Raw genomic sequence first — 72,089 nt, forward strand, 5'->3', positions numbered from 1 at the left:
AAGGCTGACGACATTCGTGACATGACATCAAAAATATGGTAAGCCATCAAAACTGTCATCACACAGAAGCTGGATTCTGCCTAAGGCTGACGACATTTGTTACATGGCGTCAAAAATGTGTTAAGCCATCAAAAATGTCATCACACAGAAGCTGGATTCTGCCTAAGGCTGACGACATTTGTGACATGGCGTCAAAAATCTGGTAAGCTACCATGAATTTCGTCACTTAGGAGCTGGTTTCTGCCTAAGGCTGACGACCTTCATGATAGGGTGTCACAACTGTGGTAAGCTACCACGAATGTCGTCACACTATTTCCATCCTGACATGCTGGAGTAAAATAGGAATAACTCTTTATTCCGATATCAGATTTAGGCGATATTGGTATCGTTGGAAATATAATTCAATTATCTATCTGTTTGTAAGTCATAAGCTCAAAAATTCAAAGTATAATAAGAGATATGCTCATTTGAAGTTATCTATACCAATATCCTTCTAAAGAATTCAATCAGTAAGGTTCCCACCAGTCGTATCCAGGCCTTAATCTTAGATCAGACATTATCCAGTATACGATTTATCTAACCAAGTCGTAACCTCAGCATACGATCTGTACCCATGATTTGTATCCTGGTAGAATGAATTACCAATAGGATCAAACATTGCCAACCATACGAGTCACTGATATGACTCGTATCCAAGCCTTATGACGCATACCCTTAAGTTATGATCAAAATGATCCCACCAACTAACACTGGTCAACTTACGATAGGACCATACCACTCGTACCCTAGCATACGGCTTGTATCCATGAGTTGTATTAGGTCCGATGAACGATTTTCTAGAAAAAATTTCTGAGGCCGAAACCCAGGATGTAACATTTCTGTTCTGATTTTTTTCCTGAATCTTATGATATTCAGCCAAAGAAATTGGTACTGGTAATAATTGCATTTGATAGTCCATAATTAAATAGCTTTCAGGTTTAATAGTAATTGTAGGTATTTATATGTTATGTCTTTAAAGTTGAGGGTGAGACGTGGTTTGACTTGTAAAAGAGGGAGGCATATAAGAATAGAAAGACAGAAAAGAAGAACAAAATCAAGATAATTAAGCATAATGCAGAGGAGATATGCCAAGTGTTAAGCTTTGTTTATTCTTTTTGAGCTACATTTATTTCCTTTAATATTACAAAATGACGATAGCCACTTACATCGTGCACCACCACCGCTTTCACTAATTAATGGTGTTTGCAGCTCCAAATTAACTTTCCTCCAAACCACTCTTATTGTCGCCGCTAAACAATTGCAATGTTTTTGTTTTGGATGAACAGTAGTGTACAGTATAAATTTTACTTCACCCGTCATAGTTTGTTTGATTGCCTTTTATTATAACAGGTAAGCTTTATTCTTTTGGATTTTTCATCTCCTTATCCCTTTTATGATATCTTAGACAATATTTTTCAAATATGATATCTGAGAGAACTATAATGGAGTTTTGTTTTTGTCACTTTCTCCCCTTCTCCTTCATTTTCCATCCCCGCCAGCTCTAATTGTGAAAGTGGTAAGTCGTCAATTTGACGATTTACTCACACCTTTTAAGCTTAAATTATCATGCTTTTCCATTAATTTGATGATAGTCTTTTACTTAATGTTCATTTATATAGGTAATAGTAAAAAGGTAATATGGGCAAGTCATTCAAGTCATCAAAAGGCCAAATGTGAAGGAAAAGAGGCATCCATTTTGTATCTGCTTTGGAACTGCTAGCCATCTGCTCTCTATCCGCTTTGGATCCGCTCAAGCAAATCAATAACAAGATGATAGTTTTGTAATTTCCATTAAATGTAGAGTTGGGGTTTAAAAAGAGGCTTTTAGCTCATTTTTCAAGACCTCTTTTAGCTCATTTTTCAAGACCTAGTTTTTAGGTTCCCAAATAGCCTTCATCTTTTGAACATAGCCTCTCTTTTAGCATCTTAGCTTCTCTCTTCTCAACTTAGCATCTATCTTTTCATCTTTTGAGAATTTTATACTAAGCTTGAATGAAAAATATATGTTAGTGATTTTCCATTGAAGAATTATTGAAACCCCAAGTGTGGAACTACATTGTCTCTATTGCTCATGGATGAAGTTAATGATAACTTTGGTATATTCTTATCCTTTTTATGTATGAGTAGCTAATTCTAAATCTTAGGGTTATGCTTTCTTAGGTTGTGGTAGTGCATGGATTTTAGTTAATTATTCTCCTAATTAGTTATTTGTGATGGGTGTTGCATTTATTTCATGATTTAACTAAGAGTTTGGGGTTGCAACTTCAACCACCCTAGAACCCATGTCATTCTTGTAAGAACGGACATGGGTGAGAAATAAATACAACCAATAACTTGATTCATTTCATTTAATGACATCTCTTAAACATAAGGATGTCAATTGAGGTAATAGATGTGGAAAATTGTCACACTTGTAAGGTGTTCAAAAGAATCCATTTGTGAAATTTGATGTTGTAATTGAAAGATTGACACTAATACATTGACATCTAGCCTACTCGTGACTTTTAGTTAAAAATTGAATAAATTGCCAAGTACCCATGCATGAACCCACTCCTATAATTGCATAACCCCAAGGCTTATTCTCAATTGAATTCACTCTTAGCATTTTTCAACGTAAAGCTAGAGCACTAAAATTTAAGTAGTTGTCATTTATAAACACATTCAAACTAAATCCCCCATTTTACATTTATACTTGCTTTATTCACACTATGGGTTATCTTTTAGTAGACTATCAATACTCTTGAGTTTTGAATTCTATGCTTTCACACCTTGTGGGTTCGACCCCAACCTAAGTTGGGTTATTATACTGACAACGATCGCTTACACCCATTCAAGAGTGTAATTTGAGCGTTATCAGAAAGCTACTGTGAAAAGTGTCTTCGGCTCCTTATTAATTATTTTGCACATATATGTACTCATTCAATATCTGTGTCAAGTTCTTTGCTACCCTTTTAACTTGTGATCTTGTGTTGAAGTTGGTTGCTCTAATCATGGAGATTTAACTGAAAAAACTAATTGAGCTATCAGTAGTTGCATTGAGGTTGATGGAAGTTGAGGTGAGCAAGATGAAGAGAAGATCATTCAACGTCATCAATGAATGTCCTGAAATCCTATGTTTATTGGGAGAGAAAACGTGTAATAACTGATTTTTATTTAAAGAAATTTCTTTTGAGCATTTTATCTATGTAGTTGTGTGATAAATATGTAATGATGTATCCACAATAATGTTGTTAAAAAATAAATTTGTAGTTTCTATATACAAGCTGCTAATATAACCATGTGTGAAGATCTACCATAAAGTTCACATGAATATGTTAGTAATTAAACAAGTTTTATATTTTTTTACGTGCATCTAGGTGACAATTTTAAATTGTCTTGACCTTAAACTATTTAATATATGGAACAACACCTCTCATAGAGGTACATTTACATGAGTAGTAAAGTTGGTATGAACTCTATATTAGTTGTCCTTAACATGTGTAGTTGTTCGACCAATTGTAATATTTTTCAGCTTGTGAATATACCTCAGCTGCTTTGACCAACTAGAGTTTTAATACGTCGTTAATAATAGGACTGTTTTCAACAAAACGTGTGGTGAAAGAATAAAAGTTATTGAGTAAATGGTCAACTATAAACAATTCCTACAAGGATATTGTGGTAGTTCTAGAGTTGTCATTTTTGTTAGGTCACTTTTGATTAGTTGCCATTTTTGTTAGGTCACTTTTGATTATTCTTCCCTAATTCTATAGTAAGATCTAAAAGTTCTACAGTAAGATCAAATGTATCGCTGATAGTGTTAGAATTTTCATTACAACAATGGGTTATGTAAACAAGTATAACGATTGTTAACTTTAACTTAGGAGGTCTACGACGTGTATACTTTGCTTCTAACTACTTTTTTTGTTGTAGAAATTGCTATCATTATTTGTGTTTATTAACCATTATTACCTGCAAGGGACTATTGTTGGGCCCGTGCTCTTTTGTTTGTAGATATTGCTATCATTATTTGTGCTTATTACCATTATTACCTCCAAGGGCCTATTGTTAGGCACGGGCCGCGCCCATGTAGTGTGTGTGTGTGTGTGTGTGTGTGTGTGTGTGTGTATATATATATTAAGATACATTAATTTAATAAAATAATAATTAAAGAAAAATTATAAAAGGATAATTTTGTCCAAAAAAAGAGATTTTAATGAAGGTTAAAAATTCAAACAACATTTATAAAGTCCTTCATACTTTTACTACAGTATAGATATAGGCTTGTAGGGGTAAATTAATAATTCGAAAAAGGGTCAAAGTTATCCTTGAACTATCTAAAATAGATCAAAAATACCCCTCGTTAGTTTTTTGGCTCAAAAATAACTCTTCGTTAAATATTTGACTAAAAAATACCCCTTCCTCCAACAGAATTTCACCAAGCATGCCACCTAGGTAAAAAAATCACGTGGCCATGCCACATCACCATCCATAAGTAAAATTTCATCTTTAATTTCACAATTCAATTTATAATCCGAACTGATTCATAATGATAAAAATCCGATTCAAAATCAAATAACAAAGGGTAAAAGATTCCTTGAAAAAACAAAAAGCAAATAGTATTACATTAGACAAAAAAAATTAAATTTCTATAACAACTACAATTTTATTGTAAAAGTTACTCAACTATAATATTTATTTGACTGTTCATTTTCAATTGAAACAGAAAATCTAAAATGGCTCCTCAGTCCATCATTTTTGCAAATGCACAATAATATTTTTTCCTATCCTTTTCTCTTCTTTGGGCTCAGTAGGGGTGTATAGACTAAACCGTCAAGTCAAATCAAACCAAACAGAGAAAAAAAATGACCTATGATTTGGTTTGGTTGGTTTAGCGTTTGAAAAAAAATCGACCATTGTTGATTTGGTTTGGTGTTAACCAATAAAAAGATAAACCGACATAATATATATATATATATATATATATATATGGATGTGTGTATATATATATATTTATGTATGTATATATGTGTGTGTGTGTATGTGTATATATGTATGTATGTATATATATAATAGTTTAGTGTACGTGCATTGCACGTGTATTTTTCGTCAGTACAAAAGATTAAATACAAGAAGAACAAAGTATATTATTATATTGCAATTGAAGTTGCAATATATGAAACACTATATTCATGATTCAAATGGCAAAATGTGTGTTCTTCTAATTTTAGTATATGTGTGTTGCACTTTTACGTCATGCCAACTAATTGGCATCCTCCTTATAAACATAAACATACATCTCTCGAAACTTCATAAACAAAAAGAAATTATAAATTAGATAGTTAAATAAATAATTTAAAAATATATTGAAAGGGTGAATCTAAAATTCAGGATGAGAGAGAAGTGAGACAAACCAATCGCATACAAATTAAACTTGTATTTATGTCACCCTAATTCAAAATACAAATAATCGAAAATATGGCAAAAGTATATGATGACACTAAATTAATGTATTATCCAACTTTAAGCTTTTTGAAAAATTAGAGAAATAATATCTTTGAAAAATTTTATTTGAGACAAATTTATTTTTGACATATAATTTACATGAATATAACGAAGTCTCCTCTACATGCAGGATGGAAAAAGTCATGATTTCCACCCCAAACTATACACGAAAAATCTAGATCACACTCAAACTATCATAGTGACATATTACACACCTATACTATATAAAAGTGAAACTATTTCCACCTTAGAAGGTGATGTGGCAGATAGGTGTATTCACCTTCCTAAGGTGCGTGAGAGGAAGAAAAAAAAGTTAAAATAATATAATTGCGCACGTGTCACTATTTCATTTGTCATTATATCATTAAGTACTCCTAATATTCTTCTTAATATATACAATTAGCTAGATTAATTATTTTTTCAATTGAAAAAATGTTAATAAAATTAAATTTCTTATTTATTCATTTTATTATGTGGGTCCCGCCTTCTTCAACTGCTTCTTCTTCACCAAAATCACCATTAAAACACCACCATTGACACCATCATCATCAAACTCAAATCTTTACCACAATAATTTTAAGAATCCACCATAGATTTCATTATCGTAATCACAATACAACCATTAGTATCACAAAAATCATAAACAACCACCATAAAATTCAACATCCACTACTAAAATTGTCATCAGAATCGTAATATCACCATTGTTAACATCCAAAGTTACAAAAATCACCACAAATTTGCACCTGCACCACTACTTAATTCTAATGGCGCCTTACAATTGTCAATGAAACTTTCCCTTTCTATTTTTGTTTCTCCTCCCGCACCTGCCACCGGCAATAATAGCGTTATCACCGCCTATCGAAATTTCACCGCAATTTCTATACTCAACATATGTTTTACCATTGTTTGTTCCTCTCTCTGAATTTCTCTCTTTCCTTGAATTTATCAATGATGAAAAGGGAAGAAGAGGAGATTTAAATTAGTTGGATAGGAAGAAGAAGATATTTAAATTCATATTCTACTCGAATGGATCGGGTTGGGTGGGGTTAGAATTGGGTTAAATTAGTTGGGTCGGGTTAGGTTTATTTAAGGGTCCATTAATTAAATAGAAAAATTAAACTAAACACGTGACATCACCACAGGGAAAGTAGAGTACACTCCACTCATTATACTTGGACATGGGTGTCGCGGATAGGTAATAGTTTCACTTTTATATAGGTCACTATGATAGTTTAGGTGTGACCTAGACTTTTCGTGTATGGTTTGAGGTAAAAATCGTGACTTTTCCCAATGTAGGATTAAGTTGCGTAGCTATTATCTAAAGTGATTTGTAAAATAATATCTCTAACTTGTAGTTATATAGAAACACACTCACAACAACACCATGCTAAGTGACAATTGAATGTAATTCAAAATAATTAAGTCTAAAGAGAATTAACAGATAAAAACAGCACAATCTAACAACCTTATATATATATAACACAATAAGAAGGCTAAATTAACCGTGGTACAATTCAATGTTGTTTTCGGGTACACAAAATCTGTATTTCGGCACAACAACTTCAACACAAGTTCAAGTATTTAACAAGAACACTTATGAAGTTACGTAACACCCTCAATACAAGATCAAAAAGACCTTTCAAAGAAGTGTGTTTTTCAGAAAATTAGATGAAAAAGAAAAAGGCCAAGTCCTTCGACTTCACGAAGTGTCCTTAAGGAAATAATTCCCTTCAAGTATCCAAGGTTGCGGAATTTTCCCTCCCAGTATAAAATGGCCTAACAACAATCCGACTGTAGTGGTACCTTCAGATTCTCTTCGAACTCACTCAACGATTAGATGATCACACGGAGTATTTCAAAAAATAGTTGTTTCTGCACTGCATGCATGCACGTTAATAGAGGTTCAAAAAACTACAAACAAAAACTGGTTTGGTTTTTTGGACTGTTCAAATAAATTTTGTCCAAAAAAATAGATTTCATCAATCAATCATTTTTCAAATTCAAATCCGAATCGAGCGACGATGATGATGCGAGACACCTCTTGGTTCTTGCCTCACTTACCATGTGGAGTAAATGTTCCTTAATATAAACACTTGAAAGTTCTCTTCTCCCATCAATGTAGAAGAATTAGTAGACTTTCCATTTTTTAGTACACTTTCCATTTTTGATTGTTATCACAATTTTTTCCTCCACTTGATTCCCTCCATTTTCCATTCACACTTTGATCTTAAACCCAACATTCAATAGCAGAATAATGAAGACTCTAAACTAACTAAGGGTCATTGACATACATATTTTTCATAAGCATTAGAGAATTTATTGGTATAATGGTCGTTCACTTGACTAAGTTTGTGCGCTTACAACACTCTACTACAATTACGTGATTAATCAAGTCTGCATTGTGATTTTCCTTCTTAAGTCATCGCGCATATATAGATAGGCTATATTACAGTGAGTTTGAATATATAAAATTTTCATAGTTCTTCTGATGCAGACGTCCAACGTGTGTATCTTGAAAGATTTATTTAGCAATGATTTTTTTTCATCATTTGATTCAATATAAATGGCACACTTATCATGTTCTATGTACACGTAAAAAAAATATGTCCAAACTTGTACCAAAATTAAATAAAGGGAGATATAAAATTCTCTAAATTCTAGAACATGAAACAAAAAAATATGATAACATAAAGCATCTTGAGAAGTTGCTACAGAAAGTTAAGATACAGAAGATACAAATTCAACGCATAATATTAAAAATATTTAATTATGTTTAAACATTACATATTATCAAAGCACTTTCTCCATTACAATTTATATGGTACCTTTTGAATCTCGAGATTCAAATAAAGTTTCTTTTGAACGTAATTTTTTGGGTTAGTGACAAAAAAATGAAATGAGACAAAGTTATTTATATGTCTTTTAAGATTAGTGTCAACGCAACTTTTATTATAGAAGTTAACTAAAAAAAAACTTTTTATTTATCATAAAAAGTTATAATACTCTCTCCGTCCCAAATTTTCCATTCTAAATTTCTTCATTTGAGTTCTCATTTTACTTGTCTTTTTCATTAATTAAGAAGAGACAAAAAAAATTTCATGTTTTACCCTTCGCATTAATTACCTTTTCTTCAAATTAAAATATAAACATCATTTAATAGAGGTATTATGGTAAACTAATCATGTTATTAATTATTTTTTTTAATCAATATGTCATCTCAATTTGGGACGGATAATTTGAGATGAAGGGAGTATGTTGTTAACTTCTCAAATAGTTAGGCACCACGCATAATGTAATAAATTGAAATATTATTCAAGTATCCCTGAAGTTTGTGTTGTGTTAACAACAATATCTTACCAATAATATTCTTTAGTTACTCCGCTCGACAAATTAATTACCACCAGCAATAAATTATTTATTTAAACCATAGATATAGCTGACTTGCTTTACTCGATCTAGAACATAGATAGAAACAAAAAAGGTAGATGTCCAAAGCAAATTTTTAGCCATTGTAAGGTCTACTATAAGCTGATCTAATATCTGCTGCAATAATAACATACACATACACATAACTTATTCTTACCGACTTACCTTATTATTACTCTTTTTATGGATAAGAGGTTATTTCCGAAAAATCCTCTACTAAATAATAATAATGATGATGATGATAACAATAATATAATAATAATAATTATTATTATTATTATTATCGAAAGTCATACTTGTATGAGATCGATGAGCAGATGCTACAAACATAAAATAAGAAATTAATTAGATTTGACCAACACAAGAATTAAAATTTGTAAATATTCTACTGTGAATAACAACCTTTTTATTTATAGATGAAAACTAATTTGATCTTAAAGTAATTAAACCTAATTTTTCTCCAAAGAAACAAAGTAGATTCTACCATATATCTTTAAGACAATAATAGAATCTATTGTAGAGTTTTTTAATGAATGATAGATAGTTCAAATAATATTGACATTTTAAATAGATTCAACGCTATAACACAACAACTCCATAAGATGTTGAGATTCAAATAATATGAAGCAATTTAATTATGTGCAACTAACCAGATGATATAAGGAACGCATGTATATTAATAGAAGTTAATTTTAAAAGTACAAAAGAACCAAAAAATTTACGAAGAAAGGCTCAAAACACATGACGCATGTAGAAACAATAACATACCCCATGTAATTTCACAAGTAAGCTAATTTCATCGTATCTCGTGGAGATAGAAAACTGCTTTCAAAAATGCCCGACTTAAATGCAACAAAGTAATTCATGACCGCGATACTCTCTATAAGGTTATATCCTTGATACGTAGCTTCCCTTTTTCTGATTCAATTCAATCATTTGAGTATTATGCTCTACAACTCAATTGATCTACAAAGACACCTTGGCCAGCATGATTATTGGTACAAACAGATTCCTTGCAGCAAAAGATAGATGGAAGCAAAAGTCATCCGCCAGAAAAACAAAATGACCAAAACTTACCCAGAAATTCCACATATACAAACAAATATTTCATAAGCAACTGGGTCAAAATCACATAATTGAATTAATCATTTGAGGTATAAAGGACTTAAAATTCAACTTTTTGAGAGGCATTGTAATAATCTAACTTTGCATTAAGGGACTTTTCACTTTTAATATAATAACATGATAAATAAAAGACGAAATGAAGCGAAAAAAAGGTAACCAACCATTTGAGCCATCAAGTGTACCGACAATGAGAGCATGGACAAAAGCTTCTAATCACCTACGGATCTGTCTTTAATTGACAGTAAAACTCACAATCCAATAAGCCCTTTCAATCGGGCATAAGAGATTATAAGTATGAAAAGCACACTGCAGACGATACCACTAATGGCTACCATCTGCACAACGTTAAACCAACTATCAGCCAAGTAAACATGCCCTAAAAGGTGTGTTATTCAGAAAACAATATTATAGCTGATCAAGACTAAGATAGAGGTGTCAAACTTACTCATGTAAACATGTAACCGTGTTCAGTATTTCAAGAATAGTGGAATGTTCCATCTCTAAAAATCCAACAATCAAGGAGTAGGATAGACAAGCACACAATCCTTGAATTGAAGAAGAGGATCACACCAAATCGATAGTTACAAAAATAGGACTTTTAATCATTACTTAAATGATGAATTTAATTATAATAAAATTTAAGTAACAATCAAAACAAACATTATATTTAACTAACAATATATTCTTAGCAGAAAAGCAACCCAAAATATCCACAAAGAAAACTAACCAATAGAGCAAGAAAAACTCAATCAAAAGTTCTCATATCGATATATATCAAACTTACAATAACAAAACTAACTTGAGCCGTGACCTCCAAAATTTTAGCAATTGGCATTATCACGACCCCCTGATTACAATGGATATTCAAAGTGATATAAATCCTCGTACCAAAAGCCTGAACAAAGTAGCTTCAACCAAAAAACAATAGTAATATTACTGTTTTGAGGCATAGACTTAAGGATGCTATTTTTCAAGTTAATAATATTCTCAAATCGCAAAAGACAAAAAAAATACAAATATATATATTCTCTTATAACACATGTAGGTTCATTGAGAAAAACTCAATTTAAGGTTCTTTGTTATTTCTTTTATATTATATGTGACTTTCTAACCTGATTAGAATTTCATACAAATTATATACAAAAAAGTTTGACTTAAAAAAAAATTAAACCTTCATGGTCACGAAGTAACTAAAAAAGGAAGGAATCAATGTGAGCTTATTCAAGTTGAAGACTCTTATTCACTTTCAAGAAGGAATAAATTTATTTAAGGTAGAATGACTTCTACTAAGGAAACATTTTACCATAGATATATTTAATTAATTTTTAATTCTTAAATATTATAAAAAAAAATAGTGAAATGACAATTTTGTCTAAAGCAAAGACTTTTAATGAAGGGTAAATAGTTCAAATCATTTTTCTAAGAGTCTTCACACTTTTAATATATTATAGAATAGATATAGATATAGATTATAGATATAGATTATAGATTATTGATATAGATTATAGATATGTATGTATGTATGTATATATGCATATATATAAATTAACTTTTTATACATAAAATATTAATTATAATCTACTTTTTCAATTAGTTTTATTAATTTTCAATAGTTAGAAAGCAAATGTGTGTGTGTGTATGTGTGTGTGTGTATATATATTCATATTTGGGCTTTTCAGTTATAATATTTGTCCATTAATTGCTAATAAAATAATCCAAAATCCAATATAAATTTAAAACCTAAATTTTTCACTCTTTATCTTACTTTTTAGTTTCAAGAGAGTTTTTCGCTCATCAATTTTTCATAATTGTGATTTTTCATTAGCACATGAGTGAAAACATACTTGATATAATCTTCAATCACAATATAATTGTAAAAAATTAAGATTATAAAAAAAAAACTGAGAAAACACAAAAAAAATGACTAAAATCTAAACTGAAAAAACCGATTTTATGTTGTTCGATTTTATTTATAGTTTTAAGAAACCGACATAATTGATTTGATTTTTTTTCAAAAAAAAAACAGACAAACCAACCCAACCTATATACACCCCTAAGGCTCAAATGAAATTATCATCGTCGTGATCACTCCTATCACTTTTTAATCGTTTCTTCACCTTTATGTCGTCGTTCTTTGATACTTCTTGTTGCTTTTTTGAGCTCTCGATTTCGCTTATGATTGATTGATAAGGAGGAGATTTAATTGGAGTCCCCATACGAATTTGCTTTTACTTTCTCTGCTTTTTTTCGAACGCCTTCTTTGATCTCTCGGTTGATAAACAGACCATGCTCAGGTGATAATTGGAGACCCTTTGTTATTTGATTTTGGATCGGGTTTTTATCATTATGTGTCAGGTCGGATTATAAATTGAATTGTAAAATTAAAAAAGAAATTTTACCTAGGTGGCATGCTTGGTGAAATTCTATTAGAGGAAGAGACATTTTTTAGCAAAATATTTAATGAAGAGGAATTTTTGAGCCAAAAAATTAATGAAGAATATTTTTATCCATTTCAGATATTTCAAGGATATTTTGACCCTTTTCCATTAATAATTTAGTATAACCTTATTGGATGATCGATTTACCAAATAACCCAACCAAAAAATTCAAAACCAAACCAATAACCCAATAAAAAAATTATAAAATCACTAAAAAACTATTAACCCAATAACATTTCTATTGATCGATTCGATTTTTACACACACCTAGCCAAATGAGAACAAATCTACCCGAAAATTTTTTTGTATCCATATCTGAAGAAAATCATATTCTACGGAGCACACCAAAATAAAAAATAAAAGAGGACGATGACACTTCGAACTGAGCTTGATTTTTGCACTAGTAATTCAGAAAGGTAGGTACTACACTCGAAGGTAACAAAATTTAGGTAGGAAAGCACATCTTATTGAATAATAAACTAATGATCATCACCCTTAAGATTACATTGGAATTCCAGAAAAGAGAGGGATCTCTTAGATATTTACAGTGAAAAAACACAACTGCACAACCGAAAGTGGGGGGTGTTACACAATGAATGCCTCTCAGTATTTCTATCTACTCTTTCTTCTCTTCGCTACCCAATTCCTTTCTACATCTGTGACAATTCACTATCTAAACGACTATATAAAGAGGCAAAAAGTGGGTGATGCAGAATAATCAAAATGAACCCAGAAAAAAGATAGGGTGTTAGCGGAATACATCCCTGCTCAGCTGAGTATTATGATTGCCAAAATAGTTCAAAGTCATTGCTATACAACGACCTGTCTTGAATCTCTAGATTAGCGACATGCCAATTTACGAGCTGCAATTGTATACATTTACACAGAACCAGTGCAAAAGGAAATATCCACCACTCACTTTCATCCCTGCAAGACCAAAAACGTTGTTTGACAGTGTCATGCAAATTTTCACAACAGTACAAAATTGAATAAATTTCAAAGGACAACATTGGACAAACTTCAGGATGCTCACATGTTCCATGGCTGAAAGTAAGGAAGCTTTCTGCTTGACTGGGTGCTATAGTGGACATATCCACAGAAAAATGCAACAATCTGGTACGAAATTGATGATATACAGTGTAAGTAGGCATAACTCGAAAACTGTTGATTAAGTAAAAGTTATTAACACCCTTGGTGAATGGTTTAGACAGTGAATGGTCCTAATCTGTCGATAAAAAAGATCAAAACTTCTCATGACAAAAGAACTAGAGATGCATCTCAGCCATCTACGACCTTTTTATGGTCGTAGATTATGCAACTAATATTCTGGTAACAATATATGTTAAGCAAGTGGAAACAATTTCTTAGATAAACAAAAGAGGATTGGATTCAAATTTGGGAGAGGAAGTAGTTCCAAGTGATCCCATTCTTGGAGTGTACCAAGATCATAACTCCAAACTAATTGACACTTCATCAGGGGAAAATAATCTAACAGATAAAAAGAACAGAAATCGGCTACCAGAGAAGATGTGAAGTCCTATACTAAAGAGACTTTTATATCGAACATCAGCGATATTGCAGCGTTCCCTCCATCAGTCAATCCCAGAGTATGACACATTAAGTAAAGAGGAAAGGAAAGGCAGAATATAAGGACCATCTAAAGAATGCTGACTATTTCTAGGCCCTATGAAAGGTATATATGGTAGGAAGGAACATATAGATTACTAAAACAAGTTTGCTACATGCATAATACTCTTTTTCTTTTTAAGGGAAAGGTTACTTACAACATTTATCAGGGATGTAATGTTCCACAATGCATAAACACGTGCAAGACCAGCAGAACGCCTTTGTCCATGACTGAAGAGAGCATTAATTCCAGCAGGAAATGGAAGTAACATCCCAAGAGGTAAAACAAACAAAACCAGAAAGACATCTGCCAAGGAAATTGAATAAAGCTGGAGTAAAGTAAGCAGCACTAAACTAAAATCGCCCAGCAGCAGTATCGAAATGACCAAACCAACAAGATCCTGCAATATTAACCAAATGTCCTCAGTATTGAAACTTAAAGGCCACCCTCTAAGAGATGCAGAGAGAGCGGGACACACCTGGTGACCAACTGGTTTAGTGTTATGGATTAGAAAAGAGAGAACATAAAACAGATCTCTTTTCTCCTTGAGCATCTTTAAGCTGTCAATGTCTAAAATCCGACCATAAAACTTTCGCTTTACAGTGCTGTTTTCATCCCCCCTTAAAATTGATTCATCTCTTAGATAGACTGCAGGATTCTGCCCATCTATGCTGCTATCACTGCAAACAATGAAACAGATAGATCAAGTAGGCATTTGCAAGTGTGGGGGAGCCAAATAAAGGGAATGATGTGAAATCAATATTGATATCCCTCCTCGTATCAAAGGGTGGAACTATTTGGTGCCTAGTCTAAATAGCAAAAATGGCAGAGACTGGTACAGATAATGTTCGAGGATGCAATAGCTATGAATTGCTATTTTTCGAGCAAGACTCCCATTCAAAGGGACATTATTATTAAAAAATATACTTTAACATGCAGACATGAACTAACTAATCAAGGATCTTCAGATGAGTAAAACCCAGCCCTCTTCTGCCACTCCCCTCCCGCCCCTTCTTCAGTGACCACAAGATATCCATATATAAATTTCACCATAAATGACAGCAACTGACAGCACTACAAACAATGCATATGGGGAGTGGGGACAAAAGGCAGGAGAAACTAAATGAAGTATCTGAAGGGAACTCTAAATGCCAGCATACCATGATAGTTGTTCACTTCTGGAACCTTCATCAGGATCTTCAAAGGGAAGTAGCCCAGTTTCTTCTTCGATAACACACACCAAAAGACCAAATTGAGTATAGATGTCGGTTGTTGCTTGGAAAGATGCAACATCTACGCGGATACCATAGATCCTTAAAGCAGGATTGGCAAAAGTATCAAGCCATCTAAGCACCGGGCGAAACATTGTACTAAGGCAACCCCGACGTACCAAACGCAACTGAGCATTCAAACCAGCCACAAGACGGTACCATGTAGTAGGAGGAATGGACTGAAAACAAGCATCTCATAAGTACAAAGTGATTAAAGCATCCAGAAAACCATAATTCTGTCTCTAAATTCCTTTATTGTTTTGTAGTGGATGACTAACCTGACTCATAAGACTGGTGATAACATTGTCATTATTCAAAGAGAGTGGAGCCATATAACTTCCATCACCACCAAACAGAAGAGACATCGGAAACCTCTGGTGAAGACTAGGAGGCAGATCGCTTCGCTTCTCATCACCGCCAAGAAAAAAGTCCACATATGCTAGCATGAGATCAGGTGTTGCTGCTACCTACAATCATGAAGACTTATAAGGTAAGGTTGAAAAGTCATTCTCGAACCATATGTTTCTTGCTTTTGGGACTACACGTAAGATCAAATAAAAACAGGGCGAAATGACACTTAAAAGTTTTGCAACTGTAAAAGAAAATCATAACAAATATATTAAGAAAAAGTTCAATTCAACATCTGACATATCCAGCCATAAATTTATAACACGTTAACCTTTAGAAGCGGTTGAGCATGGCTGAAAAACAAAATTTAGATGGAAGACTTCAAGTTTCAGGACGAAATAGACGGTGGAAAACAGAAGAGGCTATAGATGAAATCAAAATTTGAGTTATAGCATGCAAATTTAAGTAGTATGTTGTCTTTAGTTCCTTTTTGATGTACTTATGAGACCCCTGTCTGTATAGAGGATTGGATCTCTTTTGCTGAGAACAATATTTTGGTGTAGGTTCTCCTCTTTTGGTATAAGGCTTGTCCACAGATTTCCACAACTGTCAATTAAAAAAAATAGCACGCAGATGGAAGTATACAAGGTGAAAGGTACATATCAGTACGGCTGCTACTAACAATAAGCAGAGCTATGCGCAATGGAGATACTGTTTTTCCAGCTCAACATGATATGGTTGTACTCTCAAGACCCTGACAGAATGAAGATTCTGTAGTTTCAAAATTAAGAAAATAATTATGCCATTTTATCAATGAATAAATAAAGTTCTACTAGTAAAATACCCAAGAGACTCTCACCTGCATAACACAAGCATACACAAAGCCAGAGTACTAAAATTGGAGTTTGAACAGCTAAAAATAGAACAAAGTGAACTTTCGCACATTCTAGTTTCTAAATATGATCAAACACAAAATTATGACAAATGATACTTGATCAAAGTCCAGCATAATCTAACCTTCAGCCCCTCATATAGAGCACGTGATCTACAAGAACGTAAGCAAGCATGATCATATTCCGACCGAACAAATTCACGAAGACGTTGCAACTTCATTCTACGCCGCCATTGCTGCCAAGACCATGCAAGAGGATACACAAGGATACAAAGAATGCTATGCACTGCTCCTTCCCACCATTGGTAGGCAGCAATTGTATTGATCTCATCCACAAAGGTGTTGAAGGCACCCTCATATCTGGCAGATAAATACAGAACCACTGATTAGCTATTTCCCAGTTTGTAGCTTGTTTTTTGAAGATAGTTTAAAAAAAAAAATTAGGAAAAACAAATTAAAACGAAGAACCCAGGGAAAATAGAGACGGAAAGAGAAGTGCCTATCCTTTTTCTTCGTTTTCCTTCTAAGTAATGCAAGAGAGAACTTGAAAAGAGCCAACCCGAGAAAGACTTCGATGAAACATGTGTAACAGCCAAAGCAATGCATTCTAAACAAAAGAGTAAACTGAAGATACGAGGACAATAAAAAAAAAAAAATCATCTTACACGACTTCTTTTATTTGCTGGGGAGGAGTATGAGACAGATGCCAGGGTTCACTGAATGTATTTGGACCTAAAAAGTACAATCTATAGACATGGCTTTGTGACTCCTCAACCCTGTTTGTTTCCAAAACCTGAAAGAAAGACAATGTCAAACTCCAACAGACCTAGGAAAATGTATCAATCTAATACAGTGAACAGTTGTATGTCAACAAGAAAGACATCGGGCAAACCTCATTTAGTGACTCCAGGAACGGAAATGAGTGATCAATTTGGGACCCCTGTTGTGTGGGAGCAGGACCAGGTGACTCATCGACACCAACAAACTTCATCCGAGCTACACTAAGAACTAAGGCTAACAAAATGAGAAGGCCTAAAAGGAGAAAAACAAATAGCCAAGGCCCTCCAAATGTGTAGATTAGTTCTTCAAGAGCTGTATAACAATGAGGCATATGGTATCTCTCTGAAACACATTTGTAAGGACAAGGACGTTCTGTAACACCACCTATAACAAGGAAAGCCCCTTAAAAGTCAGTTTAAAATTCAACCACCATATATCAACAGAAAACCTGTGTAGGGAACAAAATGCCACGAATTTTGAACAGGGTAAGCAAAATATTCTGTCCATAAAGTAGGGAATACAGCGACTTGTACAAGTTAATCTCACTGACTTAGATGTTTTGTATGTTAGTTATTGATCGACTAGTAGACTGCACAAAGCGGAGTACTTATTTAGAAGTGACTTAAAACCACGTGTCCCAAGAGATTCTCTTTTAAAAAAGTAAATCGACCCCTAACACAAAAAAAAAAAAAAAAAACATCTACATTCAGTGAAAGTAACTCATATCTGGCCTCTTTATTTCCTCTATTATACGGACTACAAAAACCTTTCCAGCTGCTATAAACATCTCATCATTTTTCATACCTCGGACAGATATATAAACAGCTCGATGTGGGAGCTCATCATTTGGGCATGAATTACAAAGGGCCCTGTCAGATCCTGTGACATTTTTGAAAGTACCAAGTGGGCATTCCTGTAAAGACACAACAGAGGAATTCCAATAAAACAAAGAGAAAAAACACAAATTCAGTCATTTCTGAATTCAGGGAAGGTAAAAAAAAGATACAACAGTCTGAAAAGGCAACAGGATAATGATATGAAAAAAGAAATGTATCACTCCCTCCCTCCACGAAGTTTTTTCTTTGACCTTCTCTCACGCTGTTTCAAGTACAACCTTAAACAAAGAAAAGCTTATAGATATTGTTTGGCACTTACCGCACAGAAAATCCCATAAAGCCCTTTTGGACATGGCTTTCCAGAAAAAGTTCCACTTCCACCAGTACCACCTAGCTCTCCACCCACTCCACCCCTGAGGAAACAGCAGTCATGACAGAAATACAACAAAAGTTATTCCTGGAACCATTATTAAAGTGATATTAGTCAACATATGTACTGAATTAGTAATTGATTCAGAGATTCATTAAAAACCTCTCCTGAGACTCTTCAAGTATCACACTTCCAGCACAACTTATTTACAATAATTTAAGCAATTTTCTGGACAAAAGAGCACATTAACAATAATCAAAACATATTAATGAAAATATTCTGCTTTAACTACTTTCCAACTGCTCCTGACACTATAAAGATATAACCAAATAAAAAGACGCTCTCTTGAAGATATAAGCTTTATGAATGATTAGACTTCTGTGAACACTTTCTACTCAAATCAATACTCAATAGCACAAATCACCGTAACAATAGCGCAACTTGTTAAAATAAAATTATTAGCAATATGTTGTTTCATATCTGCACAAACCTTGTATAGATGCTTCCATTCACAGTCGCTATTGGCTGATACACATCTCCAGTAGGAATTTCTGACCAGTGAAAGTGTATCCGTCCACCACCTCCACCTCCACCACCACTGGAACTGCTACTACCTCCGATGCTTGACATGATACCAGAATCACCAAGGTGCAGTGATTTCAAAAATAATAGAATACTTCCACCAGATCCACCTCCAGGCCCTATGTACTGACCTCTATTTAGATAACCTTTATTCCTGAAGCTTTCTTCAAAGCTGTCCCCATCAGAGACAACTTTGCCTTTAACCGACAGATACATCAGGGGATGCTCCCATGAACCTATCACTGCATTAGGGTGGCAACAGAAAAATAAGAAAGACAGAAAACAAATTAATACAATACCCAAAGATGACTTACACCCTTGTGGTGGGGCCCTTCCCCGGACCCTGTGCATAGCGAGAGCTTTAGTGCACTGGGTTGCCCTTTTTTACCCAAAGATGACTCATGAGAAAGCATTAAAAACCATAACCATCATTCATCACAAATGCTGATGACTTGTGAGAAAGCATTTAAAACCATAACCGTCATTCATCACAAATGGTCACATAATAACATGCAACTGGACCTCATGAAATGTGTTGAGCACCAGGATAACATTCACACCAGAATGGATATAACTTGGACGAATTATCAGCACTCAAACAAAAAACCTGCACTTGATACTGGTTTTAAGTAAAAGCACACAAAGTTGAAAGATCAGAGAATTTGTTGCAAATGTGATATTTTACTCCTGACATATTTGACAAAAGAATATATCACATTTAGAAAGGTCGTTTTCTTGTTCAATTAACGCTTGATTTTGAAATAATCAGACAGAGCTTAAAGAAGCGAAGTGAGCTTAGAAGAAGAATCTATAACTTTTTTTCTAGGTCTTTTATCTGTTTAATCAAAGCTTTCCATCCAAAGCAAATTCTCTAGGTCCAAGATGGTTGGTTCAGAACAATCCAATGGATCACCTGATCCATGCTCTCTTCTCTCATCAAAGAGAGATAATCAATCATTTTATCAAACAAAAGTACTAAGACCTCAGTCGGAAGCAATTACAAGTTTGAGATTGAAGAGGATCAGCAATGAAAGGAAGGCAACATGGAAGATGAAACCTTATCTCAATTGAAGTATATGGAATGAGAGAATGATGTAGAAAGCACTAGAGGTTTTTTTTTTTTTTTTTGATGAAGTAATAGTTATATTGACTGGCATCAAGAAGATGCTGAAAACAGTACAAAGAAAATTAGGGAAAGCTCCTAGATACAAAAACCTACAGATATAACATTGAGCCATTTCCCTAAATGTGCAAAAAGTATGGCTGTTAAGCCAAAGACAAGGAACTAATGAAATTTACAAGAGGAATAACATCACTTGCATGGGTTAAATTGCTCTAGCTGAAAAGAAACGTCAAACACTTAAAATTCAGAGAAGAGTTAGGATTTGAAATCCCATCAAAACATCTACGATTTCTTTCCAACCAGAGACTCCAAAAAATGCATGCTGATATCATTTGCCAGATCTTTTTGATGGTTCTGTCAACTACCCAATGGTTCCAGCTTTCCATAGTTTCCTTCACATTCCGCGGCAATACCCAACTAATCCCAGAAATTGATAAGAACATGTTCCACAAATCAGATGCAACTGACCAATGCAATAGTAAATGGTTGACTGTTTCTGAGCTATGTTGGCACATAAAACACCTATTTGCTAGTTGAAACTTTCTTCTGCAAAGGTTGTCTTGAGTTAGGATTGCCTCCCTGATGGCTGTCCATGTAAAGCACATGATTTTATAGGGGAGTTTAGTTCTCCAAATCAGCTTCCAAGGCCAGTGTTCATTCACTTCATTTTGAGCACTCAATTTACTATAACCTGCCTTGACTGAGTAAGACCCCTTACTTGAACTACCCCATCTTAGCTTGTCACTGGCCCAGGGATTTATGGTGCGGTCTTCTAAAATTTTGTAAAGATCAAAGATCTCCTCTAGTTCCCAATCTTGCAAGTTTCTTCTAAGGAGGAGGTTCCATGAGGTGCCGGCTCTATTTTGTGCAACTGTAGAGTAGGGGTTCACAGCTAATCGATAGAGGTTGGGGTGAGAGATCTTCAAGGGTTGGTAGATAAGCCATTTTTCATTCCAGAAACTCACTAAATTTCCATTTCCAACTGAAAACAAGACATCAAGGAAGAAATCATATCTGAGCTTGCTTATGTGTTTCCAGGGTCCAACACCATGGGGAGCTGTGCCTGTGCTGGTACTGCAGTGATTTTGTTTCCCGTACTTGGCAGTCACCACCCGTTTACAAAGACTAGCAGTTTCTTGACCATACCTCTACCACCATTTCATAAGCAAGCTACTATTGTGCTTCGATAAGTCTTTGATTCCCAAACCACTCAAGTTTTTGGTTTGATAACCTGTGACCAATCCACCAAATGAAATGTATAACCTTCACTATTGCCTTTCCATAGGAACGTTCTCCTTACATTATAAGATGCTTAAGGACCTTAGAGGGTATAGGAAAGAGGGACATGATGTAGGTAGGTATAATATCCAGAAAACGGTTAATTAAAACCAACCTACCACCCATGGAGAGGTACTGCATCTGCCAGAAAGTTAATTTCTTCTCCACCATTTCTATCACTCCATTCCATACTTCAGCAGCCTTGTATTTTGCTCCCAGAGGTAAACCTAAATAGGTTGTAGGGAAGGAGACTATACCACAACCCCTAATTCCAGCCAATTCATCCATGTTTTCCACCTCATTAACCAAAAGATAACACTTTTTGACATGTTGATATGCAGACCTGAGATTGCTTCAAAGTGTGAGGTTAAGATATTGCATTTGTAGTTTCTCAGCCCCACAAAAAACAAGGGTATCATCAACGTAGAGTAGATGTGAGACTATGTGAGACTGAAACTGAGTTGTCATCACTAATGCCTACTCGAAACCCTTCTATACATTCTAACTGCCTTGCTTTTTCAAGCATCTTGCTTAGGCCTTCCATGGCTAGAATAAACAGAAAAGGGAACAAGGGATCACCTTGTCTAATCCCTTTTTATGGAAAAAGCCAACTGGGGGTCTGTTAACAAGAATAGAATATTTCTCAGTGGTGAGGCTGAATTTGGTGAGCCTGAATTTGATCCATCTATCCCCAAACCCCATTTCCTTTAGCATAGACAGTCGGTAGGCCCAACTAACTTTATCAAAAGCTTTCTTAACATTAAGCTTGCAAAGTATACCAGGAATATCACTTTTTAGCCTCTCATCAAGCAATTTATTGGCCACCAGTAATGCATCTGTTATTTGTCTATCTTTAAGAAAAGTATTTTGCTCCCCTAGACCAACTTCCCAATTACAGATTTAATCTTTTCCGTTAGGAGCTTGGCTACTATTTTGTAGACGCTGCCAATGAGACTAATAGACCTAAAATCTCTAAGTTCTACAAATCCTTTCTTCTAAGGGACTAGAGCAATAAAAGAGGCATTACTAGATTTGACCATGCAGCAGTGCTAGTAAAAGTGATTAAGAGCATTCATGATGTTTGCTTTAGTGAAAGCCCAAGTCATTTGATAAAAAGTCATTGTGTAACCGTCCGGCTTTTATCGGGGCACATGAGTTTATTAGAGCCAAAACTTCTTCCTCAAAAGCTCTTTCCAGCAACTCTTTCTCAGTTGTAGAGATGGTGGCTAGATTTTCAAATTTTGCACTAGGTCTCCATTGCTCCTCCTCTTTGTAAAGGCCTTGGTAGAACCTTAGAATTTCTAATTTGATCTTTTCACTGTCCTCAATAAGCTCCTCTCCAATCAACATCCTATCTATGGAATTATTTCTTCTATTTGAATTATAGCCATATAGCCATTCTCGAGAAGAATTTGGTGTTTCAATCGCCTTCTTTGAGCCATAAACATCTGGATTTTTGCCTCCAAGAGTCTCCCCAGCTTTGGCCATTTTTCCCAGTTCACCTCTCAAATGCAAACATTTCTCTTTCTCAGGCCGAGACAAATATCTGTTTTCAGTTGCTTGATCAAGTAAAGCTAGCTCATCAAGTAGCTTTTTTTTTGCGCTTCCAATATACCGAAAGTTTCCCTGTTCCAATCTGTGATGTAATCTCAACTGTCTCAAAATGTTTTGAGTATGAAAACTACAATAGAAGAAATGGAAAACCTTGCACTCTTCTTCATGTTTATTCCTAGTACAGGAAGTAGAAACAATATGTGTTGGCATACCGCTAATTCCTTATTTGAATTCTTTTTCTCCTCCTTAATACAAACCAACTCACTCTAATTTTTGTCTTTTTCTTAGCTTCTGCAAGAGAATAAAATCTGGACTACCCCTGATAGTGTAACTTTGCCACCAACCTTTTACCTTCTCAATGAAACCCTCCACTTCAAGCCACATGTTTTCAAATTTAAAGTAAGAGGGTTAGCTTCCCAATCCCCACATTCCAAAAGCAAAGGCCTGTGATCAGATACTATTCTTGGTGATACGAGCCAAATGGCCCTCGTAGTTTTTGATGACATCATTTGAGGCCAAGACATGAGGACTCAAGCTTTGGTCACATTGAGGGTACAAGGACATGCATGGAGGACTCGTTTTGAGCGTACAATAAAACAATTCCATGTTTGGAAGGTTGCTTGGGAGCCTTCCTTGATACCTACCCGAGAGCCCTAAGGGATTTCACATCTTGAAGCTTGAAGAACCACGGCTTTGGAGTGCATTGAAAAGGCGTCCCATTCATCAAGTCCAAACACTCGATGGCCGCCCCTTCTTGAAGGGCATTTTAGAGATTGCACATGGTGTTTTAACACACCATGGTCGCCCCTCTCTCATTAAGGGCTAGTGGTTGTGAATTCGAGCTTCCCAAAGAAGGAGGAGCACCTGATTACCTTCCGAAGCGCATCAGCCAAGACTCATGACTTTCTGTTGCTTCGGAAGGGGGATAGGGTTCTTTGTAAGGATTGTAAAGTCATCCCGAGTGAGCATTTTTCGACTCAGCACAGGCTTCTGGTTATGGACTTGTTTATCAAGAAGAGCAATAAGAGTAGGGCCGGAGAGGGTCGACCCAGAATTAAGTGGGGTGGCTTGACGCCAGTTAGTGCGCTGGAGATAAGGGAGAAGGTAGCGGGAGTGGGGGTTTGGGAGTGTAAGGGGGACGTGGATCTTATGTGGGACAAGGCGGACAGCTGCATCAGAGAGACGGCTAAAGAAGTGCTAGGGGTTTCCAGGAGTCAGGCCGATCGACATAAGGGTGATTGATGGTGGAATGATGAAGTTAAGAAGAAAGTAGAGATTAAGAAGGGGGCGTATGTTAAGTTGATTGAAAATAAGGATGAAGAGGAGAAACGGGTGAATATGGAGGTCTACAAAGTTGCTAGGAAAGAGACTAAGTTAGCAGTTACGGCTGCTAAGATAGCAACGTTTGAGAGCTTATATGCGGGGTTAGAGGAGAAAGGGGGGGAAAAAGGTTGTATAGGCTTGATAAGGCTAGGGAGAGGAAGGGTCGTGACCTCGATCAAGTGAAGTGCATTAAGGGGGAAGAAGGTAGAGTTTTGATGGAGGATGTTCACATTAAGAAGAGATGGCAGGAGTATTTTCATAGATTTTTAAACGAGGAAGGGGACAGGGGTTTTGTGTTAGGGGAGTTGGAGCGCTCGGAGGAGAGCCGAGTTTTCTGTTATTGTAAATTTTAAAGTGGAGGAGGTCAGAGAGGTTGTTCGTAAGATGCGGAGAGGTAGGGCGACGGCGACGGCGCCTGACGAGATTCCAGTGGATTTTTGGAAGTATGCTGGTGGGGCAGGCTTGAGATGGTTGACTGATTTGTTCAACGTCATTTTCAAGACTGCGAGGATGTTTGAGGCTTGGAGATGGAGTACGATGATTCTGTTATATAAAAACAAGGGTGACGTTCAGAGTTGCAACAATTATAGGGGTATTAAGCTTTTGAGTCACACTATGAAAATTAGGGAGAGGGTGGTTGAACAGAGATTGAGAAAGGTCGTGTCCATTACGGAGAATCAGTTTGGTTTTATGCCTGGTCGCTCGACGACAGAAGCAATCCACCTGGTAAGAAGATTGGTGGAGCAGTATAGGGAAAGCAAGAGGGATTTGCACATGGTGTTCATCGATTTGGAGAAGGCGTATGACAGTCCCCAGGGAGGTGTTTTGGAGTTGCTTAGAGGCAAGAGGAGTTCCGGTGGCATACATCAGAGTTATTAAGGACATGTACGAGGGAAATAAGACTCGGGTGAGGACAGTGGGAGGTAACTCAGGGCATTTTCCAGTCGAGACTGGTTTGCATCAGGGATCGACTCTTAGCCCATTCTTTTTTGCGTTGGTGTTGGACGTGCTGACGCGGAGGATTCAAGGTGAGGTATTGTGGTATATGTTATTTGCAGATGATGTAGTGCTGATTGACGAGACACGAAGGGGTGTGAATGAGAAATTGGAGGTTTGGAGGCAAACCCGAATCTAAGGGGTTCAGGTTGAGTAGGTCCAAGACAAGGTATTTGGAATGCAAGTTTAGTGACTCGTGTATGGAGGACAGTATGGTGGTAAGGTAGGATTCTCAGGATGAAGGATAGTTTTAAGTATCTAGGGTCTATGATTCAGGGGAATGGCGAGATTGATGAGGATGTCTCTAAACGTATTGGAGCAGGCTGGATGAAATGGAGGCTTGCCTCGAAAGTGTTGTGAGATAAGAAGGTACCCTTTAAGCTTAAAGGCAAATTCTACAGAGTGGCAGTCCGTCCGGCCATGTTGTATGGAGCGGAGTGTTGGCCAGTCCAGAAATCACATATTCAAAGATTGAAGGTGGCGGAAATGAGAATGTTGCGTTGGATGTGTGGCCTTACTAGAGGGGATAAAGTTAGGAATGAGACTATCCAGGAGAAGGTGGAAGTGGCTTCGATGGAGGATAAGATACGAGAAGGAAGGTTAAGATGGTTTGGGCATGTGATGAGGAGGGGCACAGATGCCCCAGTTCGAAGGTGCGAAAGGCTAGCTTTGGATGGCTTCAGTAGGAGTAGAGGTAGGCCAAAGAAATACTGGAGGGAGGTAATTAGGCAGGACATGGAGTTGTTTCATCTTACTAAGGACATGACCCTAGACAGGAAGGTGTGGAGGTCGCGGATTAGGGTAGAAGGCTAGTGTGAGTGGGTGGGTTGTGGCTAGGTGTTAGGAGAGTTTGGGTGTGATAGGTGTCTTAGGTCTGTGAATGTGTGTGACTACTACATGGGTATCCGTTTTCCTTATTTCTTATTACATATTGTTCGTTGTTCTCTTATTTCCTTTTCTCGAATATCTAGTGTTATTATTTCTTACCCTTTATTTTGTTATGCTACCCATCCAGTTTTATATTTCATTACGATCTTGGTATATTATTCTATATCTTGAGCCGGGGGTTTATCGGAAACAACCTCTCTACTTCCTCGAAGGTGGTATGGACTGCGTACATTTTACCCTCCCTAGACCTCACTTTGTGGGAATACACTGGGACTGTTGTTGTTGTTGATGATGATGTAATAGCCTATAAATAAGCACTTATTAGGTTTATTTCACTTAGTTTTTGAAAGATGAATGATTGAAAGAACTCATCTCTTGAGAGAGTGTGAAAACCGTAATCAGAGTAGCACTTAATGTGGAATCACTAGTGTTGCATTTTGGTTAGAAACGTTGGTGCTTGAGTAATGGATTCCCTCTTGTGTCTACGTAAGAGTGTGGTGTTACTATTGTAAGTCTTAGGGGTTCCAGGATTTGATACATCCTTTAGTTCCTACTTCTTATAATAGTGTATGTCTCACTATCTTACTTTATCGTATTTGTTGTGTTTGTTTCTTATGTTCTCGGTTTGGTGTTGCTGCCATAGCTTAGTTTCCATCATGTTATCGTGTGTTTCCATCTTGTTATCGTGTGTTGGTGGTTGTCCCGTATTATTTGGTATCAGAGCAAGGATTGATTCCGTTCCCACGAGATCAATCTTAGGCTTGCTATCTTGAAAAATCAAAAAAAAATGTAGAAAACTGAAAATCCAAAAGAAACACATTCTGTCCCGTTTTTTGGCACTTGGCCGAAATTTTGATCTTGAATTTTGTGTGTTTTGTGTGTTCTAGTGTTAGATCTTTGTTTCCTAACACTAGAAGAAGTGTCCAAAATCGAAAATCCCACAAAAAAAAAAAGTTGTTCTTGTGTTATTCCTTGGCCGAGAGTTAGTGTTCTTGTTTGCATCTTGGCCGAGACTTTAAAGACCTAGATCTAGGAGTATTTTGCTTGTCTTGATTGTTTCTAGTGTTAGGGTTTTTCTTCACTAACACTAAAGGAGTCTAGATCCCAAGGTTGAGCTCCTACGTGTGTTGTTGCGGATTCCCTCTTAAGCGTGTTATTGGTGTTGATTGTTATGGATTCACGTTTGAAAGTGTGTTGTTGTTATTGTTGTGGTGGTTTTGAGCTTGAAATAGTGTCGTGGTTAGTTAAAGGTCCAACGTGAACCTTAGTCTTCAAGGTTCTACTGAAGGTTCTTGGTGTTCATAACGATTCTTCATGTCTTGTTCAAGAAAAACCTTCAATAGCGGTGTTTTGATCTTAAGGCTAAGTGGAAAAGAGTGAAGTCTCTTGTTTGTCTTGAAACAAGTCCCAAAGATATACCAAAGAAGTAAGGGACAAAAGGACTTTCAAAAAGGTTTGTTGCCAAAAGAGAGAGAACTCTTTCCAAGGTTGACAAAAGAGGAAAGGGCCACCAACCCTTCAAAAAGATGTCCTGCCCAAAAGGTGCAAGTCAAGTCAACCCTTTTTGAATGTGAAAAAAGGCTCCAAACTTCTTGTCTTCCCCTCCAAAACCAAATATACTCCCCTTTAAGAATTCAAAGTTGAACAAAATTTCAAAGTTGAAAAAAAACTGAAATAAGAATTTTTCAAAACCCGCAACCAATCCGAGGTTGCCACGTCACCTATTTCCATACAACACACCAATTGTAGGCTCAAATTTGTGGATTCCTAGTTTCTTTTACTTGTTCCTATAGTTTCGTTTATTGATTCTAATACTAATTGATAAACTAGTAATCATCTACTAGGTTGTAAGTTAGTTTTTGAGTCCGTTCATTCGTGTTTGCGTTTGTTGTGTGCTTTTATCGTTTGTGAATCGTTGTAGTTTCTTGGCTCACATCCGACAAGATTTCTTCGAGTCTTTCAAACGAAAATCCATTCCGGACAAGAGTAGAACTCACCCCTCAATGTCTCAACGTCTCACGGATTACAGGCCGACTTACAACACTTGTGAAACCAAGTGTGAGGTGATCAAAAGTGTGAGAGCGTGGTGAGGATACTTTTTTGAGCTAACGTGTCTGTCTGTTTTTTTTATTTTCTTTCTTAGGTCTCATGGATAAGAATGTTGCCCATACTATCTTGGCCTACCTTGAAGCTCTCAACCGTAAGTGTGAAAGGTTACACACGGACTTGTCATCAATAAATGAAAGGTTAGGTCGCATGGAAGGTCAAAGGAACTCCAATCACTCTTTTCCAAAGGAGCAAGTGGGCTGCCAAGACACACACCAAGGTAAAGGCCGCACTCATATGATCTACAAGGTAAAAATGCTATCTTCGACACTCCTACAATTTTAGAATGTTGTGATGTGGCTAGTAGTAGCCAAGTGGATGTAGTTGGTGGTTTGCCTAAAGAAGGATTGCATGAGTCTTCCCTTTGTGACACTCTTAGAATTGCTAGGTTGCAAGAAGATCTAATTTTTATTGTAAAGTAAGCAAGCACTGGTTGATCCTATAGATGACAAAATTGATTCTTCTCGTAAGAATAATTTGTGTCCATCTAGTGCTAGCACTTTTAACTTGAATAAGGTTCTATTGCCATGTCATAAGAGTATTCACACACTAGTTGACCCTTGTGAAAATCAAGGTGAGTCTAGTGAGGATGTGTGTAATGATTAACATACTCACGAACATAGTCCACTACTTGAGCATGTGTATGATGTGTTTGAGAGGGCTCAAGTTAGTGATGATGTTGATAGAGTTGATCACGAGATTGGAGATGATTCTTTGAGCATATTGAGTAATGAAAGTCTTATTATTAGTTTTGCTCATCGAAATCATGTAAATGAAAATGTTTATAGGAGTGAACCCGTGAACTTGTCCTTTGATAGAGATTATAATGTTTGCTTGGCTCATAGGGATAATCATGTGCTTGGAAACCTCTTTGAAACTTGATAATGACCTTTTAGAGAGTGAACTTGCTTGTTCCAAATCTGCCCGCGGGATAGATCATGCTCTCTTTAGGTATAATGTCTTGTTTGAAAATGATATAAACACTCCTAATGAACCTAGTGGTGAGAGTGATGGTATAGCTTATTTTGAAGGCTATAGCCTATATGCTAACCCACTATGGTGTGACAACATTCCTCGTAAAGATGGAAATCTCTTTTTGAAAGATGAGAGTACTCTTAAGAGTAAGGAATGTGTAGTCCTTCTTAACAACCCAAGGGGGCAAAGGTGCCATTGACTCTTTGGGGTAATGTTACTAAGTGTGCATCCTTGCTTGACACACTTATGCTTAAATTGCATGAATCCCAACTTGTGGATACCAAGTTGTATATTTGTTTGAAGGAAAGAGCGTGTACATGCTTAAATGCTTTGTCTTCACCCATGCATGCCTTTACACTTAATTCTTTTCTATACTACCTCTTTGCCAATGATGACATCCATGTTAGTTTCGGGTTTGCATTAAGTAGAGGTAGGGGTTTAGTTGGTTAGTCCACTTGTTTAAATGACAATGCTATAAGGGATTGGTGGACTTTGAGACCAATAGTGACACCACGATTGATGAGGCCACTTAAAGAGGTAATGAAACAATTGTGCCTTCTGGTTCCTAAGACAAGGGTAGCCTTACCTTTCGGACTTAGTAATACCATTGAGACCTTTGTAGTTTCTTTATCTCATGTTACTTGTCATAGTCAATTCCTTTGTAACATTCTTACTAAACTTTTCTTAACCAAGACAAAGGATTCGTAGTTATATTTCAAGTATGTACCGTCGTGGCATGATGATGTTATTTATTGTGCTAACTCTAACACTCATGTCATAAGAATGTGCTTGTTTGTCTTCTCTTTGGTCTTGCAAGGTTTGGATTCGAGGTCGAATCCTTTTCAAAAAGGGGAGGATGATACAATACAAATGGCCCTAGTAGTTTTTGATGACATCATTCGAGGCCAAGGCATGAGGATTCAAGCTTTGGTCACATTGAGGGTACAAGGACATGCATGGAGGACCCGTTTCGAGCATACAATAAAGTAATTCCAAGTTTGGAAGGTCGCTTGGGAGCCTTCCTTGATACCTACCCGAGAGCCCTAAGGGATTTCACATCTTGAAGCTTGAAGAACCACGGCTTTGGAGTGCTTTGAAGAGGCGTCCCATTCATCTAGTCCAAACACTCAATGGCTGCCCCCTTCTTGAAGGGCATTTAAGAGATTGCACATGATGTTTTAACACACCATGGCCTCCCCTCTTTCATTAAGGGCATCTTGTTTTTTTCTTCCCTTTATGTAATAGCCCATAAATAAACACTTATTAGGTTTATTTCACTTAGTTTTTTGAAAGATGAATGATTGAAAGAACTCATCTCTTGAGAGAGTGAAAACCGTAACTAGGGTAGCACTTAGTATGGAATCACTAGTATTGCATTTTGGCGAGAAACGTCGGTGCTTGAGGGGTGGATTCCCTCTTGTGTCTACGTAAGAGTGTGGTGTTACTATTGTAAGTCTTACGGGTTCTAGGATTTGATACATCCTTTAGTTCCTACTTCTTGTAATAGTGTATGTCTCACTATCTGTCTTACTTTATCGCATTTGTTGTGTTTGTTTCTTATGTTCTCGGTTTGGTGTTGCTACCATAGCTTAGTTTCCATCTTGTTATCGTGTGTTTCCATCTTGTTATCGAGTGTTGGTGGCTGTCCCGTATCACTTGGCAGAGCTAACTGCTTGATAGCATTGAAGTTTGCATCCCTTTCTGAAGAGATTAGGAATCTGTCGATTCTAGAAGCTTGCATTGAGTCACCCCCCTCTGAACCATGTATAATGAGCCCTCTGTAATGGTAGATCAATGATGCCCAGGTCTTGAATGGTGTCTGTGAAAGATTTCATGGCCCTTGATCGCAGTTGTATCTTTCACTTTCATACATACAAACATTGAAATCACCTCCTATCACCAACTGTTCATCCCAAAGACCTCTGATAGCTGCCAATTCATGCCATAGTTCTTCCCTCTTAGGGTTTGAGTGGGTCCATGAACCCCTGTGAAGCACTTCACACCACCTGAAGAGGTCGTGAGAGCTTTCCAACATACAAGAAATGGTATATGCCCCAAGTTGCACATCAATTTAGACCAGAATCTTTTGTCCCATAGTACAATAATGCCGCCACTTCTTCCATTTGGCTTTAGCTCCGCCCATTCTACCCAGTGGTTCCCCTAGACTTGTCTAATATGAAAAGGAGTCCATTCTGCCACTTTTGTTTCTTATCAACATACTATATCTGTTTTCCATTTATGGATGAGAGATTTGATTGTAGTTCACTTATCGGCCTTATTCAGCCCCCGCACATTCCAACTTAATATTTTAATCTTCATTCAAAGAAGGCTTTGTAGGTCTTGTCCCGATCACTTGACTTTCTACCCTCTAAATTCATACCCCAACTCAACCTCTCAAGCTCTAAAGACTGTTTCTTTGTCCCCTTGTTTCTGGTGTTGGAGGATGCTTTTCGCTGCTCAATTTGTGATTGCCTCTTTCGCTCCATTCGTAGGACCATATCGAGAATTTCATGTTCAAACCCCACTGTATTAATCCCAAAGGCTTTGCATGCCTTGTACATCACAGTTTTAGTCCATCTTGAAGTATCAACTACAAGAGGGGAAGGGGAGCGAGTGACTTGAGTAGAAGAATGTCCAAGCTTCAAATTAAGGAAGGAGAAGATTATCACTGGAGGAATATTCAGCATCGAAACTGTTTACTGTTACAAAATCGCTTGGCTGCATAGGTCTTAGAATTATCATGGCCATCGGCTCTGTTTCGTAATCTGCTTCATTATCAAGTTGAAATGATAAGTCGCTTGCCACCCTTGAAGGTGTCATCTTAATTTTCCCATCTTTTGCGTTCTTTATTTCTTCAGTGAGTGGGTCAAAATAATTCTCAAGTCTTAACGGACTTCTTTTATGAGAACATGGGTCAAAAAAAGGTCTTTTTGCCCGAGAAATTACATGGTATAGCCCCAATAGTGGGTGACTTTGGATTTTTGACCTTAATAAAAAAAGTCTTTAAAGACTAGCCTTTTCTTTTTAAGTACAGTACAAGTACAATTTTTTACCCCTCTACACCTCAAATATTTTTAAATTTTCCATATTCATTTGTCTCTAAAATTCTATTTTTATTTTTATTATTTTCACTTTTTGATTCTTCCTTTAATTTTATTTCCATGTTTTAATTCATTTATCTCAACATTTATTTTTTTCTCTTTTTTCTTTTTTCTTAAACATTATTTATTTCTTCATTTTTTTTTCTTTTTTTAATTCATTTGTCTCAACATTTATTTTTCTTTTATTTTTTGTTTTTATCATCTCCTTTTTTCCTCATTTTTCTTAAACTTTATTTTTATTTTTTTCCTCTCATTTTTGTTTTTCTCAATTTTTTTAATTCTTCTCTTTTTTCTTAATCTTTTTTTTTTATTTTTCTATTTTTTTTAATCTCTTGTTTCTTTTTTCTCAATTTCTATTATATTTTGCTAATAAATAAAAAATTGGATAATCTGCAAAGGGATCTTTTTTTTGTCATCAATGCAAATTTAAGGACATGAATTGTTGTTAAGAAGTTCTTTGGGATAAGTGTTGCCTCCAAGGCAAAAATTATAGAACAACTCATAAATCAAGGCATAATGTGATAGTGTCAAGTCTTGTTTGTGGAGCATAACTTGTTTGAAAATCCTTAAGTCATGCTTCTAAGGCAAGAGTTATAAAACATCTCATAAATCAAAAAATAATGTGGTAGCGTCAACTCTTACCCATGGGGCATAACTTGCTGTTTAAAAGTCCTTGATTTATAAAACATCTCATAAATTATGACACAATGTGGTAGCGTCAAATCTTATCTGTGAAGCGTAACTTTTTGTTTAAAAGTCCGTGGACTAAGTCTTGCCTCTAAAGCAAGAGTTATAGAACATCTCATAAATCAAAGCATAATGTGGTGGTGTTAATTCTTACCCATGGAGTGTAACTTGTTATTTGAAAGTCTTTGGGTTAAGTCTTGTCTCTAAGCCAAGAGTTATAAAATATCTCATAAATCAAAACACAATGTGATAATATCAACTCTTGCCCATGGGGTACAACTTGTTACTTGAAAGTTCTTGGTCTAAGTCTTGTTTCTAAGGGAAAAGTTATAAAACATCTCATAAATTAATACAAAACGTGGCGGTGTTAACTCTTGCCCAAGGGGCATAACTTCTTGTTTGATGATCCTTAGGCTGAATCTTGCCTCTAACACAAGAGTTAAAAGAGAATTTCATGAGTAAAAAACACAATGTGTTAGTGTTGACTCTTGCCCAATATACGTAACTTGTTTGAAAATTCTTGGGATAAGTCGTGTCTCTAAGGCGAGAGTTGTGAACATCTCCTAAATAAATACATAACGTGATAGTGTAAACTCTTACCGGTGGAGCATAATTTGTAGTTTGAAAGTCCTTGAGCTAAGTCTTGCCTCTAAGGCAAGAGTTGTAGAACCTCATAAATGAAGAAATAGCATGGTAGTGTCATAGTTTAAAAGTTTTTGAGCTAAGTCTTGCCTCTAAGGCAAGAGTTGTAGAACATCTCATAAAGAAAGACACAACGTGGTAGTGTCAACTCTTGCCTGTGGGGCATAATTTGTAGTTTGAAAGTCCTTGAGCTAAGTCTTGCCTCTAAGGTAATAGTTGTAGAACATCACATAAATGAAAACATAACATAGTTGAGTCAACTCTTGTCTGTGGGGCATAATTTGTTGTTTATTAAAAATCCTTGAGCTAAGTCTTGCCTCTAAGATAAGAGTTATAGAACATCTTATAAATCAAAACACAATGTGGTAGTGTCAACTTTTGCCCAAGAAACATAACTTGTTATTTGAAAGTCATAAGTCTTGCCTCTACAATATGACAGTGTAAATTCTTGCCCATGAAACGTAGCTTGTTGTTTGAAAGTCATAAGTCTTGCCTTTATAATGAGATAGTGTCAACTCTTGCTCATGAAATATAACTTGATTGGAAGAAATCGAAGAAAAGAAAAAAAAATAATAAAAATTACTAAAAAAAAATAAAGAAAGATATTAAAAAATAAAAAATCAAAGAAAATGTAGAACTTGAGAGAGAATGGAAAATAAAATAAAGGTTGATAAAAAGAAGAAAAAAAAAAGATAAAATAAAAATAAAGGCCGAGAAAAACTTAAGAAGAAAAAAAAGAAAAGAAAAAATAAAAATCAAAGAAAAATAAAAAAAAGCCTTTTTTATAAAAGTAGACGTTGAGAGGAGTAAATAAAAAAAGTAAGGGTTGAAAAAAAACTAAAAAGGAACAAAAAAAAAAAAGGAAAGAAAAAATAAAAAATCAAAGTAAAATAAAAAAGAAAAAAAAAGGAGTTGAGTGGAAAAAAGGAAAAAGGTAAGGGTTGAGAAAATACAAAAATAAAAAGAGAAAAGAAAAAATAAAAATCAAAGTAAAATTAAAAAGAGAAAAAAATAAAAGTTGAAAGATGAATGTATGAAGTTGTTATCCATTATGAGGATCATCTATGGAATTTACTCCATTAGTCAGGGGCAATTTTGTCTGAAAATATATCACTTAATAGTTAAAGGCTATTTTTATGAAGCTTTTTTTATTTGAGGTCAAAATTTGAAAGTCACCTTATTTTGAGGCTATTTCTGTAGTTTCCCCCTTTTTGCCAACTATTTCTCAAATTTTCTCCTGGAAGATGTTTTGGGCCTTGGTCCTTTTGAATAATATATGAGTTGTCTAGTTTTTGGCCCAATTGTTTAGCCGCCACTTTGTTATATCTGGGATTAGGGTTTTGAGACAACTGCTTTGTTTTAAGATTGGGGTCCACCGGAAATTTATTTGAGTTAAAGTTCTCTGAACCCCTGTATTCTTTGCTATAGACCAGTAGGTATTGCTACAGATCCTTCGCTTGGCTCGAGGATGCCTTATCCAATCCCGTATCTCGCTCCGTCACGGTAGCAACTGTTGCTCCATCCCTGGCGACCTTTAGATCCACTAATTTGTCCTCCAAGATAGAGATTCCAAATCTCAAATCACCCAGCACTAGAACGGCTTCACTGGGGGTTTTGGGGGTTTCAGTGGCAGAGGCTTTCACGCATATTCGAGCCCAAAATAAATGCACTCTACTCTTTGTATCTTCATCTATGCCAATAAATCCACCACATAGGTCTTCGATATAGCGAAAAGTGTTCATTTTCCATCTGTGAAGAGGAATACCAAACACTTTAAGCCATCTATGGTCTGCTCCGTGCCCCACCGGAGAGGTCCCGAATTCCGGCGACCACCATTCTAATTGAAGATGTCGACCATTCCAAAACCAATCACCTGCTTTCACCCTAGCAGCCTCTTGTTTCGAAGGAAACTCGAACAGAAATTTATTGTGTGCCATGGAAGTTATCCTCAAACCAGCTGTCACCTGCCATCTGGAAGTAAACCACTTTTGAATAATTTCAGTATTGAGGCTCCGGTGGAAAGGGTCATTGAAGCATCCGACTAAGCATTCTGGGAGAAAGAGGAAGTTTTCACCAGTGGTTTCGTTGGTGACTTTCAGTTTTTCCTCCCTGAAGATTAGGCCAATCAGTAATTTCAGCAGCATTGAGAAAAGATTTATTTTGCAGATTTGTGAATTTCCTGTACTTGTAAGTGGGTGCTTCTCCCAGAGAATGTAGTATCTTCCCTGTTATGTCTCCCCAACCCTTGTTGTAACCTGCTTCTGGTATTATTATTATTGATTTCCCTTCCCCTTTCCTTGTTTCGATTCTTATGTATCTTTCATAGCTATTAAAATATTGGTACACACTGTAACGATAATTTTGAATCTTCCTTCCCCACCTCCTGTAAAGATTCCCGTACCCACACGACGCCTGTTGCATTTGCTCGCAAACCCATCTTAAGTTCTCATCAAACTTAATCTGGTTGCAAACCCTCCGTCCACACTCAACCCAAACAAACCAGCCATCGCTTTCTTCACACACTTCGAACGATTTGTCCCCAGAAATAAAGAAAGATTTCCTTCCCATTTAGGAGGAAAGAAAGCCAGTGAGGGAGCTCACAGGAAACAGAGGCGGAGCCAGAATTTCAAGTAAGGGGGTTCAATATTCAAAGAAAACTCAGTCGATGGGGGTTCAACACCTACTATAACTACATAAAAAATAATTTTAATCATGTATAAATAGTATATTTTAAAGAGGGTTGGCTCTGCCTTTGACGGGAAAGAGGATTTCCATTTCACTTGTACTTCTGGTGTAAGGAGAAGATACTTTTTTATCATACGTTGGGAAAACTTGGTGGAAGACAATTGTCTCCAGCAGAGTCACACGCACAATTTGTACTTACTTTTTGACACCGACTTGGTGCACTTATTAATGTAACTTTTTGATTTTTTTAAAGAAAAGGTATTTGGACCTTAATTGGGAGAAGTGAAGAAAAAGAGGAGCTCAACGAAAGTAGTAGCATTAGATTTGGATACAATTATAGCCAAATATGGAAAACACGAAGACCCGAGATCTTTGTTGAAATTCACGTTAGTTCAGTAATTTTTTAGCATATTAAGTTGCAAGGTTTAGGATGATTTGAATTTTAAGTTTTTAGTAGGTTGTTTTAGTTTTTTGAGATATTTTAGGTTTTTGAATTTTGTTTAGGTTTTTGAATTTTGATTTATGCAGATTTTTTATTGTAAGTTGGCTAATTAAAGTCCACCTATGCATGATTTAAAAAAAAAATTGAGAAACATTTTCCAACCCTTTTTTGCTACACCATCTTTAAAAAACCAATAATCGTTAATCAAGGAACACTCAACTATGCCCCAACCCCAAACTAGTTTGGCCAACCACAGAAATCATCTGTAACTATTACTCAATTAGAAAAAGGAGTAACTAGTAGTGTCACAACATACACATAGAACTGCTTGAGAGAAGTGGACCAATTGTTACAACAGTTTTGGTTGCTCATCAATTATGGTGGACACTACTGTGTCTTAAAACATCGAACATTACACACTACAGTAAAGGATGTTACATTAAGCTGGGTTTTCTGATAAAGGAGTAGACATGTAGGAGCATGTGACAAAACAACCTTTGTCTAATATGCAGATACTTAGAAGAAAAGGGGAAGCTTGGGAAGTGTGGAAAATGGTTTTGTACTGGTTAAGTTTTGGTGCACTAGTGAGGCATGTACTAGTACATATATAATTGCATAGTATTTGGAAAGAACCATAAATTTGGAAAGCTTTCCACCTATGTGTACCACTCATGGAGGGGAAAGTTGAATGAGACATTTTCCCTTCAAAATTTAACCATATATTTTGGCAGATACTCTACCTATTTATACCACTCATACAGGGGGAATTCGAATGAGATATCTTCCCTTCGAAATTTAAGTAATTGAGGTGATCAATTCGTCCAATAAAATCTGTTTTGGGGATCAAAAAAGAATGAATGCAGAGTTGGTCTGACCTCAATAGAATGGAACGCTCTCGCTATAGATATGTTATCATTTAAAAAAAAAAAGAAGGCTCTTTCTATAGATGCGACCAAAAGAAATGGCATTTAAAACTGTTGCAGCTTAGCATTAAATTTCTGCATTACAAAGCATACATTGCCATTTTGCACCTAGGTCCACGGCATGCCATGATAATGATACTACTACACATATGGAGGAGACTTCAAGTCATATGAAGAATTTCACACTTACAATACAAAATCAGTAAAGCAATAGATGTTTATGCAATTTGTTTCATTACCAAATACACCCACTGTCCCAATTTATGTGGCATCATTTCACTGGGCACGGAGTTTAAGAAATAGGAGAAGACTTTGTTAAGCTACTCTTTATTAGTTGACTAATCTTGTTAAATGGGACCCAATAAGGATAAAATGGGGAGGATGCCATTAAATAGTTGCCAAATAAAGGTGACATTTTTGGGGGGACGGACCAAAAAGGCAAGCGTGCCACACACAGAGGGAGTATAATTTATCATCCGCCTGCAGGTTTGTCACTTCTCATATACAGAATATCAGGTGTTTTAATTATGATAAAGCTACCACAGGGAAGAAAGTTGAAGTTGGGACAACCTCAAACTTACCCAGAACACCACCACCAGAAGTTGATCCAGCTAGGCTAGTAGTCCCACTTCCACTGCCGAGTTCACATGGCAAACTGGGATCTCCATATGTCATGCCACCCCCAATGCAGCTCCCATTATAATATCCATATCCGCCTTCACCGCCATGACCAGCACCGCTACCAAGACCATTGCTCAGAACCTTTCCTTGGCCTACTCCCCCAGTGCAACCTATGGAGACAACAAAATGGAATAGGTGAACAATGAGGTTATATATGATTCAATTAGAAATAGATTAAGTAAATTGTTGTAGTTTGATTTGTTTGATGGATTATTGAAATTTGCATCTAAATTTTGCGGTTCTTTATTTAAGGTAAAATCTTTTATTAACAAAGAAATTTGAACTCTAAAAGCATTGAATAGTATATATCACTAGTTTTTCTCAAGCTTATCAGACATTTTTAATATCCTAAAGATGAACGTGCGCAACATTCCATCCGAGCAATGACTAAACCCTGCCGAACAAAAGCCTATAGATACTAAAAACAAGGGGTTGACAAAAAAGAAAAAAACTAAGACAATCACATCAAATATAAACTGAAGGAAATTAAGATCAGACCCATTCCCGATGTGCTAATAATTCCATAAGGTTGCACATCTATAGTCCTTGCTCTGTGGAAATGAACAACAGATCCTTCTATGAGGCCTTCAACAAGAATATCCTCAACTCGACAGATCTGCAGATAAAAGAAGTATTAGAGTTGCACAAGTGTAGTGTACAATCTAGGCACATATTATATAAAGACTTCTATTTTGGTAGTGGGTCGATAACCGCACACCTGTAAAGTAAAGGACAGTGAAGAGTTCACATTGCAGTCTTCAGGAGGGTGGAGCAATTCAAAAGAACAACCTGGACTATCACAGTTCAACTTTGGTTTCCTACCAAGCACCAAATATCCCATTAGCAAATCAAAGAAGCATCTAGGGTAAGAGACAGTAGGGGGGGAGGAACAAGGAGTAATTAGGAACTCACACAGCATCCGCTGTGGCGTTTCGTGAAGGACCACGCAAAACGGATCCAGGCCCAATCTGCATGTGACAAGAGAAAATAGGGCAAGAAAATTAAAAAGTAGTATAATACATAGAAAAAAATGATCAACTCAACCGACACATGAGGTTCCAGAACTGGAATACCAAACTCCTCAGGTCTAAGGAGCTGAGTCAGAACATAGACCAGGTGAAAAACTGAGGAAAGAAGATGCTTAGTTACGACCTTGCGAGTGAGAAAAGTGGAACACTAACAGCAGATATGCAGATGTGTACGTGAAGACCATGGCATACATTATCATGCATCTGATATTCACAGAAAGGTGGCGAGGAATAGGAAAATACTAACCGCGATGTAAAAATCCATATACTGATACTAAAACACATAAAAGATCAAATGAGGAAGAAAAATCAAGTGTGTCGAGAGAAAGCAAGTGTAGAACCAGTTAGAAATCTATTGCACATCATCTACAAAGAACAGAAACAGTAGGATACAGAACAAGATTTCTGCTCACATTGACGCTGTAAAACAAAGACAGTACTAGTCTTTGAGCTTCAATCGCATCTCCTGGTCCAGATAAATTCAGCAACCCTTGGCCATGCACTCCAAGATTTGCATTCGAACGAATTTGAGATGACTCCTGCATTAGATGGCATTTAGAAGACATCTCAAATGAACAATTGTGAAGACAACCAAGAAAAACAGCAAACGAAAAAGAAAGAGCACCTTAAGAACAATTAGGTTACTAGCTTCGACCATTGTTGTCTCAACATTTTGATCTCCACCACCATCAATTACCATTTTTGAATTCCACATCAGAAACATTTTGACAGACATTCGTAGTGCTCCAAAAACCTGAAAAAAAAACAAGTCAAATAACATTCACTGCAAAAACTTCAGAACTACATAATACAAAACACAGCATTGGGGACAATGAGTACAAGAGCTGCAACTGGAACATGCTTCTGGTCTTCTAGAAGCACAGTGAAGAACTTATAATGCCAAAGAAACTAAAGTAAGCATAAAACCATACAAGCAAAACTTAGACTGGATGAAGTTGGTACAGAGCATATAACATGACGAGAAAAGAAGCAGTAAGTTAGACCATACATCGTCAGTAAATAAAATTCCAGTTTCTCTTCGTCTCAATAAATAATTATGACAACCCTTCCTCGAATTCTTAATCATGATAGAAACATTATACAACAATCAAATAAGGAACAATATACAAAAGATCCCAAGTCATTGGCGTCTTATGAACCCAAAATAATGGAGAATTAATGGAGAAAAATATTATTGAATTGTGTGTTTACATAATTACATGAGATCCTATTTATAGACACTATATTACAATCCTTTTCCAAGTAGGATTTCTATATACTATTCTTATTTCTACTCATATTCTAACACTCCCCCTCAAGCTGGTGCATACAAATCAGAAGTACCTAGCTTGTTACAAATGTAATTAATACGAGGACCGATGAGGAGCTTGGTGAAGATATCTGCAAGTTGATCACTTGACTTCACAAATTTTGTAACAATATCTCCTGAGAGTATCTTTTCTCCGACAAACTGACAATCAATCTCTATGTGTGAAACATTGGATTTGAAGCGATATGAAGGGCAGCTTGATTATCACATACAAGTTCCATCTTGCCGGTTTCTCCAAATACTAATTCTCTTAGCAACTGCTTAATCCAAACTAGCTCACAAGTTGCTACAGTCATTGCTCGATATTCTGCTTCCGCACTAGATCGAGCAACCACACTTTGTTTCTTACCCTTCCAAGACACCAAATTACCTCCTACTAAAACACAATATCCGAAGGTAGAACATCTATCAGAGGGTGATCCTGCCCAATCAGCATCTGTGTATCCAATGATATGCTCGTGACCTCGATCCTCAAAGTTTAGTCCTTTAACGGGAGCCGACTTTATATATCGCAGAAAACCAAGAACTGCATCCCAGTGACTATCATGGGGGAAGTCATAAACTGACTTACAACACTCACGGGAAAGGATATGTCAGGTCTTGTCACGGTGAAAGGATATGTCAGGTCCTGTCACGGTGAGATAAGTCAACTTTCCAACCAACCGCCTATACCTTTCAGGCTCACTGAGTGGCTCCTCTGTCCTGGTAAAAGTTTAGCATTTGGATCCATAGGAGTGTCAATGGGTCTACAGCCCATCATTCTTGTCTCCTCGAGAATGTCTAACGCATACTTGCGTTGAGAAATAACAATACCTGATCTGGATTGAGCAACCTCAATACCTAGAAAATACTTCAGCCTACCGAGGTCTTTGGTCTGAAAATGTTGAAAGAGATGTTGCTTCAATTTAGTGATACCATCTTCATCATTGCCGGTGATAACGATATCATCAACATAAACCACATTTGGTTGAGAATGTCGAAAAACACTAAGTGATCAGCTCCACTACGGATCATGCCAAACTGCTGAATTACTGCGTTGAATTTTCCAAACCAAGCTCGAGGAGACTGTTTCAGACCATAGAGTGACTTGCGCAATCGACATACAAGGCTACTAGACTCCCCCTAGCAACAAAACCAGGTGGTTGCTCCACATAGACTTCTTCCTCAAGATCACCATGCAGAAAAGCATTCTTAATATCCAACTGATAAAGATGCCAATGGCGAACGGCAGCAATGGATAGGAAAAGAGGAACAGATGCTATTTTAGCCACTGGAGAGAAAGTGTCATTGTAATCAAGCCCAAATATTTGTGTGTATCCTTTGGCAACAAGGCAAGCCTTAAGCCGATCAACCTGATCAACCTGACCGTCTAGACCAACTTTGACTGCATAACAATAGATTTACCTGAAGGAAGGGAAACAAGCTCCCATGTACCACTTGTATGTAAAGCAGACATCTCATCTAACATAGCCTGCTTCCATCCTGAATGAGAAAGTGCTTCACCTATAGTCTTGAGGATGGAAATAGAGGACAAAGAGGATACACAAAAGCATAATGGGGTGATGATAAACGATGATAACTCAAAAAAGTATAATGTGGGTTAGCATTACGGGTGGAACGCATACCTTTTTTAAGTGCAACTGATTGGCTAGGAGAAGGCAAGTTTGCAGTAGGAACAGCGTCCAACGCATGACATGAATCATCTGGGACTAATGGTGGATGCGGACGACGATGATAAGTCAGAAGTGGTGGCACTGCAGCTGGAGACGTAGAAGTAACCGTTGATTCCTCAAAGGTTGGTTCGGGTAAGTTTGGAGATACGAGTAGGACCAAGGATGGTGCAGGTAAGACTGGAACCAAGGATGGTGAGGGTAAGACTAGAGAAATGGGTAAAATCTCAAAGATATCAGGATGATCAGAAGATATATAGTAACGTCGAGATTCAAAAGAAGTGATATCAGCAGACATAAAGTAGCAACGACGATTCGGTGAATAACAACGATACCCTTTTTGAACTCGAGAGGAAAACACACTTAAGAGCACGAGGGTTAATTTATCTTTTCCAGGGGCTAAGTTATGAACAAAGCATGTGCTCCCAAAGACACGAGGGGGGGATAAAATAGAGATTGTGAAAACAATATAGAATAGGGAACCTTATTCTGAATGGAAGATGATAGCATTCTATTAATTAGATAACAAGATGTGAGGACTACATCGCCCCAAAAATGCAACGGAACATGAAATTCAATGAGAAAAGAGAGAGCAGTCTTAAGAAAATGCCTATTTTTTCTTTTTGCTATACCATTTTGCTGAGGGGTGTACGAACAAGATGTATGGTGAACAACTCCTTGATGAGTCATAAACTCCTGAAACTGAGAGGATAAGTATTCTAAGGCATTATCACAACGAAAAGTACGAATAGAAACACCAAATTGAGTTTGTATTTCAGTAGAAAAAGTTTTGATTAAAGAAAATATCTCAGAACGATCTTTCATTAAGAAAATCCAAGTATATCTTGCAAAATCATCAATGAAACTAACAAAATAACGAAAACCTATAGGTGAACTGACTCTACGAGTACCCAAACATCAGAATGAACTAATGAGAAAATAGACGCTGAAGAAAGTAGCACGGGTGTGTTTCCCAAGTTGACATGACTCACAATCTAATGTGGATAAACTAGACAAATCAAGAACCATCATTTGTAGCTTAGATAGACTCAGATGTCCCAAATGTTTATGAATTAAGTCTGGAGGGTCTGTGACGAAGCATGTTGTGAAAGGATTTGAAGAGGTAAGATGGTAAAGGCCTTGTGATTCATGTCCTGCACCAACCGACTGTCTGTCCCGTAATGCGGTCCTGCATTAGAAAAGAGTGATCAAAAAAAGTTATGCTACAATGAAGGGCACGTGTCAAACGACGACTAAGAGATGCAAGATTAAAAAGACAACCAGGGACATAAAGAACAGAGTCTAGAGTTACAGAAGATAGGGGTTTGGCTTGTCCAACTCCTTTTGGTTGTGTTCGGATCTCATTGGCTAAAGTAATAGTAGAAAGTGATTGTGAATAAACAATATCAGACAAAAGTGGTTTGTTACCAGAAATATGATCAGAAGCACCTGAGTCCACAACCCATGATCCAAGAGTACTAGACTGTGAAATACAAGCAAAAGGATTACCAGCAACAGAAGCATCAGGCTGGGCAACCGAGGCTACTCGTGGAGATGTCTGCTTACTTACTTGATACTTGAAGGAACTCATCATATTCTGTTTGGGCATTATGTGCACTATTGGATGGTTGATTAGGCTGTGGAGATATCTGCTTACTTGCTCGATTCTGAAGGAACTCATTATATTCCTTTAATCATAACTGGGTGGTGGATCATGCAAACTACGACATATATCCTGAGTGTGTCCAACTTTATGACAATAACTACATTTCGATCGAGATTTTTCGAAACGACCTCATCCTCGCCGATTTTCCACAGGCTGATATGTTTGTTTTTCTATGATTTGAGATGCAAGAATAGAAGTCAACAGCGGGTGATGAAATCACTTTGTGATTGGGAGGCGCGGCAAGACGAAGCAGACGAGAGAATAACTCATCAATTGTAGGAATCGTAGGACTAGCTAAAATCTGATCACGTACAACATCATGATCAGTAGAAAGTCCAGCAAGTGTAAGAACTAAAAACAACATTTGTCTATGCTCTTTTTGTTTTTCCACATCCACAGTGACGGGCATCAATGCATCAAATTCTTCGATGACTGCTTGTACTTGTCCCAAGTAAGTAGACATATCGGATTCTTGTTTCTTCACATTGGTGATTCGAGATATCACATCATAAAAACGAGATATGTCATTAGTGTATAAAGCACGAGCCTTTTCCCAAACTAAATAACACTTCTAGAATGGACGAAACAAGGGCATCAACTTGGAATCAATAGGTCGCCATAAGAGACTACATAATTGAGCGTCAACTTTCTCCCATTGTTCTTTAGCTTTCGCATATTCCGCGCTAGATTTTGCCTTTTCATCTACCACACTAGTCTTGTTCGTTAAGTGATTTAGGACACCTTGACCTTTGCACCACAACTCAACCGAGGAAGCCCAGGCTAAATAATTTGAACTTCCCATTAATGGTTCGGAAGTGATCATAGGACTTGAACTTTCGATTCTAGAAGTTTTGGGACCAAAAACATCATACCCAAAAGACATCTTGGAAATTTTAATATGAAAACACCAAGAAACAGGATCTGGATGTGCAGAAAAGAAAAAAAAAATTGAGGTCGCCGATATTAGGATTCCGGCGGTTGGAATCTTCAAATATTGCCGGAATCTGAAAAAATAGTAACTGGTCAGAGTGGAAATGGTTCAGCGACCCCAACAAAAAAAGAACTACTCAAAAATTCGATTGGAAATGGGTTCACGCATCGGCGCGTGACTAGATCTCGCTGGAATTTTAGAATTCCAGCAGGCACGTGTCGGCGTGTGGCTGGTATTATCCCGGCGATTTTCGTCGGGTTTTTTGTCTGTTGAGCTTCCCGATCCTCTTGGTGGTGGTGTAATTTTCACACAACCCACAAAATAAAAAAGGACACAAATCAGTCACCGGAATTGACGCACAGTGACTGGGTTTTCTTTTCTAAAATTTCTCACTAACACTCTAATATACCCTGTGAGAATTAATGGAGAAAAATATTATTGAATTGTGTGTTTACACAATTACATCGAGATCCTATTTATAAACACTATATTATAATCCTTTTCCAAGTAGGATTTCTATATACTATTCTTATTTTTACTCATATTCTAGTAGAAACATTATACACAACAGATCCCAAATCTTTTGGCTGCTTATGAACCCAAAATAATCAAGGAAAGAGAAATATAAACTCTACTTTTTCTCCAACACATGCAAATCATTTTTGCAATAAAGACGAGGTGTTGGAGCGCAGTTTTAAAACTGGTGCTGCACATTGCACAAAATTAAGATTCATCTTCACTATTATTGTAACCATTTTTTTCCAGTAACCAAAACAATTATAGCCAACATCTAATCTAAGCTAGAATCCTAAATCGTTTTGATGTATAGATATATTATAGCCAACATCTAAGCTAGAATACTAAATCGTTTTGATGTACAGATATATAACTCTAGATCATGTAATGCTAGATATAGAAGATTCTCAAGATAACTGACCAAGGATGATTTTTCAACTTACATTCAGTGAGTTGTTGTGATACTTGACAGCTTTTGGCAACTATAGTAAAAGGAGAGTCACTTTTAAGTACAAGAAGCAAAGATATAGCAGTGTGAAAAGCTGGTACTAAAGCTAAAGAAGCCTGCTTCAGTCTATTCAGCTGTGGTTACCCATGGAGCCTTTCTTCTTTAATTTATATTATTTTTATGCTTTTATATCACAGTACCAGAAAATGCAAGACTCTAAGGAGATCTTTATGGTTAATGGTTAGTTAAGCTGTTGTTAGGGTATATTACAACAGAACAGTGAGAAGTGGAAAACTGATTGTTAGCTAAGATGTTAGCTCAACATTCATGTATAGCTTTAGGAAAACATTGAAGGTTGCACAATCTTCAGAAAAACATGCATGCTGCAATATGTAGTTGTATTATGTGTTGATGTTTCCAGTGGTTAATACAAGTATATGCATCAAAAGTTTTGACACTCCAAAGAGCAGTATAAAATGATTCTTGAGCAATCATCAATGAAATTAACAAAGTAAATTTGCACCACCCGCAGTCTTGCTTTCATTGGACCATATAAATCTGAATTCACCATAGTGAGAGTTTATCAAGACACTTGTAGACGAAAAATAGATGTGAAAAGGAGTTTCCAATTGGAACACTCCGTGAACACTTCCATATAACTAAAGAAAATAGCTTGGGGGCATTACAATGATAACGAAACAACATCTGTACTTACAAGGAGATTCAACCACTTACCTTAATCACAGAATCACTCATCAAAAGCTCTTCTGCCAATAACTCAAACTCTGACATCGCGTAGCGTGCCAACCCAAAGCTCAGTGTTCCATGACACAAAAGGCTAATTTGACCTTGGACCTATATGAGAGATAAAATAATCATAACAGGGAAAAAAAACACAACGGCAGAGGTGCAAACAGAAGGAAGCTGGAGAACCACTATGATGCTATATCCAAAGTGTCCTAAGGCCTTCTTGAGGTCACCTCAAGGTGAAAACAAACCCCTTCACTTGTTTAGCTTTTCAAGGGGGAAAAGTAAACGGATTATATAGGCTTATGAATTAATTAGATTCTTCAATTAAAAGGGGTGTTGTAAAGATATTTTTAATGAAGAAGTCTGTATTACTGGCAAAACAAAAAGAACTGTCTTTGGTATCAATTTTTTCTCTGAAATCGCTTGGACTCCCATTCCTCTTGGGATCTTTTCTTTGCATCTTCTACATATTCCTTTCACATGTAAGGAAATCAAGTTCTTTTAAGATGAAAAGAAGTTAGATGTCAAGCAGAACATAGCCCTTTCAGCTTCAATGGATATCCTGTGAACACATAATCTAGAAATACCATGAGTTTCATAATTTGGAACATAACACAATTTTGACATCTGTCTGACCATGCATCTGGTTATATATACTACTTATAAGTATTGGTAAAGCATCAGTACAAATAAAATTAAGCATTAAGTGCAAATAGATGCAGCAATCATAGAGAAACATATGAAATATCCCGAGGGAAAGAGTTTAGTTTGCATAATATAGAATAAAAGAGTATGACGGAACAATATATCTAAAGTATAAACAGCAAACTTCTTTTTTGATAATGAAACAACAAAAAATTTTACCATGGCTTAGGGAAAATTTACTCTCTCTATGATGCTTCACTTCAATAGATTCAGTGTCAAATAAGTTCAATTAATTGAGGTACACATAGTTACTCTCATGAAAGAACTGAAAACGGAAAAGAAAGAACCCTCAACCTGAACGCGACTCCACAGCAAGGGGACAGCAGCCCTGGCGTAATTGCGAATGTAAACATTTGTCAGAAGTGGCTGGGGAAGATCCAACAGAAGTGTGTCTGTAGAAGTTGATCTATTATGATTGTTGACAGTTAGACTACGAGGAACATTATCATAGAAAGTTCCTGCTGCGCCAGCATTTTCTGCACAACCACGACTGCTTCCTCCTGCAGGCAGAAAACAGAGGTTGCATTGGCTTTAATTCCAGCTGAACAAAATGATATAGAAAAATCAAGCATTTTACCTATCCAAAGGCCACAATTAACTACATACTGAAGCCCACATGATGAGGTTTATTTACCACAAGTGTTTCTAAAGTAAATCTTTCATCCAGGCATGGACCTGCTAGGAGAATAGTTGCTATGTAGAAATAACTAACTGTTTAAAGACCATGTGAAGTATAAAATCTAAAAGCATGAGAAGGTCAATACTCTATAGCTTGGCTCTCTTGCTCAACTATTTGAAAGATATTCATATAAAAGATGGGTGAAGTAGAATATTCTTGAACATACAAGACAAACTTAGCCTTACCATATGCAAAGATTTCTGGCTCGTCGTGTCTGCTAAAAATATCCACAGAAACTCTTCCACCACCTCCACCAGATAAACCATCACCACCACAAGCGCTAATTCTACCGACTCCAGTCCTGCATTTGGTCAGAAAGAGGTTTAAATGGCAGTGAAAGCATAGGCATTTGACTCTTTTTTGCAACTTAAAACATACCAATAACTGGGCTAGGCAATTGTTATAAAATGTCAACAAAAGTCACTGTGTTCCAGCGCCGTCCAATATATGAGAATACCACATAGAAAGCACCAAATTAGGTATACTTTATGCATGAGAAATATATCTTGATTACAAATGTAAAACGTTCGGGCTAAAAATTTGGTTTGATCCAAAAAATAAGGAGATACCACTGATTTAGAAGAGTTTAGCATTTTTATACACATACTAGTACGTATCAGGTGGGAGAAAATACTTTAAGAAGAAAATCATTGATCCCCTCGAGTAGAGTTGTAGTCGCTTAGTGATGCTTAAGGTTAAAACTGGCCAATTTTATCTGTCATCCAGGTAGGCAAGCTTTTAGACTAGTAAAATTTTATCTCCTTGGTACTAATAAAAGGTCTAAAATTTTATCTCCTTAGTACTAATAAAAGGTCGAAATTCAAGTCTCTAATGAAAGAAGAATTTCTAAAGAGTGTGTGCTTATGTTTTCTAGCCATAAATTGTTTCCTTGCTTCTTTCATGTACCTTTTAGATTCTTCATTTTGAAGAACGCTATATCCATGGTGCACTACGTTAGGCACTTCACAATTTATTAAGAAGAAGAAAATGCATCACTGATACACTGTTTTGCAAGTGCAAGAACCATAGAGAAAATGAGGATCACCTCATTTGCATTGCAGTTTTGCTACAAAGTTATTTTTTCTATAAGAAGTTCCACTACAAAATTACTGACCCTGGCCATTCTCTACCTACCATGGGTGCTCCCTACAACAATTGGAGTGATATTGGCAAGCTATAGGGTGAACAAAATGAGGAGGAGGATATGAAAGACCGCCCCGTGTGTATCTATCGCCTTTACAAAGAAGAAGCAGAACAGCATAAAGCAAATCAGAGAATCAGGATGCTACTCGGTTCAACAAAAGACATTACAAGGAAAGAAATCCCACTTTTTAATGAAATATTACACCACAAAACATTCTGCTATTCACAGAGCCAGCTCTCAGCAGCACATATAAGCTTCAGTCACTTTTCACAGGCATGTGATTATCAGCATTCCATGTATCAATCCTTTAATTTGAATTTTCACATCCTTTAAACCCTTCAACATACCTCCCTTAGTGGAAACCACTACCTTTCTTTGATCCATGACATCAAGTACCTATGCTACATGTTTCTTCCATTCTTTGTTTCTTTGTCTAACGAGAACTTTTGTCTAATTTCTTTTTTAAAAGTGAACTTTGTACCATTCTTATAAAATTAAAAAACTTCACGAATATACTAAGACCTGTTTTTATCATGTCGCACATTTATTAAAAGTTGTGCGGGCACAAGTGTGGTGTATTGGCATGTGCACTACAAAATAAAATTCAACTTCTTTAGTGCGCATATAAGTAACCAAGAAACTATCAAGATGTATACATACACACCCACATCTCATTTTGCTCCACTTAAACGTTACACCAAAATCTAGACAATAGATACATTTGCACATGGTGTTCATCGATTGGAGAAGGCGTATGACAGAGTACCTAGGGAGGTGCTTTGGAGTTGCTTAGAGGCAAGAGGAGTTCCGGTGGCATATATCAGAGCTATTAAGGACATGTACGAGGGAGGTACGACTCGGGTGCGGACGGTGGGAGGAGACTCAGGGCATTTTCCAGTCGAGTCTGGCTTGCGTCAGGGGTCGACTCTTAGCCCGTTCCTTTTTGCGTTGATGTTGGATGTGCTGACGCGGAGGATTCAAGGTGAGGTGTTGTGTATGTTATTTGCAGATGATGTAGTGCTGATTGACGAGACGCGGAGGAGTGTGAATGAGAAATTGGAGGTGTGGAGGCAAACCCTTGAATCTAAGGGGTCCAGGTTGAGTAGGTCCAAGACAGAGTATTTGGAATGCAAGTTTAGTGACTCGAGTATGGAGGACGGTGTGGTGGTGAGGTTGGATTCCCAAGATGTTTATAAGAAGGATAGTTTCAAGTATCTTGGGTCTGTGATTAGGGGAATGGCGAGATTGGTGAGGATGTCTCTAAACGTATTGGAGTAGGCTGGATGAAATAGAGGCTCACCTCGGGAGTGTTGTGTGATAAGAAGGTGCCCCTTAAGCTTAAAGGCAAATTCTACAGAGTGGCAATCCGTCCGATCATGTTGTATGGAGCGGAGTGTTGGCCAGTCAGGAACTCACATATTCAAAGATTGAAGGTGGCGGAAATGAGAATGTTACGTTGGATGTGTGGCCTGACTAGAGGGGATAAAGTTCGGAATGAGACTATCCAGGAGAAGGTGGGAGTGGCTTCGGTGGAGGATAAGATGCGAGAAGAAAGGTTGAGATGGTTTGGACATGAGATGAGGAGGGGCACGGATGCCCCAGTTCGGAGGTACGAAAGGTTAGCTTTGGATGGCTTCAGGAAGAGTAGAGGTAGGCCAAAGAAATACTGGAGGGAGGTGATTAGGCACGACATGGAGCTGTTTCAGCTTACTGAGGACGTGACCCTAGACAGGAAGGTATGGAGGTCACGGATTAGGGTAGAAGGCTAGTGCGAGTGGGTCGGTTATGGTTAGGTGTTAGGAGAGTTGGGTGTGGTAGGTGTCTTAGGTCGGTGTGTGTTACTACTACATGGGTATTCATTTTCCTTATTTCTTATTTTGTTTGTTCGTTTTTCTCTTATTTCCTTTTCTCGGATATCTAGTGCTACTATTTCTTACCTTTGATTTTTGTTATGCTACCTTGGTGTATTGTTCTATATCTTGAGCTGGGGGTCTACCGGAAACAGCCTCTCTATTTCCTCGGAGGTAGCGGTATGGACTGTGTACATTTTACCCTCCCCAAACCCCAAACTGTGGGAATACATTGGGTCTGTTGTTGTTGTTTTTCCTTCATACCACCCACCACACTGATGCAGCAGAAGTATTCTAGAAGAATAATTTAACAAAATCCTTATTTCCTCATGCCAGTGGGAGGGTTATTGAGGGAGGGGGTGTTAGCAAAGTGTAGGTTAATACTGTATTTATTGTCTAAACCAAGACATGAACTTCATGATTCAATCCATATACCTGGCATAAAAAGCATGTCAACTTCACGATTCAATCCATATACCTGGCATAAAAAGCATGTCCTTTTGGTATGAAGGCAAGAAGTAGTTGTTTTCAACAAGAAGGTCATATGCCAATGCTACTGCTAGGTTATCATCAGCGGGGTTCATGGTACATAAGTTTTTTGCTACTACTAGGTTATCACTAGTGGTTCATGGTACATAAGTTTTTTTTATTGGTTAGATCTCTTAGTTTCTTGGGGTGCTCCCCACTTAAAAAGACATACTCACATTCACTCCCTACTTTTAAGTGTGAAAGGGCGTGTTAGAATGTTAATGAATTAGTGTTAGCATGTAGACTTAAAGTAATAGAAGAGTCATGTCCTAAGGATCATTAAGAATTAAGTCTTTAGTAGGAACTTGTCCCACATCGGGACGAACATGATATGCGTCTAATATTTAAGACCTGTAGTGGGGTAGAGCTTGTACTCCCAGGACAGGCTCCAAGCTTTTACCTGTTACCAAATAAAGATGTAGACCTTGCACCCAAAAAATATGTAGTAATCAATATTTCTCCTCTCTCATAAGATCAATATAAAATATCTGAATCTGTGGTTTATTTGGTGTAAATATTTGAATACAAAACTAGTCAAGAGATGTATCGACAAATTACTAGCATGCATAGACAGCAAGGGATCCTTCAATTACCTATGACTTCACAACTATTAATACAATCAAACTTTCATCTCCCTTGTTTCAACATGCACACGTCTGTTTTATCCAAACTTTATGAGTAGCCTATGTCTTGATGAAGAGTATGTACATGTTGTTCGCAGCATGGCGCGCCACAAATGTGTCGTATCCTTTCTTCTCATGCTTGCTTCTATCTATATAGGATATTAGATTAAAACTACTATCTCCATAGGCTACCATGGAAGTTCCCCAGAAGCACGCCTCCAACCCTAGTGCAGTAATGAAGGTTGATCTACTCCTGCTTTCATTTTCGCACCTCATGTATTCTATCATCTTCTACTTACTGGGTCTCCTTGTTCCTGATGCTATCTCAGCAAGTTCAGCCAACTCCATCCTCCTAAACCAACTTAGAGCCCGTTTGGGATTGCGGTTAGAAAACTGCTTATTTGAGAAGCACTTCTATAAAAATAGCTTTTCTGAAAAGTGCTTTTGAAAAAAGCACTTTGCGTTGGGTAAATTCATTTCTAAAGTGCTTTTGATAAACATATTGTGTTTGGATAATCTTTTGAAAAAAATGCTTTTGACAGACAAATGACCAAAAAGGACATATATCAATAGACTTTTACTACTAACATCATTTTATAGAGAAAATTTATTTTAAATATTTATTATAATATTTTTACTAAAATTTTATTTTTATATAATTAAAAAGTACGTGCTTTAAAATTTTCAATTAATATTTATATACATAGATACATTATAAGAACATTAAATAATGATATACATACTATAAAGTTTTCAATCAATACTTATATACACAGATATATTAAAAAATATTAAATAATGATATATTACTTAAATAATTTAAATATTACTTAAAAACATAACAAAATATACATATATTTCAAAAATTAAATCACTACATATGAGAAAAATCACCAAATGTAACAAATATGTCACTTTTCATGAGTTATTTATTTAGAATTAAATACTCGAGAAAAAAATTACAAGTGCTGCTAGAATACCAATTGATCTTGCAACGTGATTCATCTGTCATTTATTATCAATAATAATAAAAAAATTAAATAGTTATATATTTTTCGATCATCATCATCAATGATATTTTCCATTTTGTTTAAACAAAATGAGTAAAAAGTAAAATAATATTTAAAAATCATAGAATGAAATAAAGAATTATAATGTAAATGTGAAGTATAAAATTTTAAAACCAAATTGTTAAGATATGCAAATTAATTAATAAGGGATATATATGTGTGTAGTTGATAGGGATATTTTTGCCATGAAAACCAATTTTCAGCTTCTTCTGTTTTTTTTTGAAAAGCAGAATTTTTTGGTTTCTTCCTAGAATTAGAAAAACTGCTTCTGCTTATCTTTAAAAGCACTTTTGCAAGTTTACCAAACACCATTTTTTTTCCAAAGAAGTGCTTTTTTCTTTAAAAAAACACTTTTTTGAGGAAAAAACAATCCCAAACAAGCTATTATTTTGATCCATTCAAGCATGGTTCTTCAAGCTTAATTACATGTATCTAGCTAACATTTTAATGATGCCGAAACAACCATGCGAACAAGTCAGTCTCATACTTGCATGAGAAAATTTGGTATAAGCACATTTCCCAGTGATATGTTACCATGCATTCGCTGAAGATTTTCATTTAAACAAGACATAATCGTTCACAAAATATCCAGTGCAAACCAAAGGTTCATTGCATGTCATGCTAACTACATGCTGGAGCACCTTTACAAGTGACAAACTCCTTTTGTTTGTCCCGCAGGTGCAGAGTTCCATGTATTCCCCCTAATACAACTCTATTGTCTTCTATCCACTCACACACTAACGAATCATTATCCTATAGAACAGAAACACATTTCAAACACAAACATATGAACCTACTGAACACTAGTAATTATGTGATTACAAGGATAGCAATATGGAAGATTATCTGCATTTCTAGTAACACTAGACTAATAACATTACAAATTAATAATATGGAGGAAATCCAGGTCACTGAGAGATGGTGAAAATTGAAATTCTGAATATATAGTAACAATAGGAAAATAAAGCAAAAGAAATATTACATCTTATAAGCTCTGATGTAGATGCTACCACCAGAGCCACCGCCACCTTTGACGCCTCCATCACCTCCATCAGCCAACACACTGCCATTCACTTCTAGAAACTTCTCCACCAACAGCATTACTCTTCCACCTCCACCCCCACCATAATCCACAGTCTTACTAGTTGTCCCACCTTTACTCCCATAACTCCACGGTAATTGCAATGTGGACCATCCATAAGCATCTCCACCCCAAACATCCTCCTGCATCTTCTTTCCATCCGTCAAACAACAAGCCCCTCTTCCACCATAACCTCCACCTGCACCATCCACTCCTTGAGGCGTACCACTTGTCTGAGCAGGCGCTGAGCCAGCCAAACCAGTTGTATTCACAGCAGAACTATTACTAAAGGTAGCGTTATCCGCCACAAGCTGGAACGTTCCAGCTAGTATCACGGAATTCTCACCCAAAGTAAAGTTCCCCGTAACATTAATCCCAATTTCACAACCCCAGAAAGTACAATTTAACGTAACATTAGGAAGGACATAAAAATTACCCTTCCCTTCAATATAGACACTCTTAGTGATATTCAAATTGGATACAATCTTACAAGTTGTATCCAACGAGCCAACTCCGCCGAGATCATCTTCACATGATACCGACGGCGGGTGTGGCGGCGGAGGTGGTGGCGCCGGCGGTGTATAGTCTTGATGGAAAAGAATAAACTCAGAATCAATATCGTCGTCTGAATAACCAGAAATCGCTAAAGGGTTTACTAAAAACACGAAGAAAACCAGAGTCAAATGAAGTGAGGAGAAGAAGAAAGGTAGCGATAAAGCCATTGACTAATAAATATAGTCATCACATCAGACGGTGATAAAGATCATCGTATTGCATCGCAAAAAATGAGAAGAAGAAGAGAAAGAAATAAAAAATAAATAAAAAACACCTCAAAAACTCCGCCCAGAAATCAAAACCAGACAAAGATTATTAATTAAGCTTATAATAAGCAAAACACGGTTGGTTTTTTTGTAAAATAAGTAGAAAAACAGGTATAAATATTTTTAGCTGGGGTTTATGTATGCAGAAATATAAAGAAAACCCTAGAATTCTTTTGCTATTTTAGATGGAGAATCTCGTGGGAAAGGGGACAAGGAGGTTAGGAAGAAAAGGAGTTTAGAGAGAGAGAGTGGGAAATGAGGTGAGCAAATGGGGGAAAAAGGGGAAACGAGAGGGAAGATGAGATGAGGGAGCGTGGCGAGATGATGGGATTTTGTGTGGGGGCGGGTGGGTTGTAATTTGGGGATAGGTAAAAGGCTTGTGATTGATTAGGTGGGAGTATCAACCTTGCCTAAAAATCTTATATTATCGTACCCTTTCCTATTAAATTGGACTCAATACAACAACTTAAAAAGGTGTGTTTGATTATGAAAATCATAATTTTTTAAATTAAAGTTGGAGTTAGAGTTGAAATCAATATAAATTTAAGTTGATTTTGAAATTTCATTAGAGAATTAGGAGTAAAAAAGGTGAAAATAAGTTTTCTTGTTTTCACTTTTTTAAATATAATTTTAAATTGTATTTGAATTCTAATGGTCAAACACATATTATTTTCACTTTTTTCACTAAAGTAAAATAGTTTTTCAAAAAAAGGTAAATAATTCTCATGATCAAACGACTATTAAGTAGCCGTTTGGCCATAAAAACTAAAAATTTTTAGAGTTGGAGTTGAAATTAGAGTTGGAGTTGTGTTTGGACATATCTTTTTTAAAACTTTTTTTTGACTTTTGAAAAAACATTTTAAAATATGATTTTATGCCCCAACTTTTACAAACTATCAAAATCACCTAACTTTTACAAATTATGCAAAAGGCATGCAGCAAACAGCAGCATAACTATTCTAAACTCTTTCAGCGAAGTGAGAAAATTACAAAGAGTGTCAACTCATGCAATTTAAATTGATTTGCTTTTAAAGTATCTCAGCTATTAATAGCTACAGAAGAAGATTGAGTAAACTGATTAATTAAGATTTGAGGTAGCAAATCAACCTATAAAATATACACATAAATGGAAGAGATGAGTTTGTAGTCCATTAATTATTAATAATACTTTTGTCATCTGACCATTTTTACATAAAATTAATAAGAAGTAGTTTAGGTATAGTAAATCATTTTCTGGGTAAAACAGACATACATTGGCCAGAAATGTGAACGAGTGTAAGCAATGAATGTTTCTATAAAAAAAAAATGAGAGATTAGTATGTTTCTATAAAAAAAAAATAGGAGATTAGTATAAATGAGTAGTCATCTTTAAGTTTAAAAAAAAAAGTAATTTACAAATTATGAAGACAAACCACTTACCCATAATATACATAATCATTAGTATGTACACTTCAAATGAATAAGAATAGAATAAAGTGCAAATGAATGAGAAAGTATTTTTATTTGTTTGTTGGTAGGTAGTTATAATTATAAGGAGAGTTTTATATAAAAATCTAAAAGATTGGGGTTATATGTAATAATAATAAAAGTTGAAATTGGAGTTGGAAAATTGTGAAAACACCAAAAACCTGTTTTCTCTTTTCAAAAAAAAATTTCAAAATTATTTTCCGAATTTTCATGGCCAAACACCACAATTTCCAACTCCAAAAAAAATTTTCGAAAAAAAGGGAAAAATTTTCATTGTCAAACGGACCCTAAATATTTTTGAAATTTTTACTAAGATGTTCTAAAGGTAGTAAACGAGTAAATATCTCCTTTATTTTATTTTACTTGATTTTTAATTAAAAATAATTATTTAATTTATTTTTTTAATTTATAAAATGAAAAAAATAATTATTATTTTCTTTCAATATTACTTTAGCATTAAATGAGCACACAAAGTATTATTCCCTCCAATTTATTTTACTTGAATTATGTTGACTTAACATAACCCCTGAGAAAATACTCCTTCTGTCTCAAATTATCCGTCCCAAATTGAAATGACACATTATTAAGAAAAATAATTAATAACATGGCTAGTTTACAATATTGCCCCTATTAAATGATGTTTACATTTTAATTTGAAGAAAAAATAATTAATGCAAAGGGTAAAACATGAAAAAAAATTGTCTCTTCTTGATTAATGAAAAGGACAAGTAAATTTGAAAATCAAATTAGAAAATTTGGGACGAAGGGAGTATTTACTAAGAATTTATTTTACTAAATTGGTATTATTAATTATGTTTTAAAAATATAAATTTGACTACTGATACTTTATGTAGTCATTTCATGATAAGGATAATATTGAGAAAATATGATAAATTTTTCTTGATTTCATAAATTTTATAAGTAAATTGAAATAATCACTATTAGTAAGAGGGTCAAGTAAAATGAAACGAATAAAATAATAGTCAAAATTTAAATTTTAAAAACATAATCAATAAGTTTAAGTTATTGAGTCACTCTATGAAGATCTGGGAGAGAGTGGTCGAGGTGAGGCTGAGACGGATAGTGTCTATTTTGGAAAACCAGTTCGAATTTATGCCCGACCGCTCGACGACGGAGGCAATCCACCTGGTACGGAGGTTGGTGGAGCAGTATAGGGAGAGGAAGAAGGTCTGCACATGGTGTTTATCGACCTGGAGAAGGCTTACGACAAAGTCCCCAGGGAGGTGCTTTGGAGATGCTTGGAGGTGAGTGGAGTACCGCTGGCATAGATCAGAGTAATTAAGGATATGTATGATGGAGCGAAAACCCAGGTGAGGACGGCGGGAGGAGACTCAGAGCATTTCACTGTCCTGACAGGATTGCATCAGGGATCTACTCTTAGTCCCTTTTTATTTGCGTTGGTGATGGATGTGTTGACGCGGCGTATTCAAGGGGAGGTGCGGTGGTGTATGCTTTTTGCAGACGATGTAGTTCTGATAGATGAGACTCGAGGGGGTGTGAATGACAAATTAGAGGTGTGGAGGCAAACTCTTGAGTCTAAAGGATTCAGGGTGAGCAGAAGCAAGACAGTGTATGTGGAATGCAAGTTTAAGGACGTGAGGCGGGAGAATGAGGTAGTAGTGAAGCTGGAAGCACAGGAGGTATGTAAGAGGGATAAGTTCAAGTATCTTAGGTCCGTGATCCAGAGTAACGGTGAGATTGACGAGGATATCTCACACCGTATTGGGCGGGATGGATGAAGTGGAAACTCGCGTCGGGGGTGCTGTGTGATAAGAAGGTGCCGCCCAAGCTTAAAGGCAAATTCTACAGGGTGGTATTCCGTCCGGCCTTATTGTATGGAGCGGAGTGTTGGCCAGTTAAGAACTCCCACATCCAAAAAATGAAGGTGGCAGAAATGCGGATGTTGCGCTGGATGTGTGGACTGACTAGAGGGGATAGAGTTCGGAATGAGACTATTCGGGAGAAGGTTGGTGTGACTTCAGTGGAGTGCAAGATGCGGGAAGCACGATTGAGATGGTTCGGACACGTGAAGAGGAGGGGCATGGATGCCCCGGTCCGTAGGTGTGAGAGGCTAGCGTTGGATGGTTTTAGGCGGGGTAGGGGTAGGCCGAAGAAGTACTGGGGTGAGGTGATTAGGCGGGACATGGAATAGTTACAGCTCACCGAGGACATGACCCTAGATAGGAAGGTCTGGAGGACGCGAATTACGGCAGAAGATTAGAGCCAGTTTGGGTCGCTAGTGTAGGGAATTACTTGGTGGGGGTTTTATTCTTGTTATGATTCCGTGTTCCGTGTTCCATGTTTTATTACGAATCTGTGTGCTTTCCTTTGCTTTTCTCTATTTTATATTTCTTATGGGTGCCGTATTTATGTTATGTAATCTGCTTCGGTGCTTTACTATGTGTTTGTGTGGTATCTCGTGCCTTGAGCCGGGGGTCTATCGAAAACAGCCTTTCTACTTCATCAGAGTTAGAGGTATGAACTGCGTACATCTTACCCCCCCAGACCCTACTAGGTGGGAATACACTGAGTTTTTTGTTGTTGTTGTTGTAATCAATAAGTTTAATTTAATAAACTAATCCCCTTATTGTTAAATATTTTCTTAATTGAAGTGTTAAATTAATATGTGTCGAATAAAATGAAATGGAGAAAATAATTTGAAGTGAGATATTTCAAGGAAAGAATCATTATCGACAGAAAATGTTAATTTTTACATTAATTTTCATATACACACAAAGTGTTTGTATCTTATATTTATTTTAAAAAGGGAAAATTACATAAACTAGCATACTAAGACCTTAATTACAATTAATAGCAATAGGTTTTCAAAATTACAAGTAATAGCAAAAGTAGCAATATTTTACCCTTTTTATGAAAAAGCACGTGAGTTTAACCCATATTTTTACCTTACCCTTGTTTTCATGCCACTTTACCAATTTCAATTTCCTCCAATATAACTTTCTTCATTTTTTTTCAAATACCGATTTTTCTCTCAAATTCTTGATAAACATTGTCCCCATCTATTAAGGTAAGTTGATTTTACAGTTAATCCATGTTATCTTTTCCATATAACTTCTTTTATGTAATTTATTTTCAGCATTCTTTTTTCACATTCTTTCGCATTTTATTTTTTGGGGATTTATTTTTTTTAAATTATGTTGAATTTTTTGGAGTTTCGCTATAAAGGCAGAACATGCAAATTGTAATAGTTCAGTTAGAGGTATTCAACCGATGAATTTAGTTTCCAATGAACTACTATCGTTTAGTCTTGGTTTAACACAAGATGAAGACATTAACTTGGTTTCTACTAATATTTAGTCTAAGGGAGGTGTTAGCATTGAAGAGGTGAGATCGAAGTAGCGTAATAATCCGAAAAAAATTGTGAAAATCATGAAACGGAAAGCATTGAGAAAATCTTCATCCCAAAAACCAACAAAATTCAAAAATTGGTGAAAAAGAGAAAGTCGGATGAAAAAGAGACTCTAGTAAAATTACAAGTCCTGTTTCATCTTATTAGAGAGTGGAGAAGGTATTTTTCTATTTGTAAAATTTTATAGTGTCTGGACAACATGTTCTTATATGTATTTTATATATACAATTGATAAGGTGTGTACTTATTTTTGAGTTTCTGTTAAAATATGGAATTGTAATTGCTAATGTGACGATATGTATCTGTTATATTTAAGATATATATTTTGTATTTAGAAATTTGTTACTGATAAGATTTGTATTTGTTATGTATAAGATATTTAAGATATATATTTTGTATTTAAGATATGTATAAGATATTTGTATTTATTATTGATATGGTTTGTATTTGATGTTCAGTTGTATTCTTTTCTTGGTAACTTAAATTTGGACCATTCATGTATTCATAAAATGCATATGTATATGTTGTAATGTAACTTTAAGATGTATTTTGTAAATACATAAGTGACACTGTTTTGACATGTAAAAGTTATACATGGTACAGTTTAGATATGTATTTATTTTGTGTACTGCTAAGATTTGTATTTAATCTTTAGTTGTATTTGTTATTTATTAGATTTTGACTATGATCTGTATTCTTTTTTTGTTGATAAGTAGAATTTTGGACCAGATATGTATTAATAAAATACATATGTATTTTGTATGTTTGGAATCATATGTAATGTATTTGTTATCGGTTAGTTATGTATTTTGTTTTTGTTATTGCAAAGATTTATATTTTTTTTTTGCTCAGTTGTATTTGTTATTCATAAGATGATGACATTGTATGTATTTTGATGTTTGATGACTTAAATATGGACCAGTGATATATTCACAAAATATATATGCTAGATTTATGTATATATTTTGTAATGTAACTTTTAAGATGTATTTTGTAAATACATATGTGACACTGTTTAGACATATAATTATATTTTTGTAGTGTATAGGTGTTGCGTGATCAAATATACATAGCAAGAGTATTTCCTAAATTTGCACCATATATAGAATGTCATACGGTCAACGATATTTCGTATTAAGTCAATGTTAACGAAGAATCAGTACAGGATATTTTGTAATAATAGTATATTTGGTGTCTACATGAAGAAGAAGAATTGTGTGGTCCAAGCGCAATTAGGGAGATGTATTATGTCACGTGAGACTAAGAAAAGTTCTACAAATGTCATAGTCATTCGTGCGAAGGGCACAAATCTTTATTTTCATCCTAGAGAGTTTGTTGTGGTTACTGGTTTGAATTGTGTTTCAAACAAGGATGATTTTGTGTTTGATGAGGAGCTTTCAAACAAAATTATTGAGCAATATTTTGATGTGCCAGTTATATTCAAAAAAGATAATTATTTGCAGTTGTTTCAGGCAAAATATGGGGGAAGAAAAATGATGAAGATGCTATGAAGTTTGCTAATCTTTATTTTATTCACACATTTTTGTTGTCTTCTATTGATAGCGTAGTTATTCCACGTCTCTATTTCAATTTGGTTGAGAGTGGTTGCTACAGAAATTATCCTTGGGGATCTGTTATATTTGAGAAATTAGCCAAAAGCTTGAATAAAAAGTTGAAAGCGAAAGAAAAGTTTTATCTATTCCATGGAATGCCTCTTGCCATTCAAGTTTGGTTGTACGAGTGTTGTTCTAATCTTGCTTCGAAGGGTTCTAATGTTTCTCGTAATGTTAATTCAAGGGTGGACACTCAAATTTCACGTCTCTTGAATTGGAAGACAAATGTTCCTCGTCCACGATATGAATCTCTTATGGAAAGTATGTTTAATGATGCAAATGACAAGGTCAGTTTTCTTTATATCTTCGATTTTTTGTGATATTGATTATTTATAAATACATTTATTGTTTTCATGTATGTGCGTATATAAATACAATTTGTCACTGCTAATGCATTTTTGTAAAGGTTAACTTGTTTATAATGTCAGTTATATATGTTCATAATGTCATTGATTTTAGCATCTAAAATACTTTTCTGTAGTATGTAATATAAATTGTAGGTTGTTTTTAAGAATATTGAGCCTACACGAAAGGAGATTTCATCCTTTCAAATATCAACGAAGGTTGTACCTGGAGGTGGAAGTCATAAAAATGATGATGTTGATTCGAATGATGATTTTCTGGATTCGCCACATCTACAAAAAAATTCAATCACAAAAAAAATATCATGGTGATTCATCAACTTCACCTGCCAAAAAAAAGTTGAAGCAATAATCTAAAGGTGTAGAAAAGCATACACCAAAAAGACCCCTCCACCTCGGGCTGCAAAGATGTCTTCTGTGAAGACACCAATTTTTAAGCTGATTCAACCAAAAGCTACATTAGCTTCAAACATGAACGATCGGTCAGCAAGTAAAAATCTATTTCGGTTCAGTCCCCTGCTTCGTCTTCTTTCAGTTGTGAAGATGAAGATGTTGTTTCTAAGAAAGTATTTGAAAAATTTCGTGATGAGGTAATTCGTGTTTAAGACTTGGGTATATTTGTTTTTTTTTATTTCTGATTGTTTTTGTTTGAAATCAGGTTAGTGAAGAGTTGAATGCCATCCATGAACTAGTATCAACAAAGTGTGATCAGATAAGAATGCAATAAATGAGAACAGTGTACAATAATTCTAATCTAAAAAAATTATTTGAAAAAATACATTTGTTGTGTTAAATACATATGCAACATATCTACGTTGTATTTGAATAAATACATATTCAGTTTTATAGTGTTAATGTGTATTTTTCTAAATGATAATATGTATAATTATATATACATATGCAAATGATAATATGTACAACAATTCCTATTTAAAAGATTTTTAGAGAAAAATACATTTGTTGTGTTAAATACATATACAACATATCTATTTTGTATTTGAATAAATACATATGTAGCATGCAGTGGCTTTTTTACAGTGTTAATATGTATTTTTTTAAATGATAATATGTATAATCATATATACATATGCAGTGCCAATCTAACTAGTTAGTTTACTATTGATCTTGATATGTATTTATATTTTTTATCGCGAAGAAACAAGATAAATACAAAGAATTTGACAAGCCACAAATGAATGAAGCTGATAAGAATACATCACCCCATCAATCTACTCCAATGTTTGTGCATGATTTTGATAAGAATTCTGAAGGCACATTAGTAAGTAAATTGCGTACATTCATATGCATTTTATTTTCTACATATAATTGAAATTTATCTTTACATATAAGAATTATACACATGGTTATTGTTTATATCTAAAAATGGGTTACCGAATATATCAAAGAAAATCGAAGCATCAGTTTCATGGAGGTGTATAATGAGGATAATGATGTTATTTTGGTAAATAGTTGAATTTTATTTTTGTAATTTATATTTATATAGTTGAATATTAATATTTTCAATGTTAGATTGTTTCTTTTATGAAAGGACAAAACTGATATCGGTGTGCATGAAGAAAGAGATGTATATGATTCACCGGTATGCTAGATATATGTATATTGTATTTTAGTTCTTGACAAATGTTGATGTTATTTAATTTATTTCAACATGTTGTATAAAAGACAAAATCGATTGATGAAAGTATTGGCGAAGCACAAATATCAGATTCTCAATTCACATTTTTAGATGAAGTACTTAGAAACATTAATCTTGATTTCATACAACCCAATTTGGGAGTTCAAGATGAGTTCAAGATATGTTGTTTGCATTGCCTGCGTTTATTTCTTTTGCTAATGGTTCAACATTATAAGATTTTTCTATATTTTATAGAGAACACAGAAGGTGTTGCAAAAATGATTGTAAATACATCAGCAGAAGATGAGTCCAAAGTATGCTGAATACGTGCATTATCTGGGTTTATTTTTTTTTTAATGTTGCAACATTATAAGATCTTTCTACATTTTATACAGAACAAAGAAGGTGCTGTAGAAATAATTGTAAATACATTAGCAGATGATGTGGAGAAATCAAACTTGGATGAGCAAAATAAGACTTCAGTCCACAGCCATGAAGCAGTAGCTGATGAAAGCAAGGCTGAATAAGATTTACCAGATTCTCAATTCACAATTCCTGATGAGTTTCTTCCCAGTCTTAATACGTATGTAAATCCTGAAAGAAGAATAATTGTACATCCATCGGCAAATAAAATAGAACAAACGTCTATACATGTTTCAAGAATTAGGCGACCATTTAGATTCAAGGAGTCACCATACACAATGAAATTTGGTTCAGCAGATGGTTAGTACTCTAACATATTTTTTATATTTACCAACTTTGTTTACTTTATATTTTTTTTTACAGCTAATGAAGTATGATTTTGTATTTTATACGATATTTATTTATTTTGTGTCTTTAATTATCTTTACATAATTTGCATGTCGTAATAATAAAGGGAGCACAGAAGCGCAATGAAAAACATTCAATCAAAAGCATCCATTTGTATCTCATCCAATTAATGTTATAGAAGACACAAAAGTTACCAACAAGTTCTTGACGTGGCTTTCAGTGGACCTTCTTAAATATCATTCAAAAAGGTGTATAGGTTAAAAACTAATTATAATATTTATTTATTTTTTCTGTTCATGATATAGCATTATGTTTAATGAATAAACAGAAACAGCAAAGAGGAATATTACAAGAAGAACAAGTCCAGCAAATCAGTTATGAATTTTGGAGTTCTATCAGTTGAAGATAAAAATTGGTACTACATTATGGGTACTCCTGACTAGTCATGGTCAGATAAGGTAAGTGATGGACTATTATGTTGATAAGTTGTATATTGGAATAAAACTTATTGCAGTGTTACATATTTATATTTATAAATACTTATAATGATCTATTTGAATATGTATATTCGTATATACATATACAGTATGTTATATATGTGTATGAGTATATACATATGCAGTTTTAGAGTCTCTGAGTTTAATTTGGTTGGTTAATTTTAAAGAAAAATTATTTTTATAATGCAGCAAATTGATGTTTGCTTTTACTACTTGCAAAAGATGTCCAAGTATGATCCCAATAGCTCATAAGTACAGTAGATTGCAACTTCATGAACATTGTCAGTAGTGCGTTAGTTGTGTATACGTTGGATGATTTAACGTTTAATGCTGGTGCAAAGAAATACCATCCGAATGAGTACATAAATGGATTTCGCATGCATGTTACTGTGTCATGGCATACGGTTGATTATATTTTCATTCCTATCAACGTAAAGGCCAAACATCATTGGGTTCTTGCTGTTTTATCGTTCAATGATAGATGCATATACGTATATGATTTATTGTCATCTTCTAGTCATGATGCTGTGGTGCTTACTGAAATTGAAAAGTTAATTGAGGTTATAAATTTATGTCTCGTGGGATGTAAATTCTATGAGAAAAAGGATATTGATATTGACAATCATCCAAATTACAAATTCAATGATAAGTTGGATCTATTTGATATTTTTGGTGTGAAGGATTTGCCTCAACAACCAAGTGACAGCTTGTAAGTTATGAATATACATATTACTTATATATATATATTCATTTTATAATGGATACTTACTTATTGGTAAATGTATTCGCAGAAATTGTGGTTTATATATGGTGACATATGCTGAGTGTCTTACTTTTGGTGAAGATGTTGCATCTATTGACTTTGACTCAGATCTTATTCGCACAAGATATGCTTCACTTTTATGAGATTATGATTCTAGAAAAGAAGAAGAGAAGACATAAAGTGATGGTGAAGCACCTATGAGGCCTCCTCGAAAAATTGGGATAACAGAAGACACTGAACTGCAGAGCTTTGATGTGTATTTTTTTTTTGTTGTAATTTACAATATTTAACTTTAGGTAGACAAAGAATTTGTTGAATATTTCTTAAGTCTCATATGTTACTTTAATGTCGAAAGATGATATGTTAATGTTTCTTTGCTGTTATATTTAGATTTTTGATGTTTAATCTTCTAAAATGGAATATTTTCGTGGTTAGTTTATGTAAATATTAGCCATATGTCTTTATGAATATGTATTTTATCCACTTTTGCATATGTATTTATGAATAATGCATATGTATTTTCCAGTTATGCTTATATATCTATCAATGATACATTTGTATTTTTTACCAGATGTCCATATGTATATGTCCAACTAATACATATATATACATATGTATTTTTACAGATTTTCATATGTATTTTTGAACAATACATAATTATTGTATAGTTATGCACAAGTCCATATAGATTTATGATTCACATGTATTTATGATTAATACATATGTTCATTCCAGTTACATATGTATTTATGTCTAATGCAAATATATTTTTTTTAAATGTGTATGGTTTCCTGTTTTTATTTGCATACGTATTTTTATGCATAATTGTAACGCCCTGAAATCTTATCCCGGAACGTCACATGGTGCTTAAGGCTACAAGTAGCCCAAGCTAACCCTTTGAGTGTGCTACTATCTCTATCACTTACTTTAGGATGTCAAACCAAGCAAAATGCTATATTATATCAAATTAGAACTGAGATAACTGGAAAACATATTTTGAATATCAAGTACCGAAAAGTCTAAAACACAACTGATAGTCTAGTCTGACAAAGCCTTTACTAATCAAGAACTAGAGAGACATTGGGACAGATCCCCAACTGACTCATACTCAAATGAAAAGAAATAGAACAACTGCTAATAATACTGAATGTCTGAAAAATAGGTCCTCGAACCAAGAGGACTCACCATTGTGAAAATATGAAAAAAGGTACTTAGAATAACTGACGCTGCTGGGACTGAGCACCTGAACCTACATTATGAGACAATGTAGCACACAGACGTATATGTGGATCAGTACTTTAAGGATGTACTGAGTATATGAGGTGCATGAAATATGTAAAACAATATTATCATAGGCAATAAAATCATGCAATGTTAAATGTAAATGGCTCGCATAGCTTGAATAGTCTGAAATCTGAAGATACAAAGTAACGAATAGTAAAACATAAAATCTGAATTCCATGAGCCATTACACTTAGTTCTAAAGTCGGTATTTGGTTCTTGTTCTCAAATCATGTAGTCTAGATGAAGTCTGGAATATTATTCTGCATAGTAAATATTTTATCTCAAAGAACTATCTCAAGAGTGGGGAATTTCTATTTTGGAGGTTTTTCTAACCGACATGTACACCATGTGAGCACCATGATGTCCCACGACTAGGCCCCGTAAGGTTAGAGCTGTTCTACCCTCGCCATCGGAATAGAACAATCTATCTCAGTGATCACTATCATAGTTATCCACATATAGTGGAAATAAATATCTCAACCTACGGTGGCACGTAGTTCTGAGGTATGAAACTGTAGTAACATGCCCAACTCGGTGCTAAATACTACTCCCAATCTCATGCTCAAAGTCTTAAGAAAATTCACTTTAAAGTAATCTCATATTTCATAAGGAAACCAATTATAAAGTCTGTAATATCATTTCATAAAGTGGATTTCAACTATATCATGACCAAAAGGTCAAATCTTTCTAAATTGCTTTAAAATAATCAACTTATAGGGTGCATGTAACACAAAAAAAAAATCTCAAAATCATATTCTAAAATAGGGCTTAATGACCCATATGTCAATATCAATATATAACATCTCAAAGCTCATGCTTTATATCATAAACATGCATAAATCATTTGGAAATCTGGAAATTTCAGCTTATTGCACAATAATATCAACATTCTCATTTATTTCAACTTCTAAAGCATTGAAAATCTCATAATCTCATGAACAACATAGGGTATAAATTCATACTTCTAATTCATAAGAAAACATGTAAAGTCGTATATCCTTGTAAATTAGTGCAAGGTTTGGCCACATGAACGGATGGAGTGTTCTTGTTCAAACCCCACATATCTTTATGGTGATAAAAATGTTGAAAGATTGAACCTTCAATCTTGATTGTGCAACCCTAGTTGTTTTTCTCCTGTATTGCTCTTAGATGATGAACTTAAGATGATAATAGGGTTATAATGTGATTATGAGCTATTAATTTCATAAGTGTAAGTTTAGGGACATGTAAGGAGTGTCAAAAAGACTTAGTTTCCCTCAAAATAACTCAAAAATAGAGTGTATACGTCACTTAGACCATAAGGTATGCGGCGCACAATCCATCGCCCAAGCTAGGTTATGCGGCGCACAACCTATCGCCTAAGTTAGGTTCTGCGGTGCTCAACCCATCTCCTAAGCTAGGTTTTGTGGCGCTTAACCTATCACCTAAGCATTCCAGTAGCCATATGCGATGTTTAGGCGATGTACTCCCCTTTACAAAGCCGTAACTTTTTGCTCGGTTGTCTGATTTTGGAAAAATTGATATCGTTGGAAAGCTAATTCGATTCTCTATAATTTGGTGGGTCTAAATACACAAAATACCATATATATGTCAAGTTATGCTCATTCAAAGATGACCCTTGCGAAATCAAACACCAAAACTTAATGGATTCAAAAACTCTTAGCTTGCATTACCTTAAGTGACTCTTATGAACATGCTTAACACATCATAAGCTCTCTTCTCACTAGGATACTCATGGTAAGTCATGTACTCAATTATGAATTACAGGATTGGAGGTTTCATGCGAAGGAACAATGGTTCGTTTTCTAGCTTAGCAATGTACGGGGTATTACAATATCCCCTTTGGGAACATTCGTCATTGAATGTCGCATGTTAAGCTAAGAGTACAGAGAAAACTAAGGATACACAGCTGAAACAATTTGCTAACCTGAATCTACATCATTCCAAGCTCTTGAGCACTTTAGAGAACGCATGAACTTAATAAGAATAAATACATATCTGAATTTTTTATCAGAAAGGGACTGAATTAAGAAAGAATAATACCTTTGGCTTGATCTAAATTTGCGAAGAGGAGGTGTGGGTACTTGGCTCGCAAGTCTATTTCTGCTTGCCAAGTAGCGCCCTTAACTGACTGATTCCGCCATAAAACTTTGACCAAGGGAACCTCTTTGTTCCTCAGTCTACAGATCTGGTAATCTAGAATCTCAACCAAAATCTCTTCATACGAAAGACTGTGCTGAATATATGAGCTCTCTGAAGGATCTTCTACAATGGAATCACCAATATGCTTCTTAAGCATGGAAACGTGAAAGACAGGATGAACAACTGTAAGTCTACGGGTAACTCAATCTCATAGGCTACTCTCCCAACACGACTTTGGATTCTATGAGGACCAATATAACGGGGACTAAGCTTCCCCTTCCTGCCAAACCTTCTCAATCCTTTCAAGGGTGAAATCTACAAATACATAAAATCACCTACCTCAAACTCGAGGTCCCTTCTCCTGTTGTCCGCATATGACTTCTAACGGCTTTGAGCTGTTTTTAATTTCTCTCTAATTAAATTTACCTTCTCTATAGCCTTAAACATGGCATTTGGTCCAATCAAAGCAGCCTCACCCACTTCGAACCAACCTATGGGTGATCTACATCTCCTATCATAAAGAGCCTCAAATGGTGCCATCTGGATGCTAGAGTGATAACTATTGTTATACGCAAATTCAATCAATGGCAAATGCTTATCCCAACTACCTTTGAAATCAAGAGCACATGCCCTCAACATATCTTTAAAAGTTTGGATAGTCCTTTCAGCGTGACCATCTATCTGCGGATGAAAAGCGGAACTCAAATAAACTTGGGTACCAAGACCCTTCTGAAAAGCCCTTCAAAACTGAGAAGTAAACTAAGTACCCCTATCTGAGAAGATAGACAAGAGAACACTATGCAACCTAACAAACTCTCAGATATAGAACTTAGCATAGTCCTCAGCTGTATAGGATGTATGTACTGGCAGGAAATGCACGACTTAGTCAACCTATCTACAACAACCCAAATAGAATCATGCTGACAACGCGAAAGAGGTAAACTTATCCTAAAATCCATATTCACATCTTCCCACTTCCAAGTGGGAATACTAAACTCTTATATCACACCATCAGGTCTTTGGTGCTCTACCTTAATTTATCGGCAAGTTGCAAACATTGCCACAAACTCTGCTATATCCTTCTTCATGCCACTCCACCAATAGATTTCCCGCAAGTCACGGTTCATCTTGGTAGTGCCGGGATGAATAGAATATCGCACACCATATGCCTCATCCATAATTCTCTACCTCAGATTATCAGCACAAGGAACACACAGTCTACCCTGCAATCTCAATACACCATCTCCTCCTTGGGAGAAAACCTATACCCTTTGGTCTTTAACCGACTCATTTAGTTTGACCAAACTAGGGTCCATGTCTTGCTTCTCCTTCACTTCAGAAAATAAAGAGGATTCGAAACTACTCTGAATCCAAACATTACCTTCAGTCGAATCAAGCAGCCTAATACCCAGTCTAGCCAATCGATTCACTTCACGAACCAATTTCTTCTAATCCTTTTCTACATGAGCCACACTGCCTATAGACAACCTACTAAGGGAATCTAGCACAACATTGGCCTTGCTCGGATGATATAACATCTCATATTATGATCTTTTAGCAACTCTAACCATCTCCTCTGCCTAAGATTTAACTCTATCTTAGTAAACATGTACTGCAGGCTTTTGTGGTCCGTGAACACATCCACATGAACACCATAAAGGTAATGTCTCCAGATTTTCAAAGCAAAAACCACAACATCTAATTCAAGGTCATGGGTTGGGTAATTCTGTTCATGAGGCTTCAACTATCTAGAGGCATAGGCTATAACCTTACCTCTCTGCTTTAACACATATCCCAAACCAACTCTAAAGGCATCACAATACACCATAAAACCATCCATACCATCAGGCAAGTCAACACGGGGGCTGAAACGAGTCGAGTCTTTAACCCCTAAAAACTGTTCTCGCAGAAATCTACCAAAGGAACTTAACTTTTTTTTGGGTTAATCGGGTCATGGGAGACGCAATAAATGAGAAACCTTAAACAAAACGGCAGTAATAGCTAGCTAGACCTAAGAAACTCCTAAGGTCTGACAAAGAGATAGGTTTAGGCCAATTTCTTACAGCTTCTGTCTTTTGGGGATCAACTCTAATGCCTTCGACTAAAATAATATGACACAGAATAGCTATGGACCTTAGCCAAAACTCATACTAACTGAATTTGGCCAACAATTGATGGTCTTTAAGAGTCTGCAGGATAATTCTATGATGATCTGCATGGCCATCCTCACTACGGGAGTAAACAAGATTATCATCTATGAATACTTTGACAAACATAACAAGATACTGCTTGAATACTCGATTCATGAGGTCCATGAAAGCTGCTAGAGCATTGGTTAGCCCGAAAGACATGACTCGAAACTCAAAATGACCATAGCGGGTTTGAAAGGCTATCTTTGGAATGTCACATTTCCTTACTTTAAGTTGATGATAGCCGGATCTAAGGTATATCTTTGAGAAATAACTTGGGCCTTGGAATTGATCAAACAGGTCATCAATTCTAGGAAGAGGGTACTTATTATTGACTGTGATGTTATTAAGTTTACAATAGTCAATGCACATACGTGACAAACTATCTTTCTTTTGCATAAATAGGACAAAAGCGCCCCAAGGAGAAATATTGGGCCTTATGAAACCTTTATCTAGAAAATCTTTGAGTTGCTCTTTCAACTCCTTAAGTTTTGCGGGTGCCATGCGGTATG

General features: G+C 35.8%; 2 protein-coding genes across 3 annotated transcripts in view; one reads left to right on the plus strand and one right to left on the minus strand.

Annotated features, from left to right (window-relative positions):
- Window positions 1-1,945, plus strand: part of LOC107879617 — a 20,729-nt gene extending 18,784 nt beyond the window's left edge. For both annotated transcript variants that reach the window (XM_047395311.1, XM_016726628.2), the window contains one exon: window positions 1,659-1,945. In XM_047395311.1, coding sequence (XP_047251267.1) covers window positions 1,659-1,759 — 101 coding nt within the window. In that variant the 3' untranslated portion in view covers window positions 1,760-1,945. The remainder of the gene's footprint in view (window positions 1-1,658) is intronic.
- An 11,011-nt stretch (window positions 1,946-12,956) lies between these two features.
- LOC107838843 lies at window positions 12,957-55,828 on the minus strand. Its single transcript, XM_047395765.1, has 22 exons — window positions 54,543-55,828; window positions 48,531-48,646; window positions 47,961-48,166; window positions 46,947-47,066; window positions 40,276-40,404; window positions 40,064-40,189; window positions 39,535-39,590; window positions 39,341-39,440; window positions 39,121-39,238; window positions 38,523-38,732; window positions 19,127-19,460; window positions 18,586-18,679; window positions 18,235-18,343; window positions 17,543-17,814; window positions 17,316-17,443; window positions 16,776-17,010; window positions 15,689-15,877; window positions 15,300-15,589; window positions 14,618-14,819; window positions 14,297-14,539; window positions 13,546-13,625; window positions 12,957-13,439 (listed from the first exon to the last, which is right to left on the minus strand). Exons 1-22 carry the CDS (start codon window positions 55,361-55,363, stop codon window positions 13,292-13,294), a joined length of 4,326 nt encoding a protein of 1,441 aa, XP_047251721.1. The 5' UTR covers window positions 55,364-55,828; the 3' UTR covers window positions 12,957-13,291.
- Window positions 55,829-72,089: the final 16,261 nt, after the last annotated feature.

This window comes from Capsicum annuum, chromosome 8 (genome assembly GCF_002878395.1).
Source record: "Capsicum annuum cultivar UCD-10X-F1 chromosome 8, UCD10Xv1.1, whole genome shotgun sequence".
NCBI lineage: Eukaryota > Viridiplantae > Streptophyta > Magnoliopsida > Solanales > Solanaceae > Capsicum > Capsicum annuum.

Bases quoted from the DNA above. Each gene is read 5' to 3' on its own strand.
- LOC107838843 (XM_047395765.1), bottom strand. From the start codon at position 55,363: ATGGCTTTATCGCTACCTTTCTTCTTCTCCTCACTTCATTTGACTCTG. The intron at 17,444-17,542 runs GTTTGCCCGATG...TCTTTCTTTCAG, and splicing joins TCCTGGAGTCACTAAATGAG to GTTTTGGAAACAAACAGGGT. The intron at 13,626-14,296 runs GTAAGTAACCTT...ATTTCGTACCAG, and splicing joins TTACATCCCTGATAAATGTT to ATTGTTGCATTTTTCTGTGG.